The sequence below is a fragment of the Bos indicus x Bos taurus genome, chromosome 4, assembly GCF_003369695.1.
Source record: "Bos indicus x Bos taurus breed Angus x Brahman F1 hybrid chromosome 4, Bos_hybrid_MaternalHap_v2.0, whole genome shotgun sequence".
NCBI lineage: Eukaryota > Metazoa > Chordata > Mammalia > Artiodactyla > Bovidae > Bos > Bos indicus x Bos taurus.
In genome coordinates this window covers 6,971,781-7,042,735 of record NC_040079.1, presented here as the reverse complement: position 1 = coordinate 7,042,735, position 70,955 = coordinate 6,971,781, and the positions used below count along the sequence as shown (strand labels likewise).

The following is a 70,955-nucleotide window of genomic DNA, read 5'->3' as shown; positions in this document are numbered from 1 at the left end:
GACAAAATGAATGAATGACGGTGAAAACACCACCTTACAAACCTTGTGTCACGCAACTATAATTTACCCTTAAATATATTCATCAGAAGAGAGGACATTTTGAAAATCAAGAAGTCAAGAGTTTAACTTAAAATGTTAGGAAAAGAACAACAGAATATGCCTAAAGAAAGAGAAAAAATAATAAGAAAGGTAAAATTTAATTAAAATAGGAGCTCAGATTGCTTTATTTGGGAAGGCTTTTAACCTCTAATGATTCTTCATATATAAACAAAGAATAGTGGGGAAAATATCCCAAAATGTTTTAATGAGGCTGGTATAACCTTGAAAATGAAACCAGACAAGGACAGGACAATGAAGGAAAATTTTCAGCCCTTCTCACATATGAGGATCTCCACAAAAATCCAAAATAAAATATTGGCAAGTCAAATCCAGAAATATATTTAAAAATGTATCATGACCAAAAGGCTTTATTAAAAAAAATAAAAAGGTTTCAACATAAGGAAAATCTATTAAAGAAATATGCCACTGCAACAGATTAATGGGGACAAAGCATGGCCATCTCAGTATATTCAGAAAAAGCAGTCTTCCTCCTCCTCATCTTGGTATACCTTCCTCCTCCTCATCTCAGTATACCTTCCTCCTCTGCTATTTTTTTAAAGTGAAAGTATAGTTGATATTTGGAGAAGGCAATGGCACCCCTCTCCAGTACTCTTGCCTGGAAAATCCCATGGATGGAGGAGCCTGGTAGGCTGCAGTCCATGGGGTCGCTAAAAGTCGGACATGACTGAGCGACTTCACTTTCACTTTTCACTTTCATGGATTGAAGAAGGCAATGGAAACCCGCTCCAGTGTTCTTGCCTGGAGAATCCCAGGGACGGTGGAGCCTAGTGGGCTGCCGTCTATGGGGTCACACAGAGTTGGATACGACTGAAGCGACTTAGCAGCAGCAGCATAGTTGATATTAGCATTATGTTACTTTCAGATATATAACATAGAGATTCAAATTGTTTATAGATTATACTCTAAAGTTATTATAATAAAATACTGGCTATATTCCTATGCTGTACAATGTCTCTTTGTAGCTTATTTATTTTATACCTCTAGTTTGTACCTGCGAGTGGCTCAGACAATAAAGAATCTGCCTGCAGTACAGGAGACGTGGGTTTCTGGGTCAGGAAGATCCCCTGGAGAAGGGAATGGCAGCCCACTCCAATATTCTTGCCAGGAGAATTCCATGGACATAGGAGCCTGGCAGGCTACTACCCCTGTCTTGCCCCTCACTCCTTCCTGCTCCCCACTGGTAATGGTGAGTTTTGTTCTCAATATCTGTGAGCTTGTTTGCTTTGTTACATTTATTCATTTGTTTTATAGTTTAGATTCCACGTATAAGTGATAACGTACGGTATTTGTCTTTCTCTCTCTGATTTATTTCACTAAGCATAATGCCCTTCAGGTCCATCCATGTTGCTGTAAATGACAAAACTTCATTTTTAATGGCTGAGTAGTATTCCATTGTATATATATACATATCTTCTTAATCCATTCATCTGTCAATGGACGCTTAGATTGCTTCCATATCTTGGCTATTGTAAATAAAGCTCCTATAAACATTGTGTGTGTGCTCAGTCGCTCAGTTGTGTCCAATTCGTTGTGACCCCATGGACTGTAGACCACCAGGCTCCTCCATCCATGGAATTCTCCAGGCAAGAACTGAAACAGGTTGCTATTTCCTTCTCCAGGGGATCTTCCCGAGCCAGGGATCGAACCCTTGAGTCTTGTGTCATCTGCGTAGGCAGGGGCTTCTTTGCCACTGCACCACTGCACTGGGTGCATGGATCCTTTCAAATCAGGGTTTTCATTTTCTTCAGATACATACCCAGGACTGGGACTACTAGATCATATGGTAACTGTATTTTTAGTTTTTTGAGGAATCTCCATACTGTTTTCCATAATGATGGCACCAATTTGCATTCTCATCAACAGTGTAGGAGGGTTCCCTTTTCTCCACATCCTAATACTTGTTATTTGTGCTCTTCCTACTCTTCTTTATCTTTTAAAAACTCACACTCTCATGGGTAAGACTTTGCCCCTGTTCCCGCTTCCTGGAATATTCTGGAAAATTCTGCTCCAAGACATTCCCAGTGCTCTCTTGTCACTGAGATATCTGTATAGCTGTCATCTCATGGAGACATTTCCTAAACACTTGACTCAGGAGCTCCCTATCTGTGCTTTTCCCTAACAGCCAGCTTTATTTCCTCTGCCACAGTGATCACAGACTTGACCTTGTTTATTTATCTGTTGGCTTGTTCATTATCTTTCTCTTCAAATGTAAGCCCCAAGGGCAGTGGGACTCTGTCCATCCATGGCCCAGAACAATGCCTGGTACAGGTTAGGTGCTCTATAAATACTGGTTGCATCAGCTGACTTGAGTTTCTTGGCCGTTCAGTTCAGTCAGTCAGTTCAGTCGCTCAGTCGTGTCCGACTCTGCGACCCCATGAATCGCAGCACGCCAGGCCTCCCTGTCCATCCCAACTCCCGGAGTTCACCCAAACTCACGTCCATCGAGTCAGTGATGCCATCCAGCCATCTCATCCTCTGTCGTCCCCTTCTCCTCCTGCCCCCAATCCCTCCCAGCATCAGAGTCTTTTCCAATGAGTCAACTCTTCACATGAGGTGGCCAAAGTACTGGAGTTTCAGCTTTAGCATCATTCCTTCCAAAGAAATCCCAGGGCTGATCTCCTTCAGAATGGACTGGCTGGATCTCCTTGCAGTCCAAGGGACTCTCAAGAGTCTTCTCCAACACCACAGTTCAAAAGCATCAGTTCTTCGGCACTCAGCTTTCTTCACAGTCCAACTCTCACATCCATACATGACCACAGGAAAAACCATAGCCTTGACTAGACGGACCTTTGTTGGCAAAGTAATGTCTCTGCTTTTGAATATGCTATCTAGGTTGGTTATAACTTTCCTTCCAAGGAGTAAGCGTCTTTTCATTTCATGGCTGCACTCACCATCTGCAGTGATTTTGGAGCCCCAAAATATAAAGTCTGACACTGTTTCCACTGTTTCTCCATCTATTTCCCATGAAGTGATGGGACCGGATGCCATGATCTTCATTTTCTGAATGTTGAGCTTTAAGCCAACTTTTTCACTCTCCTCATTCACCTTCATCAAGAGGCTTTTTAGTTCTTCTTCACTTTCTGCCATAAGGGTGGTGTCATCTGCATATCTGAGGTTATTGATATTTCTCCTGGTAATCTTGATTCCAGCTTGTGTTTCTTCCAGCCCAGAGTTTCTCATGATGCACTCTGCATTTAAGTTAAATAATCAGAGTGACAATATATAGCTTTGACGTACTCCTTTTCCTATTTGGAACCAGTCTGTTGTTCTATGTCCAGTTCTAACTGTTGCTTCCTGACCTGCATACAGATTTCTCAAGAGGCAAATCAGGTGGTCTGGTATTCCCATCTCTTTCAGAATTTTCCACAGTTTATTGTAATCCACACAATCAAAGGCTTTGGCATAGTCAATAAAGCAGAAATAGATGTTTTTCTGGAACTCTCTTGCTTTTTCCATGATCCAGCAGATGTTGGCAATTTGATCTCTGGTTCCTCTGCCTTTTCTAAAACCAGCTTGAACATCAGGAAGTTCATGGTTCACGTATTGCTGAAGCCTGGCTTGGAGAATTTTGAGCATTACTTTACTAGCATGTGAGATGAGTGCAATTGTGCAGTAGTTTGAGCAATATTTGGCGTTGCCTTTCTTTGGGATTGGAATGAAAACTGACCTTTTCCATTCCTGTGGCCACTGCTGAGTTTTCCAAATTTGCTGGCATATTGAGTGCAGCACTTTCACAGCATCATCTTTCAGGATTTGAAAAAGCTCAACTGGAATTCCATCACCTCCACTAGCTTTGTTCATAGTGATGCTTTCTCAGGCCCACTTGACTTCACATTCCAGGATGTCTGGCTCTAGGTCAGTGATCACAGCATCATGATTATCTGGGTCGTGAAGATCTTTTTTGTACAGTTCTTCTGTGTATTCTTGCCACCTCTTCGTAATATATTCTGCTTCTGTTAGGTTCATACCTTTTCTGTACTTTATCGAGCCCATCTTTGCATGAAATATTCCCCTGGTATCTCTAATTTTCTTGAAGAAATCTCTAGTCTTTCCCATCCTGTTGTTTCCCTCTATTTCTTTGCATTGATCACTGAGGAAGGCTTTCTTATCTCTTCTTGCTATTCTTTGGAACTCTGCATTCAGATGCTTATCTTTCCTTTTCTCCTTTGCTTTTCGCTTCTCTTCTTTTCACAGCTATTTGTAAGGCCTCCCCAGACAGCCATTTTGCTTTTTTGCATTTCTTTTCCATGGGGATGGTCTTGATCCCTGTCTCCTGTACAATGTCACGAACCTCATTCCATAGTTCATCAGGCACTTTATCTATCAGATCTAGGCCCTTAAATCTATTTCTCACTTCCACTGTATAATTATAAGGGATTTGATTTAGGTCATACCTGAATGGTCTAGTGGTTTTCCCTACTTTCTTCAATTTCAGTCTGTATTTGGCAATAAGGAGTTCATGATCTCAGCCACAGTCAGCTCCCGGTCTTGGCCATTACTGGGGCATATCCAGGAAATTCTACTGTATGGATAATTAAACTTGTTAATTGTTTTAAGTATAAGGAAGTCTTTTTGAGACAGTTAATAGTTAGCAAATTTGATATGTCACTATCTTTGACATTCAGTTGAAAGTTTATTGATGTCAGTTTTTCAGTTTTCTTTGGGTATTGTGGAATGATAAGAGTCCTTAACTTTTTTATAATTTTGCAAAACCTGTAAGCCCTAGGCATTCTACCTGCGGTGTCTAATGGAAAAATGGACCTTTTGGGGGGAATTATGTAATTTCTGTATTTCTCTTTTTGCCCGTGAATCCAATAAATGGAATTTACTTCGTTTTAGGGGGCAAGTTGTGTGCGATTATAGGTTGACTGTGTCCTGAGGTGTAGGCTGCACGTAGAGGTAGCCACGCCGCTTGTCAGATGCCAACGGGAAAGACGCGCCCTCTAGCGCACATTTCGAGAACTGACGTGGCGTGAATTGGACTTTGTTCTCTGAGGCTTGCCTGGCTGCGTTTTCATTACAGTGTACAAGTCAGGGACTATGTAGGCCGTTAGTAAATATTTGCTGGATGAATAAATAGAACCACGAGGCTTTCAGAGTGCCCTATGGAAGTGAGTAAAAAAAAAAAAGCAGAGCTGTAAACTGTCCCTTTAGAGATGAAGTGAAGGTTGATGATAACACAAAGGTTGATGAGAAGAGAAATATGGAGGTAATGAATTTCAACATATATTTCTTGTCTGAGTTTCAAGAGGGGAGAAGAAGAAAACATGGAGTAACTTTCCAAAGAGAATGAGCCAAAAATCCGGCAATGAAAGTTTGCTCATCAAAGTTTATTTAAAGGGACTTTTTAAATGGGAATAGGCCCCAAATGGGGCGAGGCACAAACTCCACAGGCTGCTGAGTCGACCACAAGGTGAGAGAAAAAAAGAATGTAATAAGAGTGGGAAAAACAAAGACCAGCTGAAAACGGTGGGTTGTTTTCATCTGTAAGCAAATCTTTAAAATATAGATGCTATACTTACATGTGGAATCCAAAATATGACACAAATAAACCTATGTACCGTGGGCTTCCTTGATAGCTCAGTTGGTAAAGAATCTGCCTGCAATGCAGGAGACCTGGGTTCAATTCCTGGGTCGGAAAGATCCGCTGGAGAAAGGATAGGCTACTCACTCCAGCTGTTGGGCTTCCCTTGTGGCTTAGCTGATAAAAATCTGCCCATAACGCAGGCGACCTGGGTTTGATCCCTGGGTTGGGAAGATCTTCTGGAGAAGGGAAAGGCTATCCACTCCAGTATTCTGGCCTGGAACATTCCATGGAGTGTATAGTGCATGGGGTCACAAAGAGTCAGACACGACTGAGGGACTTGCACTTTCACTTTCACTCTCATAGGTGGCGCTAGTGATAAAGAACCCACCTACCAATGCAGGTTAGACTTAAGAGACTGGATCCCTGGGTCAGGAAGATTCCCCTGGAGAAGGGAATGGCAATCCACTCCAGTATTCTTGCCTGGAGAATCCCATGGACAGAGGAGCCTGGCGGGCTACAGTCCATGGGGTCGCACAGAGTTGGGCATGACAGAAGCAGCTTAGCGTGGCAAACCTATCTGTGAACAGAAACAGATTGGCGGACATAGACAGCAGACTGGTGATAGGAGCAGACTCCTCCAAAGAGGAGGGGCTTGAAGAATGGGTGGACTGGGAGGCTGGGGCTAGCGGATGTAAGCTTTTATACACAGCACGCATAAACAGCAAGGTCCTCCTATATAGTACAGAGAACTATATTCAGTATCCTGTGATAAACCATAATGCAAAAGAACACATTAAAGAATGTGTATAAACATATAACTGAAACACTTTGCTGTACAGCAGAAATTAGCACAAAATTGTAAATCATCTATATGTCAATAAAAAGATTGATAATATATAGCTGTTATTAGGAAAACTTGAATACTTATTGGATATTTGATAGTATGGAATTAGTAACTAGGTACTGTGCTTGCACAATGAAAGAACACTAATGTTTAGAGATACACAGGGAATGAAATGCTTTCTGAAATTTGCTTCAAGACCTTCTGGAGCATGGGTGTGAGAAGGTGCAGCTAGAGATGAGGCAGTATTGACTGTGTGTTGATGATTTGAAGCTGGGTAAGGGGTCTGGGGGTCATTACAGCCTTCTGTCTACCATTGTCATGTATTAGAAGATTTCTGTAATAACAAGTTGAAGTATCGTTGAGCCCAATCCTTCAAGCCCTTAGAATGTTCCCTTCTTAATACTTCTGAAAAAGCAGAAGTGTTGGGGTGGGGAGGAAATGGTTGAGGCTGATTTAAAGTCTTAGTTTTGAGCCCTTTCCTTTTGTCCAAAAGATGAGGATGGGGAGGAGTCCAGAGGATGCCCTCTTAAGGGGTGATGCCATATAACGGGTCTCTTCAAGATGAGGAAAGATGATCTAGTTATTAAATAGGTAATTGAACCAAATTACTTCGTGGTCGGATCGACTTAAGGATACATTAACTGGAAAATTTGAAAACTTTCCCGAATGCTACTGAGGAAATAAAATTGCCTCAAAGACAATCAGCTAGTTGAGTATGAATCAATTTTTGACCTCGAGAATGGCAATCCTAATCTGGAATGCCTTGAGGGTTTTTGTTGTTGTTGTTGAACTGAATGTGTTTAAAAGGAAAACTGACATAAAGCACTTCTGAGAGAATCCTAGGTCTTTGGTGTGATTATGATCACAGAGGAGTCTGATCCCTTGGGGTGGAGGTGGGGTGCAATGCCTGTGAAATACCAAGAGAGCTGGTGGGGGATGCTGAGCCCCTGCCTGGATTTCAGAGGCTGATGCTCAGCTGTAACAGAGTTCTTTGAGTGAATGGCTGCTCTTTTGAATTTTTGGAAGTCATTTCCGTGTTTGCTTGAACTTAGAAAAATTCTAAGGAACGCTAGAAATGACTAGGGAGTGCATCGAGAAATGCAGTGTTAATTCAGCTTCTAGTAGAGACAGGTTCTAGGCTCCACACTCTGGATCTTCTTTCTGGATGAGGTGGGATGGGCAGTGGGATGCCATGGGACTGCTGTTTGCATTGCTGGTGCTTCCGCTGACTTTTCAGTGACCACCATACAGAAATGGCTGAGGTTGGAAGAGCGTGGGTCTCGGGATTAAAACTGGGTTAGAATCCCAGCTCTTCCACTTCCAGGTGTGATCTTGGGTGAACTGGCTCCTAACAGGAATTTTCTGTTTCTCTGCCCGAAGAAAGGCATGAGTGCCTGTTGGGGAGTGTCTTCCTATTTTTTTGTTATTTCCTAACTTTAAAAAACAATTGAGGTATAATTGATTTATAGTGTTAGTCTCAAGAGTATAGCACAATAATTCAGTTATATATATATATATATATGTGTGTGTGTGTGTGTGTGTGTGTGTGTGTGTGTGTGCACTCGCGCGCTAATTTGATTCAGTCATGTCCGACTCTTTGTGACCCCATGGTCTGTAGCCCACCAGGCTCCTCTGTTCATGGGATTCCCCAGGTAAGAATACTGGAGTGGGTTGCCATGCTCTCCACCAGGGCATCTTCCCGACCCAGGGACTGAACCCAAGTCTCTCATGTCTCCTGCACTGGCAGGCGGATTCTTTATCACTAGTGTCACCTGGGAAGCTCTCTCTATATATTCCTTTTCAAATTCTTTTCCCTTATGGGTTATTTCACAATATTGGGTTGAGTTCCCTGTGCTATACATTAGGTCCTTGTTGGTTATCTATTTTATACATAGTAGTGCGTATATGTTAATCCCAAACTCCTAATTTATCCCTCCCCCCATTACCCTTTGGTAACCGTAAGCTTGTTCTCTATGCTGTGGGTCTATGTTTTGTGAATAAGTTCGTCTGTGTCATTTTCCCAGGCTTCACCCCTAAACGATAGCAGGTGGTATTTGCCTTTCCCTGTCTGGCTTACTTCACTTAGTGCGATGAGTCCCCCTCTTTCCAAAGCGCTTCCTTCAATGTCCATTTTGGGGCTGCACCCCTGAGTCCTTGTCCCAGTGTGGGACAGGTACCACCCCACCCTGGCCGCCTGCACCCCACCTGGCAGGCGGAGGAGATGCATGGCGGGGAGAGTCGGGGGGACCCTTGAGCAGGGAGGGCCATGGCTGGCCCTGGGGATCTGCACCTGAGCAGGGGTGTGGAAATGCAGTGATCAGCGGGTCGGGATTTCCAGGACTTCTAAAAGGCCCCTGATAAACCCTCCAGAACTTCCACTCAGGCTGGAAGAATAAAACGAGCAGTTTCTGTTTCTCTAATTTGAGGAGTTTGAGAAATGGCAGCCAAACTTTCTTCATTTCTGCCGTGAACAGGATGGAGGTGAGTTTTCCTTGCCTGAAACCTTTCTGCTAGTGCCAGCTGTTAGTGCCCCCCTCGCATGGGGTGTTAGTGCTGAGTCTCAAGTGTCCCCGCCTCATCTTTCCCTTCGAGATGCTGCAGATCCGGTGAGGCCCAAACCCTCCTTTCTGTGGGGAATCACTCTGAGACCAGATGAGATCTGAGGAGGCCTGGGAGTTGTGGTGGGCACAGTGCCATCCAGAAACTGGGGAGCCGAGGGGGACTAATTGGGCTGAAGAGACCCCACTCCCGGGGGTCTCAGGCCTCACCTGGAACAGGCGCATCTCAGGAGAAGGCAACATACTAGACATTTGGGGGAGGCGATGGAAGCTCACATGTGCAGAGCTGCAGGAAGAGGCCAGACACCTGCTCCTATGTTGCCACCTGGGACCCTGTAGGTTTTTCCTTCACCTCCCCAGGCAACCTTCCACTTTCCAGAAGCAAGATAATAGAACGTGCTTCCTATTTGTACTGATGCAGAATGTGATTTCTAGGTGGGTTATTTCTAGAAGAGTCACCAACATCTTCTGATGAAAGACTAATTCCAGGTGCTCTGTGGGGCCCTGCAGAAGCCTCTGGAACACTGCATGCCTGGGCTGTCTTATAATTCATTAGGCTTCTGGGACGCATCTCATCAAAGACAGGAGACACTGTGACTGGGAGTCAGGGGACCTGAGTGTCATATCTTTGCGGTAGCTTTATGTTTTTAAATAGAAGGGTGACTTCTTAGTTTTTAAGTTTTTCCTAGCTTTATTGAAATATTATTGACATATAATATATGTAAGTTTAATGTGTATGATTGAGCTTCCTAGGTGAGTCAGTGGTTAAGAATCTGCCTGCCAGTGGAGGAGACGCAGTTCCCCTCCCTGGATCGGGAAGATTCCCCTGGGGAAGGGAACGGAAACGCACTCCAGGATTCTTGCCTGGAAAATGCCAGGGACAGAGGAGCCTGTGAGCTACAGTCCACGGGGTCACGAAGAGTCGGACACGACTGAGTGACTAAACACACAACAAAGGTGTACATGGAGATGATTTGATTTTTGTATATACTGCAACATGCTTGCCGCAGTGAGGTTAGTTAACACCTCTCTCCCTCACCTTTTTGTGTGTGTGGCAGTAACATTTGTGATCAAATCTCTTAAGGACTCCCAAGTATATAATGGGATTAACCTCCTTCTCTGCTTCTCAGAAAGTGCTGACTCAGTCCCGGGCACAAAAGAAGGTCTTGTGGGAATCTCAAGGCCACCATCGGCAAGCTAGGCTTCTGGGGACATTTTTGTTTAGCTCAGATGTTCTTAGGAGTGTTGAATTGTTCTTCATTATCTATCAGTATTTATCTAAAATGCTCTGGAAGGTGGGCCATGGCTGGGCTGTGGTTTGTCTGAGCCTGGGACCTGGCCCTTAGCCCCCGAAGTCGGAACACCTGCAGCTGAGATGTAAGAAGCAAGCGGCCTCCGAGGCCCCTCCTGGCTTCCTACTTGTGTTCTGGCCTCGCTGTTGCTCTCGGTGCCCCCGAGTGGCCTCTGTGCTTGTGCTTAGTCGCTCAGTCGTGTCTGATTCTGTGACCCCGTGGAATGAAGCCCACCGGGCTCCTCTGTCCATGGGGATTCTCCAGGCAAGAATGCTGGACTGGGTTGCCATTTCCTTCTTCAGGGGATCTTCCCAACCCAGGGATCGAACCCAGGTTTCCCACATGGCAGGCAGATTCTTTACCGACTCAGTCACAAGGGGAGCCCAAGAAGACTGGAGTGAGTAGCCTATCCCTTCTCCAGGGAATCTTCCTGACCCAGGAATCGAACCAGGGTCTCCTGCACTGCAGGTGGATTCTTTACCAGCTGAGCGACCAGGGAAGCATGTGGCCTTAGAGCAGGATTTTTTAATAATTAATAACGTTGCCTTTATCTGCTTATTAAAAATCCTGCTCTTGCATCCCTGCCAGCCAGCAGCCCGGGCAGCAGGGACAGATGTTCTTTTGATAAAATCCTGTGGGTGTGATGATAACACCTGCGGATGGAGCAGCTGCCTTCGGCATTCATCATCCCGTCTCCTTTCCAGCAAGGGGATTACAGCACCTCAAGACGCCCAAATCTAGACAACTACATCAGTAATACATGCCGCAAGAAAGAAAGTGAAGTGAAGTCACTCAGTCCTGTCCGACCCTTTGCGACCCCATGGAACGTAGCCTACCAGGCTCCTCCGTCCCTGGGATTTTCCCGGCAAGAGTACCAGAGTGGGTTGCCATTTCCTTCTCCAAATACATGCTGCAAGGGGGAGAGAAATTAGATGGTTGCTGGAGGACAAAGTGGGTTGAGAAAATATTCTTTTTTAAAGATGGGAGAAGAGAAGGTCGGAGAGGGTTGATGGGGGTGAGGGGAGTGAATGGACTACAACACAGAGAGATGATGCCCTCTCAGAGTCCGCTGAGAATGGTGATCTGGCTGTAGAGACAGGGCAGGTTCTTGTGTCTCCGATGGGGCCATCTGCGTTGCAGACGGAGGCATGGTTGATGGAGAGTTGGGAGACTCGGGCCACCTTTTGCCTAGCTCGTTCATGTTCTCCTCTACCTGACGGCTTCAGACTTGTCTCTTCCTGACTCTTGACCTCCCTTTCCTTGGATCATTTATTTGAGAAAACTTTTAATTACAAATTCTTTCTCTGCCTCTTTGAGATGTAACTCTTTTTAAAAGCCTCCTGCTAGTTTTACAACCCAGAACTGTCTTTCTCAAGGCCATGGGAGCTGTCTACCCCTTTGAAATGTAGCCACCTATCTCTCTTCTGCCCAGGAGGGTCAAGCCTGGCTTTGATGGGCTCCAGTGAGCAAACACACACGGCCTCATCACAGTGACAGGCTTCCCCAACATCCACCAGTACTTTTCCAGCGGCTCACCCCGGCCCTGAACATCCTTCCTAGTGTTTGAGTGGTTGAGTTCGGTCTTAGTCCCTGTTATCAGAGCCTTGAATAGTTTTCCTGGCCTGGTTGCCTTTGTCTGCTGCAGTGGTTGCTATTGTTGTTGTTTTTATTCTTAATTGGAGGATGATTACTTTACAATATTGGGTTGGTTTCTGCCATACATCAACATGAATCAGCCATAGGTATACATATGTTCCCTCCCCCTTGAATCTCCTGCCCACCACCCATCCCACCCCACATCTCTAGGTGGTCACAGAGCACTGGATTTGAGCTCCCTGCAACATACAGGAGATTCTCACTGGCTATCTATTTTGCATATGGTAATCATGGTTGTTGTCTTAATTTATCTTATTTACTTAGAGTTGACTTACAGTGTGGCGTGTGCTAAGTCACGTCAGTCATGTCCAACTCTTTGCGACCCCATGGACTGCAGCCCACCAGGCTGGGTGTCCTTGGGTATTCTCCAGGCAAGAATACTGGAGTGGGTTTCCATGCCCTCCTCCATGTATCTATATCTATGTATTCTTTTCCAGATGATGGTTTATCGCAGGATATTAAATATAGTTCCCTGTATTATACAGTAGGACCTTGTTGTTTATCTATTTCTATATACAAGAGATTGCATCTGCCAAGCCCAAACTCCCAACCCTTCCCTCTCTGCTTGGCAAACATAAGCCTGTTCTCTGTGAGTCTGTTTTACAGGTAAATTCATTTGTGTCATATTTTAGGTACCACATATAAGTGATAGCACATTGTATTTGGCGTTCTCATTCTGACCTACCTCATTTAGTACGAAATCTTGAAGTCCATCCATATTGCTGCAGATACCATTATTTCTTTCTTTTTTATGGCTGAGTACTATTCCATCGTATATACCTATACATCACATCTTCTCTAGTCAGTCATCTGACGATGGACATTTAGATTGCTTCCACATCTTGGCCATTGTAAATAGGGCTGCTGTGAACACAGGGCTATGGATCTTTTTGAATTACAGTTTTGTCTGGACATATACCCAGGCGTGGGATTGCTGGATCCTATGGCAACTCTAGTTCTAGTTTTTTGAAGATCCTCTATACTGTTTCCACAGTGGCTGCTGCAGTTGGGTTTGACGCCTCCCCTGGGGTTTGGCTTCTGTTGCCCTTTGCTGTGGAGGCTACAAGGACAGATCCTCGTCTTCCGGGCTGACCTCATGCCCACGGGGAAAAGCATGCCTCCGAGGTCCAGGTTTTTGCTTTGACCTGGTAGTTGCTTATTGCCTTCTTGCTTTTTGGATGTTTTTGAGAAGATTTAAGCATATTTATCCTGTTTAGTTTTAGTTATTTTCAGTGGGAGGTTGGTGTGAATAATGTGGTAAATAGGGAACAGTCATTACCTTTTGGATGTCTCTGCCTGCCCTGACTCTAGAGCCTTAACCTCAGTGTCCACAAGCTCATCTCCCCAGAAAACCCCAGCCTCTCATAGCCTGAGCTCCACAAAGGCCACTAGAAAGTGTGTGATCCCAGCCATCCCACAGCTGGTCAGCCTTTATATAAAATGAGAATATACCTCTTCTTCAAGTTAAGTGTTTATAAATAGGCATGTTATTTCCTAATAATAAATATTGTAGCAAACAAGGACTCTGTTTGAGTAAGACATTTAATTTCATCCCAAAACCGTCAAAATATACAAATTTAGTTACAAGACACTTTTACTGCCATCTGCCAAAATTGTAGTAAACACACATGTCCTGTCTTTGAAAGAAAACAACATATAATTTTTTTTTCTGAAATAAGAAATGTCTATGTTGTAAGTAGCACTCCCTTTGATCTGGCAACTCGAACACTTGTAACAGCCATGCTGAATGAGTCTTTTTTATTCTTGTGCCATTTCTAGCTCCTAAATCTGTTCCTTTCTCCATCGTCCATTTTCCTGTCACTGTTTTAGTTCGGGTCTTTATTCCTAGCTTGGACTATTGTAGTAGCCTCTCACTGGTCCTGCAGCCTGACCCTGTTCCCTCCATGGGCTCGAGCTGCTGTCCTTACTCTGCCTGCCCGTCGCATTGACCACTCTCCTGCCTCAAAGTCCTTTCCCGGGAAATTTCCAGATGCCTTTCAAGACTGTGGCTGGGCTGGAGCGCCCCTATGTAGTCTCCTCCTCCTCAGTGCATGCTGCTCCCCTCATTCTAGTACCTGCTGCAGGAAATGGCTGGTTTACAGGTTGGTTGATGAGTTTTTTTTCCCACTTGTTTTTTTCCTCCATCTTGCAGGGTTGACAGGCTTCCTCTTTGCTTCCATGGCCCCCTGAACACACCTCTATAGCAGCATCTACACATATTTTGTATCCACACATTTAGTCTCTTTTCCCTCATTTGATTGAGCTCCTTGAATCAGAGACACATCTGGAGAGTCTTTGAACCTCTGTGTCTGACACTGTGCTTGGTCCTGGTAGCTTCTTCCTTTCTTGCAAAACATGTGCCTTCCTGGCTTATCCTGTTTCTGGAAGTCCAGCCCCTCTTCCTCCCCCTGCCGGGGGGAGAGCCCTTGCAGAACCCCCCTCACTTCAGTTCAGTCGCCCAGTCGTGTCCAACTCTTTGAGACCTCATGGACTGCAGCACGCCAGGCTTCCCTGTCCATTACCAACTTCTGGAGCTTGCTCAAACTCACGTCCATCCAGTCAGTGATGCCACCCAGCCATCTCATCCTCTGTCCTCCCTGTCTCCTCCCGCCTTCAGGGGAGTGGTTTTGCTGCCCTTGTCATTACCCTCAAGGCCACTAGGGGGCAGAGAAGTCCCATCCTTCCCTGGATCAGGGCCCAACCAGAATCGCTGCCTTCCCTGAAGAGAGGTCCATTCTCCAGGAGCCAATGTGTTGAAGATCATTTTGCAAACTGGTCGACTCAGCAAATAACCAACTTGCTAAATCATGGATGAGTTATCTGAAGCTTTGATATTCCTCAGAGTGCTTCCCACAGCTTCTATTTCATCTAAAAAGGAGGGAGTTTTTCTTGATCTCAGTTCATCGTCTTCTCAATTTTGGGGACATGAGATCCCATGAGGCCTGTGACCCTGCCATGACCTGACCTCCACTGCCGGCAGTGACACAGCTGGGATGTTGACTGACCAAGTGGCAGGCTTCTACCTGATGATTTTTAATGAGTCTATTTTATGTGAAATGACCCAGTGCCCCAGGCAGGATGAAGAGAGTCTTCTTGGAGGAGGGTCCTCCTTACTAAGGAGTGGTATTGGAGAAGATTCTTGAGAGTCCCTTGGCCAGCAAGGAGATCAAACCAGTCAATCCTAAAGGAAATCAACCCTGAATATTCATTGGAAGGACTTACGCTGAAGTTGAAGCTCCAATACTTTGGTCACCTGATACAAAGAGCTGACTCATTGGAAAAGATTCTGATACTGGGAAAGATTGAGGGCAGGAGAAGGAGGCGACAGAGGAGGAGATGGTTAAATGGCATCACCGATTCAATTGAGGATGTGAGTTTGAACAAACTCAGGGAGATGGTGAAGGACAGGGAGGCCTGGTGTGCTGCAGTCCATGGGATCACAAAGAGTTGTACACGACTGAGTGACAGAACAGCAACAAGCAGGATAGGTGATGGGCGAGCCTTTGTCAGTTTCCCCTCCAAGGTGTGTCCCTCTTGGTGGCAGACTGAACTTGAAGACCAGCCCAGAGGGGAGGGGGACCCCACGGGGACAAAGCAGCCCCTCAAACCCGGTGCAGTTCCCACTGCTCCTCCTTCCACGGGTTGGTCCCTGGAGGCTCAACCCACCTCAGACATTTCAAGGACTGCAGCCTGGTGTAGCAATGCGAGCTCAAGGGCCTCTGCACAGTGACTGAAAGTCCTCTCCCTGGAAGGACATTAAGCTAAGCGGAAAAAGTCAGTCACAGAGGACAAACACCGTCAGATTCCAGTCTCAGGAAGTATCCAAAGTTGTCCAAAATCATAGACGCATAAAATAGAAGGTGGTTACCAGGGGTTGGAGGAGGGGCATTTGCATTGAATGGGCCTGGGCTTCAGGTATTCGGATGGAAAAGTTCTGGAACTCTACACAACGTGGAGAAGACACGTGATGCTGCTGAGCTGTACACTTAAAAATGGTCAAGATAGTGGATTCAGTGCTACACAGTTTGAGGTGGGGTTTTTTTTTTTTTAACCACAATAAAATAAAATAAAGTCTTCCTCTGCGTTCGACCTCCTCCTCTAGTAAGAAGCTTTGAACACTTATGGCTCAGGGAAAAGGGTTTTGTTTTATGAACTCTAGGAAAGCATCGGAGGTCTAGCATTTCAAATGTTTGACTAGCTCCGGGCAAAGAACTTGACTTCCTCCGGGAAGCAGCGCAGGTCCGAGGCCCCAGTTTCTCCGGGGATGGGATTCAAGGAGGGCCCTCACCTCGGAAGGCAGGAGAGCCGCTGTTACAGGAAGCCGGGAGCGCTCCTGCAGGGCCGACGGAGGGCAGGGACACGGTGGGAGAAGGTAAGCTGTGTTTGCGGGTTTCCATCCGGATCCACAGGAAAGCTGCGGGCGGGGTCCTGCGGGCCCTCCCCACCGCTGGCCCGCTGCCCCCAGAGGCACCCCGTCCTGGGCCCTGGGCACAGCCAGCTTTCTCCTCCGAAGGCCCTTTCAGAAGCTCGGCTGAGGCTCAGCGCCTCGGCCCCGCGGGGGCCCCCGCCTGTGGGCGCGCCGAGCTGGGTGGGCGCCGTCCCTCCCCGACTCCGACCGCCCTGACCCTGACGTTCTCACCCTGCTGATGCGGCGTAGCTTACTGAACTTCCCCTCCCACCGCCCTCGAAATCTATTTCTAGAAACCTCTTCCTCTTCCGAATTGCTCCTGACTCTGCCCTTCTCTCCTCGCGCGTCTCCTCCATCCCCTGAGCGGACCGAGCGGCCTCCTCACCCAGCGCAGCGGCAGGCGGGACCCGGCGGCGCTGAGGCTGAGAGACCAGGGGACCGAGGTGCGTGTGCTGCGGGGTGCCTGGGCACGGGGCGGGGGGCGGGGATGGGGCAGGGGAAGGCGGCTGACCCCCAGGGCGGGACACGGCCACCTGGAGGGCTTGCTTTCAGGGGCTCTGGGATGTCTCTCCCGCTCCAGCCTGCGGCGCCGGGGTTTTCGGGGAGGGGGCACCCAGAGGTTCCCGCCGTCCCAGGAGTCATGCCCGAGGGCAGCCTTCCCAGGAAGGGGCAGGTCTGGGAGGGGCTGCTCTCCCCACCTATGAAGGCCTGGAAGAAAAACAAGGGGCGCGATCCGCTCCTCGAATCCCCTAATTTCACGACTGTGACACAGAGTACTATGCCCCCACCCCCGCCCTTGGGAATTCAGCGATAGCTGCCTGCCTCCTTGAGAAGCAGGGGGCAGGGAACCTGGCCATTTGGACACTGATTTTCCACATTCACTTTCCTGTTATTTCTCAGTTCATTTCAGTTCAGTCGCTCAGTCTTGTCCAACTCTGCGACCCCATGGACTGCAGCACGCCAAGCCTCCCTGTCCATCACCAACTCCCAGAGTCTACTCAAACTCACGTCCCTTGAGTCGGTGATGCCATCCAACGATCTCATATTCTGTTGTCCCCTTTTCCTCTCACCCTCAATCTTTCTCAGCATCAGGGTCTTTTCCAATGAGTCAGTTCTTTCAATCAGGTGGCCAAGGCTCATTTGGAGCTTCAGCTTCAGCATCAGTCCTTCCAGTGATCATTCAGGACTGATTTCCTTTAGGATGGGCTGGTTGGATATCCTTGAGGTCAAAGGGATTCTCAAGAGTCTTCTCCAACACCACAGTTCAAAAGCTCAAAAAAAAAAAAAAAAAGTTCAAAAGATATTTCCTAGCCCTTGCACAATTAAGATTCCATTAACTGTGCATTGAAAGTGGTCAGTGTTTGGTCAGAAAGACAAAATACTTTCAGATTTTATCTAAATTTAAGCCTCCTAGGCTGTCGCATGTGAACTCTTTTCCTTCCTCCTGCTGGGCTGGGACTGAGATCTCTCCAAGAAGGGCTCCAGAAGCTTCTCTGACCACCTTTTTCAGTACGCGTGGACTGCCCTTGATATGGGAGGAAGCTTTGGTTGGATGAATGCCTGAAGCCATGTTCCCCTTTGGGCTATATCCTGAGAAGAAGGTGGAGGCTGCCTCAGAATGTCAGCAGGAGTTCTGGAGAAAGTCTGTTTGTCTGTCCTTTTCTCTCTGTTGCTCTCTTGGAGTCTCCAGAGTGGTCTGGCAGATGATGAGAAAATGTGAGTTATCAAGGAGAGAGTGGGAGTGGGTTGGTTCCCTTTTGTCCTTAAAAGGATTTTCTGTACCCTTGGGAGAAAATGGTACAGGTTGGACAATTGTATGTATGTATGTGTGTGTGTGTGTATATATATATATATATATATATATATATATTCACACACAGAGGGAGAAAGAATTAGTTCTGATTGAATATGGCATCATTGGCTGGAAGGGGTCTAATAAACACTCATCCATTTCATCATGATGAGGAACCATATGAAACAATGATGTGTACTTGGGAAATAAATTCCTTTTTTCTTTGGCCTGCTGAAGGTCTCTGCTTCCTCAAGCTTATTTACTCACTAATCTTTTAAAAAATTTAATGTGCAAAAATATACCACTTCTTCACTTGATCAGGAAACAATGTAAAGTCACTTCTCTTTTATTATTCAAAGTTATTCAAATTATTACTCTTTTGTTATTTATTATTCAAAGGGACATCACTTCAGTCTCCCTTTCCACTTCTAGAAACAATTTTTCTTCCTTTCCTCACATCTGTCACTCTCACCATTTGTTGCACACCATTCATTGAGCATGTACTATATGCCAGACATAATATTAGGACTCAGGGACATAGAACAAGACAGGCATGGTCTCTGCTTATAGAGTTTCATGCTAAGGGCAGCAAAGAGAAAATGAAAAAAGTAAACACAATAAATAACACTAGATAGAAGCAGTGTTAAGATGGCAATAAGGAGAGTCAGGATATGGGGAATTATGGTGAGGATGTCTTTGTACAGGGGTGTGTCTGGATCAGAAGAGGCTCTTAGAAGGGTCCCAACAGTGACTGGGCTTCTCTCCTTGCCGTAACCTTGGAGGTGCATGTTTTGAGCTGAGATGGGCTTTGCCTCTTGCATCATGTGGAGATCCAGCAGATGCCTGTAGGGAGGAGCCAAGGCCTCCATCCATGGCCCTGATGAACTTCTCCTCAGCTCAGCCCTATATTTCCTCTAAGGGTGAAGCTTCTTGAGGGCAGGTGTATGTCCTTCCTTTGCTGCCTTCTCTGATTCCTTCCTCACAGTCCACCAATACTCTTCTCATAAGAGGCGGGAACTTTCAAAATAGCTGCACAGAATAAGGGCTTTTCTCCTTCACTTTCTTCAGCTGTGGTTCTTTGTCCTTCAAGTCAGTAACCATCTGCTCAGTCATAGCGAGTATTTATTGAATGTCTTCTTGACGTTGTAGATATGTTAGTGAATGAAACAGAACAATTTCCTTCTAGTAATGGGGAGACAAAACAAGAAAGTGATAAGCAAGTGAATGCACCTTTCATTGAAAATGGGTACTGTGTAGAAAAATAAAGCAGGGCAGGGGATGGGGTGTGTTTGTGGGGTGTGGGGGGAGAGTAACTTTTAAATATAGGATGACTGAAAAAGGCCTCTTGAACCACAGAAACAGGTCTGGTGGAGACCTAAAGGAAGTGAACCTGCCTGGCATAAGTCTGGGGGGAGAATGTTCTAGCTCAGGTAAGCCACCAGCATGAAGCCCCAAGGTCACATATTTGAGGACTATCAGGGAGGCAGACAAAGCAAGGTGGAAACAGGTGGTGGATGAGGCCAGATCAGGCAGGGTCTTGTTCAGTTCAGTCACTCAGTCGTGTCCGACTCTTTGCGACCCCATGGACTACAGCACGCCAGGCCTCCCTGCACATCACCAGCTCCCAGAGCTTGCTCAGACTCATGTCCATTGAGTTGGTGATGCCACTGTGAAGGCTTTACCTGCTCTTTGAATGGGTAGGAGGCCAATGGGGGACTTGGGGCGGATGAGTGATACCGTCTGTCTCAGTGTAGAAGGATGACAGATTCTAGGAGAAGGGTAGAAGCAGGAAGTTAAGTTATTGAAGTCCAGTTCAATCTGGAAAAACCAGGAGGGGCTTGACACAGAGGTGACATGCTGCTGCTACTGCTGCTGTGTCGCTTCAGTCCTGTCCGACTCTGTGCGACCACATAGATGGCAGCTCACCAGGCTCCCGCATCCCTGGGTTCTCCAGGCAAGAACACTGGAGTGGGTTGCCATTTCGTGGTGTAAAATGGAGGGTTTCCAGGCAGACAGGAGGTGGGGGTGCATACTAGGGGACTGGAACTAAGGGAGCAGATGTGAGGTGGGGTCCCCGATTGTGAAAGGCACCTATGATTACAGGCCACACATTCCTTCCAAGCCCACAGGAGACATTTACAAAAATTTTATTCGGCCAAAAAGTAAACCTCTACCAGTGACAGCTATTTCATACAGATGTTGTTCTCTGACCATAGAGCAATAAAATTCAAAAATAAATGAAAAGATAGTTAGTCTCCCAATGTATTTTTTAATAATCGCTTTTTAAAATTTATGGGTTGGAAAGAAATCACAGTTGAAATTAGAACATATTTAAAACTGATCAACAAAAAGCAGCAGCATTGGGATGTCAGTTCTTCTCAACCAAAGCTGTGAATTCAATGCAATAATGTTCAGCATTTCATCAGGAAAGTGACAACTGATTGAAAAGTTCTAGAGAAGATGAAAAAGCTAAGAGTAGCAAGAAAATTTTGAACACGTGCAAGGGGTTAGGACTTGCTCGATCAGAAAAGTAGGACTTATTTTAAAATTATACTAATGGAGTCATATTGATTTTGGTGATTAAGGCTTTCTGGTTCACAAATGGACCAAATCCAGGGGACACAACAGAGAACCTTGGGGCACACTTGGACAGTAGGGTCCCTGGTACCTGACAGAATCATCTGGGAAGGATGGACTACTGGAGAAATGGATGAGGAAGCTTGGTTCTTTCTGTGGATTCTGAATCAGTTAGGAACTAAAGATGACTCCCACCCGGGCTTCTCAAACGTGAAGGTTCACGGGAATCACCTGGAATTTGTGAAACTACAGGTGCTGATGCAGGGGACTGGGGTGGGGCCCAGGACTCTGGGTTTCTAACAGGGACCCAGTTGTTGGCAATATTGCTAGTCTGTGAATCCCATTTTGAGTAGCAGCAGCTTAACTTGTAAGACTATTGATTGTTTATTTAACCAAGGGGTCCAGAGGGTGTTCCAGCAGCTCAGTGACATCATCAGGGACCCTCTTTATCCTTCTGCTCTGCCAACTTTAGCTTGGTGATAAACGTTGACTTCTCGTCCCTCCTATTTGTTGCCCCATTGCCCACAATATCTGCTGTGATTTCCTGCAATCACATTAAAATTTCATGCAAGAAGGGGCAAGAGGTGACAACAGGAGCTCTCGACTTGAGTCTGCCCTTACCATCAGGAAAACAATAGCATTTCCAGAAGCCCCAAGCAAGTATTCCCTAAGCTCTCACTAGGGAGAAGGGGGTCCCATGGACACCCTTAGCTGGAAGGGAAGTTGGGAGAGAGAATGTATTAGTTTCCTACTGTTGCTGTTACAAATTGACACAAACTTAATTGCTCAAAACCCAAAGATTTATTATTTGACAGTTCTGGAGGTCACATGTCCTAAAATCAAGGTGCTGGGCAGGGCTGTGATCCTGAGAATCTGTTTTCTTGCTTTTTCAAGCTTGGCTCATGACCTCTTCCTCCATCTTTAAAGTCAACAATGTAGCATTTTCGAGCCTCTCAGTCTCTGATCTCTGCTTCTGTTCACCCATCTCTTCTCACTCTTGAACCTCTCATAACGTGATTATATTGGACCCACCTCAGTGACCCTCATAGCTAAGTCGGTAAATAAGATGCCTGCAATGCAGGAGACCCAGGTTTGATTCCTGGGTTGGGAAGATCCCCTGGAGAAGGAAATGGCAACCCACTCCAGTATTCTTGCCTGGAGAAACCCATGGACAGAGGAGCCTGGCGGGCTACAGTCCACGGGCTTGCCAAGAGTTGGACACAACCTAGCGACTAAACTACCACCACCATGGTGACCCAAGGATATCTCCCCATCACAAGGTCCTTAGTTATACTGGCTAAGCCCTGAACCAGGTAAAGTAATGCACTTGGTCACAAATTCCAGGGATTAATTAGCACATGGCCATCTGTGTCCCCCCTGTATCTCAGTGAGTGTGTAGATTTCCTCCAGCATGTAGAGTTGGTGATGTGTATTGAGAAGGGGTTGGTGTTTGTTTAGGCAATCAACAATATTTTGACATTTTTACCAATATGGATTTATTTTTTAATTTATTTTCTTTCTGCTTTTTTTTTTTTTGGTGTTGGGAGTACAGAAGAATTTCATTTTCTCCTTCATCATTTTTAAGGTTTTCCCAAATTTTACAACAAACACTTATAACTTAATAAACCCCACTCCTCCCAGTCTGATTTTCAAAAAGGAAACTAGAGGGTGGTAAAATACCCAGCTCTGAATTGAGGTCTAGCTAGCAAGAACATGGGTTTGTTTTAGAGACAAGAGCACAGAGAAGAATCTGGGAAACAGGATTCCTTGTCCCCGTCTAGTCTGAGTCTAGGACTTCAGTTGTCCAAATCCTCAGAGAAAAGAGTCAGAAAGAGAAGGTACTTTCATGCTGTTCCTCTATTCATTCTGTGAGTTGATTACTGAAAGTGAAAGTGGCTCAGTCGTCCGACTCTTTGCAACCCCATGGACTGTAGTCCATGGAATTCTCCAGGCCAGAATACTGGAGTGAGTAGCCTTCCCCTTTTCTAGGGGATCTTCCCAACCCAGGAATCAAACCCAGGTCTCCCGCATTGCAGGCAGATTCTTTCCCAGCTGAGCTTTGATTACTGATGTGTTTCTTTTTTGTCCCAACAGAAGCACTCGAAGCCCAAGTCAGGAGAGCGAGTCAGAGCAGGGCTCCTCCACAATGGAAGTGAGGCTTCTTCTCTTAGGGAAGCGTGGCGCAGGGAAAAGTGCCACAGGAAACAGCATTCTGGGCAAAGCCGTGTTCAAGTCCAGGTTCAGTGAGCAGCCGGTGACTAGAAGCTGCCAGAGAGAGAGTGGGATCACGCAGGGGAGGGAGGTTGTGGTCATCGACACCCCCGACCTTTTCTCTTCAATAGATGACATTGCTTTTGTGGATAACATTAAGTGCTGCTTGGAGCTCTCGGCTCCCAGCCTCCATGCTCTGCTTCTGGTAGTTTCCCTTGGCAACTATACGGTGGAGGACAGACAAACAGCCGAGCACATCCAGAAGGTGTTTGAAGAGAAAGCCAGAAGGCACACCATTATCGTCTTCACTCGAAAGGACGAAGATGGCTCGCTGGAGGACTATGTTAAGAACAACACATCTCTTCAGGACTTGGTTCAGTGCTTTGGTGGTCAATACTGCGCTTTCAACAACAAGGCAAGTAAGGATGAGAATGATGCCCAGGTGAAGGAGCTCCTCGGCAAGGTCAAGTATTTGGTGGAAAACAACGGACCATATGCGGTGAACTTAAGGGATGAAGACCGTAGCCTCCAGGTGAGAATTCTTGTTAAGGTCTCCAAGGATCTCTGTTGTTAAAGCTGGTGAGATAAAGACACAAATAAGTGAAATGTTGCATAGGATTTTTTTTTTTTTTTTTAAGGACACGGCAACCCACTCCAGTATTCTTGCCTGGGAAATCCCATGGACAGAGGAGCCTGGCAGGGCTCCATGGGGTCATGAAAATGTTGGGCACGACTTATCCACTAAACAACGACAGCAATAAGGGGATATTTATCCATAAACTGGAAAGATGAGGCTACTTTACTTGCAAATTAATAGATACATTTAAGTCCTTTTCTGACTTTACCCTTCATAGTACTGGACACACAAATGACTCATTAGACCCTCTCTTCCCTTGGCTTCAGTAAAATCACACTCTCCTTGTTTTCTTCTCCTCTCTTGCTACCGAAGAGTTTGCTGAGTCCACCTCTACGGTCTCTAACAGCTGACATCTTCAGGGCTTGATTCAAGCCCTTCCTCCACTCTTGACACTTTTTTCTCCCTCAGGTGATTCTGCATTTTTACAGCTTTGAGCTTTAGCTATGGCTAATAGTTTCCAAATTAATCCCTTCAGTCTAGGTCCTTCCTCTGAGTTCTGATTCCTTTATCCATCCAATTGCTATTTGACGTTGCTCTCGTAGTGTATCTCAAAATTAACATGTCCAGAATTTTGTTTTTCCCTCTGAAATCTGTACAACTTCAGTTCTCTTCTCAATGACTGTCTTGCTCACCATGCTTTTCAAACCTAAGCGCAGATGTCAGCTTTGAAACCACTGCCAGCTGGCATCTGGCTTCCAGGGTGTCATCGTCTTGTGTGACTGAGGCACCTGGAAGCCACCTGCTTCTCTCTGTCACCATGACTACCATCTGATCCAGGTCAGCCTCTGCTCCTGCCTGTTCAGTTCAGTCGCTCAGTCATGTCTGACTCTGTGACCCCATGGACTGCAGCACGCCAGGCCTCCCTGTCCAATACCAACTCCCAGAGTTTACTCAAACTCGTGTCCATCGAGTCAGTCATGCCATCCAACCATCTCATCCTTTGTCATCCCCTTCTCCTCCTACCTTCAATCTTTCCCAGCATCAGGGTCTTTTCAAATGAGTCAGTTCTTCACATCAGGTGGCCAAAATATTGGAGTTTCAGCTTCAGCATCAGTCCTTCCAATGAATATCCAGGACTGATTTCCTTTAGGATGGACTGGTTGGTTCTCCTTGCTCTCCAAGGGACTCTCAAGAGTCTTCTTGCCTGTACTATTTTACAATTACTCTTTTCCCCCCTTATTCATTCTTGTGCCTTCCCTTCCTGCACCCATCCATTTCACACAAATAGGTGGAGTGCTATTTTAGTTGATTTTAAGACTTCTGATTTCATGCCAATTTAAGAAACATTTTATTTATTTATTTTTTATTTTTGGCTGTGCTGGGTCTTCATTGTCGCCCATGGGCTTTTTCTAGTTGTGACAAATGGTGGCTACTCTAGTTGCAGTGCACGGGCATCTCATTTCAGTGGCTTCTCTTTTTGTGGATCACGGGTTCTAGAGTATTCAGGCTTCAGTAGCTTTGGGACTTGAACTCTAGAGCACAGGCTCAGTAATTGTGGCACCTGGGCTTAGTTGCCCTGCAGCGTATGGAATCTTCCTGAACTAGGGATTAAGCCCATGTCCTTTGCATTTTCAGGCAGATTATTAACCACTGGACCACTAGGGAAGTTTCATGATTTCATGCCAGTTTAACTGTGGGGAGTGAGGCTTCTCCAGGCAGTTGAAGGGGATGTTAATTATGTGTTTGGCTGTCCATCCTTCATTGTCTCCAGTTGCCTGTCTGGATGGGGAAGGATTCAAATTGTGCTGGATCTCACGTTAGAAGCATCACCTCTCTCCTGGGGGTGCAGTGAAGGAAGAAGACCTTGGAGATAACATGGGAAGCTTGATTTCCAATCTTCTCCCTTCCCTGTCCTTCAAAGGCACTGCACAAGCCTCACTTGACTGGTTTCTTCTTCCAGGGAGTCCAGAAGCTCTCCTTAAGCTTCTGGATTTTCTCCAGGAATAGCAAGGACCCTGGGAGACTTTGGAAAGAATTACTGTTACTAGTGGAAATAGTATGGGCTTCCCTGATGGCTCATAGGGGGGACTGTGGGAAAGTAAATTTAGAAAGTGCTTTAGGAACAATCCCTGGGTGAGATGGCATTTAAGCCCCACAAATCCACCTAGACATGGAAGTAATCCAGATGTCCATCAAAAGATGAATGGATAAAGAAGCTGTGGTACATATATACAATGGAATATTATTCAGCCATAGAAAGGAACACCTTTGAATCAGTTTTAATGAGGTGGATGAACCTAGAATACAGGTAGATGAACCTAGATACAGAGTGAAGTAAGTCAGAAAGAGATAAACAAAGAGAAACCCAACCTTCTTACTTCTGGGAAGCCTATTGCAGCAGTAGCAACAGTGGGGTCCCAAGATCAGTTTCATCATGGATGAAACTACACAGGCCAGCAGGGACCATGACCGTGACCATGACTGATTTGCCCACATTCTAATCATCAAATTACTCTGAATTATATACTTGTGTCTCCATTCCTTTACATTGTGAAAAACAGATTTTAGATCTGTGTGCCTCATTTCCCCTTTTCGTTTTCTTTCTAGGATTCTGTGAATGAAGACACATCTCAGCATAGTATGAATGAAGACACATCTCAGAGGAAGGACCATCCACATGGTAAGATAATCCTTAAAAACTGTTAAGCTCATATCTGTATTCTTTTGAATGCATCATGCATCAAAATAAAGTGGAAAATTATCTAGATAAGTTAGAACAAAAACTCATCCTGTAATAATGAGCAATGTTGAGCATCTTTTCATGTGTCTATTAGCTATCTGTATGTCTTCTTTGGAGAAATGCAAGCTTAGGTCTTCTGTCCACTTTTTGATTTGGTTGTTTGTTTTTCTGGTATTGAGTTGCAGCACTATTTGCAATAGCTAGGACATGGAAGCAATCTAGATGTCCATCAACAGATGAATGGATAAAGAAGTTGTGATACATATATACAATGGAATATTACTCAGCCATGGAAAGGAACACATTTGAGTCTGTTTTAATGAGGTGGATGAACCTACAATATAGGTAGATGAATCTAGAATACAAAATGAAGTAAGTCAAAATGAGAAAAACAATTATTGTTTATTAATGCATATATATGGAATCTAGAAAGATGGTGCTGATGAACCTATTTGCAGAGCAGCAATGGACACACAGACACAGAGAACAGACCTGTGAACATGGTGGGGGTGGGGAGGAAAGGGTGGGACGAATGGAGAGATTGTAGCATGGAAACATATACATTGCCCTATGTAAGATAGATAGCTAGTGGGAATTTGCTGCATGACTCAGGGAATTCAAACCGGGGCTCAGCGGCAATCTAGAGGGGTGGGATGGGGTGGGAGGTTCAAGAGGGAAGGGCCGTATATATATACCTATGGCTGATTCATGTTGATGTACGGCAGAAATCAACACAATATTGTAAAGCAATTATCCTCCATTTAAAAATAAATATTTTTTTGGAAAAAGCTGGAAAAAAATAATGCATCCTGGAGCCCTAGCTGAGGCTGGGGCCCACAGTTTGTCCCCGAGGGAGTCTCAAACATTTGTGAGTAAGTGCAGCACCAGCAGAGGCTCTGGACATGGCACAGGTGCCCCCAGCCTTCTTGCAAATGTTTCAGAGCTGGGCTTGCCTCTTGCAGCTTCTTTCCTGCCTCAGCCTCTTCTTCCAGCCTGGCATCCCAATGTTGGACTCCTGCTGGAAGCAGAAATAAATCCACATGTATGCCTGCTCAGTGGTGCCTGACTCTTTGCAACCCCATGGGCTGTAGCCCACCAGGCTCCTCTGTCCATGGGATTCTCCAGGCAAGAATATTAGAGTGGGTTGCCATGCCCTCCTGCAGGGGATCTTCCAGACTCAGGGATTAAACCCTAGTCTGCATCTCCTTCACTGGCAGGCACATTCTTTACCACTGGGCCACCTCAGTTCAGTACAGTTCAGTTGCTCATTTGTGTCCAACTCTTTTGGACCATGTGGACTGTAGCACGCCAGGCTTCTCTGTCCGTTACCAACTGCTAGTCATGGTGGTGGTGGTTTAGTTGCTAAGTCGTGTCCGACTCTTATGATCCCATGGACTTTAGCCTGTCAGGCTCCTCTGTCCATTGGATTCTCCAGGCAAGAATACTGGAGTGAGTTGCCATTTCCTTCTCCAGGGGATCTTCCTGACCCAGGGATCAAACCAGGGTCTCCTGCATTGCAGGCAGATGATTTACCAACTGAGCTATGAAGGAAGCTGAGTAACTCCTGGAGTTTGCTCAAATTCATGTCCATCGAGTCAGTAATGCCATCCAACCATCTCATCTTTGGTCATCCTTTTCTCTGCCTGCCTTCAATCTTTCCCAGCATCAGGGTCTTTTCCAGTGAGTCAGTTCTTCACATCAGGTGGCCAAAGTATTGGAGTTTCAGCTTCAGCATTAGTCCTTCCAATGAATATTCAGGACTGATCTCCTTTAGGATGGACTGGTTGGATCTCCTTGCAGTCCAAGGGACTTTCAAGAGTCTTCTCCAACACCACAGTTCAAAAGCATCAATTCTTCAGCACTCAACTTTCTTTAAAGAAAGCTTTCTAAAGAAAGCTGTGCCACCTAGGAAGCCCAAAATAACTTCATGGATAACACTAAACAGAATAACATCTGCAGAATTCCGAGATGGAGCTCAGTATCCATGTGGTGATTGCTTTTAATGGTGTATCGTGCACAGAGCATGAGTCAGTATGCACAGATCTGCCTCGTTTTGTTCAGTGGATGTAACTGGTTCATGGTATGGGCATACACAACTAATTCAGCCATTTTGTTGTTGTTGTTGATGGACTCCTGGGTTATTTCCAGGCTAGTTCTGTGCAAGAACTGAATATTTCACACTAAGATAGATGAGATCTGTGTTCTTGTAATTGTAAATCAAACTTACAATTTTAATAATGAAAATTATTGCAGCTGAGGGCTTCCCCGGTGGCTCAGAGAGTAAAGAATCTGCCTGCAATGCAGGATCGACACTGAAAATGAAAGTGAAGTCATTCAGTCGTATCTGACTCTCTGCAACCCAATGGACTGTAGCCCACCAGGCTCCTATGTCCATGGGATTTTCCAGGCAAGAATACTGGACTGGGTTGCCATTTCCTTCTTCAGGGGGTCTTCCCAACCCAGGAATCCAAGTCGGGTCTCCCACATTGCAGGCAGACTCTTTACTGTCTTGAGTCACCAGGGAATCCTGACATTATGTGCTGGGAAATACATTGGGTTGGCCAAAAAGTTTGTTCAGATTTTTTTCATCACATATCACATTTTATGGAAAAATCTGAAAGAACTTTTGGACCAAATATATATATATATATATATGTAAAGCCCATAAATTATTTAATCTTCATAGCATATAATATATAATTCTCACAATAACCCAACAATATAGTCCTCATAACAATCCTATAAAGAAGGTGCTATTTTCATTATTCTCATTCTACAGATGAGTGAAATTAGCCAGAAATACGTGAATTTAGACAGCGATAGGGAGTTAAAGTTCTGTCGATGGCCTTCAGCCAAGACCCCCAGAAATATTTCTGTTATTGAACAAAATTGGGTTGAATGATTTGAGACAGTAAGGGAATATCACACATGATGGGGACCAAGAAGCACCATAGAAATGATGGGGTTGGGGAAGACTTTCCATAGGACGTTGGCTTGTGTGAGGTGATTTTGGGGAAAGTAGTAACTCTTCCAGGCTTCCTTGCTGGTTCAGCACTGAAAGAATTTGCCTGCAATGCAGGAGACCCAGGTTTGATCCCTGAGTCAGGAAGATTCCCTGGAAAAGGGAATGACAACCCACTCTAGTATTCTTGTCTGGGAAATCCCATAGACGGAGGAGCCTGGTGGGCTACAGTCCATGGGGTCGTGCAGAATCAGACACGACTGAAGTGACTTAGCAGCAGCAGCTAAAAATACGGGGCATTTCCATCACCTTAGGAGTTCTTACTCTCCTTTCTTGAAAGGAGCCTCTCTCTAGACTTCCATTGATATGAGTTAATTTTGTGTGTTCTTGAACTTCAGATAATGACATTACATAGCATGTGGCTTTGTGTTTGGCTTTCTTCACTTAGCGTGTTTTGGAGACCCATCTAGGCTGCATATCAGTCCATCACTTTTTGTTAAATTCCTGAGTTGTGTTCTATTTTATGAATATACCACTAAGATGCATTTTAAACTCACTCTCCATGGTTCTGCCTTAGGCCATGAACTTCATGCCCCAGTACTTAACTTTGGTAGCAAAATAAGAGGAATTCCAAGGCTCAAGACCAGTGAAGGCCACGTTTAACGTTTTCACGTTCCTGAGAAATCTCAAGCCCTTTACACCTCTCTTAAGTTGGTCATGGCCCTTTTCATGGCTTTCACTTTGATGGGTAGCTTCTGGCTGGGACTACAGGTCTCCTGGTTCAGAGCATCATGGCCGTTCTCTACAAAAACTGGCAACAAGAGATTTTCAAAAACGCAAAAGAGGTTTATGAGCTATCCTAAAAGCTGTCCACATCTCTGTATTCTACTGTGAGAATCAACTCTGAATCTGTCCTTTTGTCCCAGGGTCAGGGGAGCAGCATCAGCAGATGACAGGATGGGAACCGAGCCCCTGGCCGCCAGCCCTGAAGGTCCTGCTGGTGGGGAAGCGTGGTGTGGGGAAAAGTGCAGTTGGAAACAGCCTTCTGGGGAAGCGGGTCTTTGAGACTCGATACAGTGAAAAGCCAGTAACCCAGAGGTGCATGTCTGAGAGCAGAATCTGGAGAGAGAGGCAAGTTTTGATCATTGATACTCCAGACTTCTCATCTTCAAAGGACATTGAACAAGACCTTGTGAACAACACCTACCCAGGTCCTCATGCTTTCCTGCTGGTGACCCCCCTGGGCTCCTTCAATGAGAAAGATGACATGGTGCTGAGCACCATCCAACGCATTTTTGGGGACAAATTCATCGAGTACATGATCATTCTCCTCACCAGGGAAGAAGATATAGAGAATCCAGACCTAGAAAAGTTCTTAGCCAGAAGTAAAAGGCTCAAGGAGCTCATCAACAAATGTAAAAACCAATACAGTGTCTTCAACTACAGAGCTACGGAGGAGGAGAAGCAATGCCAGGTGGATAAACTCCTGCAGGAAATTGTGAGCATGGTGCAGCAGAATGGGGACAAGCCTTGTACTTTCAGAGAGAAAGGTAAGTGAGGTCTAGAAAATCTTTTATGCATACTTAAAAAGTAGACCTAAATGTCCAAGAACTTTATTTTCTGAAGGGCAGAGAGGACATCAAAATGACAGGTATCATCTATTGACCAACTCTTCTCTCTTTCTCCTTTATTTCTCAAAAATTTTTTTAAATTTTATTTTATTTTTAAACTTTACATAATTGTATTAGTTTTGCCAAATATCAAAATGAATCCGCCACAGGTATACATGTGTTCCCCATCCTGAACCCTCCTCCCTCCTCCCTCCCCATACCATCCCTCTGGGTCGTCCCAGTGCACCAGCCCCAAGCATCCAGTACCGTGCATCAAACCTGGACTGGCAACTCGTTTCATACATGATATTATACATGTTTCAATGCCATTCTCCCAAATCTTCCCACCCTCTCCCTCTCCCACAGAGTCCATAAGACTGTTCTATACATCAGTGTCTCTTTTGCTGTCTCGTACACAGGGTTATTGTTACCATCTTTCTAAATTCCATATATATGCGTTAGTATACTGTATTGGTGTTTTTCTTTCTGGCTTACTTCACTCTGTATAATAGGCTCAAGTTTCATCCACCTCATTAGAAGTGATTCAAATGTATTCTTTTTAATGGCTGAGTAATACTCCATTGTGTATATGTACCACTGCTTTCTTATCCATTCATCTGCTGATGGACATCTAGGTTGCTTCCATGTCCTGGCTATTATAAACAGTGCTGCGATGAACATTGGGGTACACGTGTCTCTTTCCCTTCTGGTTTCCTCAGTGTGTATGCCCAGCAGTGGGATTGCTGGGTCATAAGGCAGTTCTATTTCCAGTTTTTTAAGAAATCTCCACACGGTTCTCCATAGTGGCTGTACTAGTTTGCATTCCCACCAACAGTGTAAGAGGGTTCCCTTTTCTCCACACCCTCTCCAGCATTTATTGCTTGTAGACTTGTGGATCGCAGCCATTCTGACTGGCGTGAAATGGTACCTCATAGTGGTTTTGATTTGCATTTCTCTGATAATGAGTGATGTTGAGCATCTTTTCATGTGTTTGTTAGCCATCTGTATGTCTTCTTTGAAGAAATGTCTATTTAGTTCTTTGGCCCATTTTTTGATTGGGTCATTTATTTTTCTGGAATTGAGCTGTAGGAGTTGCTTGTATATTTTTGAGATTAGTTGTTTGTCAGTTGCTACATTTGCTATTATTTTCTCCCATTCTGAAGGCTGTCTTTTCACCTTGCTTATAGTTTCCTTTGTTGTGCAGAAGCTTTTAAAATTAATTAGATCCCATTTGTTTATTTTTTATTTTATTTCCAATATTCTGGGAGGTGGGTCATAGAGGATCCTGCTGTGATGTATGTCGGAGAGTGTTTTGCCTATGTTCTCCTGTAGGAGTTTTATAGTTTCTGGTCTTACATTTAGATCTTTAATCCATTTTGAGTTTATTTTTGTGTATGGTGTTAGAAAGTGTTTTAGTTTCATTCTTTTACAAGTGGTTGACCAGTTTTTCTAGCACCACTTGTTAAAGAGATTGTCTTTAATCCATTGTATATTCTTGCCTCCTTTGTCAAAGATAAAGTGTCCATATGTGCGTGGATTTATCTCTGGGCTTTCTATTTTGTTCCATTGATCTATATTTCTGTCTTTGTGCCAGTACCATACTGTCTTGATGACTGTGGCTTTGTAGTAGAGCCTGAAGTCAGATATGTTGATTCCTCCAGTTCCATTCTTCTTTCTCAAGACTGTTTTGGCTATTCGAGGTTTTTTGTATTTCCATACAAATTGTGAAATTATTTGTTCTAGCTCTGTGAAGAATACCCTTGGTAGCTTGATAGGGATTGCATTGAATCTATAAATTGCTTTGGGTAGTATACTCATTTTCACTATATTGATTCTTCCAATCCATGAACATGGTATATTTCTCCATCTGTTAGTGTCCTCTTTGATTTCTTTCACCAGTGTTTTATAGTTTTCTATATATAGGTCTTTAGTTTCTTTAGGTAGATATATTCTTAAGTATTTTATTCTTTCTGTTGCAATGGTGAATGTAATTGTTTCCTTAATTTCTCTTTCTGTTTTCTCATTATTAGTGTATAGGAATGCAAGGGATTTCTGTGTGTTGATTTTATATCCTGCAACTTTACTATAATCATTGATTAGTTCTAGTAATTTTCTGGCGGAGTCTTTAGGGTTTTCTATGTAGGGGATCATGTCATCTGCAAATAGTGAGAGTTTTACTTCTTTTCCAATTTGGATTCCTTTTATTTCTTTTTCTGCTCTGATTACTGTGGCCAAAACTTCCAAAACTATGTTGAATAGTAATGGTGAAAGTGGGCACCCTTGTCTTGTTCCTGACTTCAGAGGGAACGCTTTCAATTTGTCACCATTGAGGATAATGTTTGCTGTGGGTTTGTCATATATAGCTTTTATTATGTTGAGGTATGTTCCTTCTATTCCTGCTTTCTGGAGACTTTTTATCATAAATGGATGTTGAATTTTGTCAAAGGCTTTCTCTGCATCTATTGAGATAATCATATAGTTTTTATTTTTCAATTTGTTAATGTGGTGTATTACATTGATTGATTTGTGGATATTGAAGAATCCTTGCATCCTTGGGATAAAGCCCACTTGGTCATGGTGTATGATATTTTTAATGTGTTGTTGGATTCTGATTGCTAGAATTTTGTTAAGGATTTTTGCATCTATGTTCATCAGTGATATTGGCCTGTAGTTTTCTTTTTTTGTGGCATCTTTGTCAGGTTTTGATATTAGGGTGATGGTGGCCTCATAGAATGAGTTTGGAAGTTTACCTTCCTCTGCAATTTTCTGGAAGAGTTTGAGCAGGATAGGTGTTAGATCTTCTCTAAATTTTTGGTAGAATTCAGCTGTGAAGCCGTCTGGGCCTGGGCTTTTGTTTGCTGGAAGATTTTTGATTACAGTTTCAATTTCTGTGCTTGTGATGGGTCTGTTAAGATTTTCTATTTCTTCCTGGTCCAGTTTTGGAAAGTTGTACTTTTCTAAGAATTTGTCCATTTCTTCCACATTGTCCATTTTATTGGCATATAATTGCTGATAGTAGTCTCATGATCCTTTGTATTTCTGTGTTGTCTGTTGTGATCTCTCCATTTTCATTTCTAAATTTATTGATTTGATTTTTCTCCCTTTGTTTCTTGATGAGTCTGGCTAATGGTTTGTCAATTTTATTTATCCTTTCAAAGAACCAGCTTTTGGTTTTGTTGATTTTTGCTATGGTCTCTTTTGTTTCTTTTGCATTTATTTCTGCCCTAATTTTTAATATTTCTTACCTTCTACTAACCCTGGGGTTCTTCATTTCTTCCTTTTCTGGTTGCTTTAGGTGTAGAGTTAGGTTACTTATTTGACTTTTTTCTTGTTTCTTGAGGTATGCCTGTATTGCTATGAACTTTCCCCTTAGGACTGCTTTTACAGCGTCCCACAGGTTTTGGGTTGTTGTGTTTTCATTTTCATTCGTTTCTATGCAAATTTTGATTTCTTTTTTGATTTCTTCTCTGATTTGTTGGTTATTCAGCAGCGTGTTGTTCAGCCTCCATATGTTGGAATTTTTAATAGTTTTTCTCCTGTAATTGAGATCTAATCTTACTGCATTGTGGTCAGAGAAGATGCTTGGAATGATTTCTATTTTTTTGAATTTACCAAGGCTAGATTTATGGCCCAGGATGTGATCTATCCTGGAGAAGATTCCATGTGCACTTGAGAAAAAGGTGAAATTCATTGTTTTGGGATGAAATGTCCTATAGATATCATTTAGGTCTAACTGGTCTATTGTATCATTTAAAGTTTGTGTTTCCTTGTTAATTTTCTGTTTAGTTGATCTATCCATAGGTGTGAGTGGGGTATTAAAGTCTTCCACTATTATTGTGTTATTGTTAATTTCTTCTTTCATACTTGTTAGCATTTGTCTTACATATTGCAGTGCTCCCGTGTTGGGTGCATATATATTTATAATTGTTATATCTTCTTCTTGGGTTGATCCTTTGATCATTATGTAGTGACCGTCTTTGTCTCTTTTCACAGCCTTTGTTTTAAAGTCTATTTTATCTGATATGAGTATTGCTACTCCTGCTTTCTTTTGGTCCCTATTTGCATGGAAAATCTTTTTCCAGCCTTTCACTTTCAGTCTGTATGTGTCCCCTGTTTTGAGGTGGGTCTCTTGTAGACAATATATGTAGGGGTCTTGTTTTTGTATCCATTCAGCCAGTCTTTGTCTTTTGGTTGGGGCATTCAACCCATTTACGCTTAAGGTAATTACTGATAAGTATGATCCCGTTGCCATTTACTTTATTGTTTTGGGTTTGAATTTATACACCCTTTTTGTGTTTCCTGTCCAGAGAATATCCTTTAGTATTTGTTGGAGAGCTGGTTTGGTGGTGCTGAATTCTCTCAGCTTTTGCTTGTCTGTAAAGCTTTTGGTTTCTCCTTCATATTTGAATGAGATCCTTGCTGGGTACAGTAATCTGGGCTGTAGGTTATTTTCTTTCATCACTTTAAGTATGTCCTGCCATTCCCTCCTGGCCTGAAGAGTTTCTATTGAAAGATCAGCTGTTATCCTTATGGGAATTCCCTTGTGTGTTATTTGTTGTTTTTCCCTTGCTGCTTTTAATATTTGTTCTTTGTGTTTGATCTTTGTAAATTTGATTAATATGTGTCTTGGGGTGTTTTGCCTTGGGTTTATCCTGTCTGGGACTCTCTGGGTTTCTTGGACTTGGGTGATTATTTCCTTCCCCATTTTAGGGAAGTTTTCAACTATTATCTCTTCAAGTATTTTCTCATGGTCTTTCTTTTTGTCTTCTTCTTCTGGGACCCCTATGATTCAAATGTTGTAGTGTTTAATATTGTCCTGGAGGTCTCTGAGATTGTCCTCATTTCTTTTAATTCGTTTCTCTTTTTTCCTCTCTGATTCATTTATTTCTACCATTCTATATTCCAATTCACTAATCCTATCTTCTGCCTCTGTTATTCTATTTGTTGCCTCCAGAGTGTTTTTAATTTAATTTATTGTATTCTTCATTATATATTGACTCTTTTTTATTTCTTCTAGGTCCTTGTTAAACCCTTCTTGCATCTTCTCAATCCTTGTCTCCAGGCTATTTATCTGTGATTCCATTTTGATTTCAAGATTTTGGATCAATTTCACTATAATTATTTGGAATTCTTTATCAGGTAGATTCCCTATCTCTTCCTCTTTTGTTTGGTTTGGTGGGCATTTATCCTGTTCCTTTACCTGCTGGGTATTCCTCTGTGTCTTCATCTTGTTTAAATTGCTGAGTTTGGGGTGTCCTTTCTGTATTCTGGCAGTTTGTGGAGTTCTCTTTATTGTGGCGTTTCCTCACTGTGTGTGGGTTTGTACAGGTGGCTTGTCAAGGTTTCTTGGTTAGGGAAGCTTGTGTCGGTGTTCTGGTGGGTGGAGCTTATTTCTTCTCTCTGGAGTGCAATGAAATGTCCAGTAATGAGTTATAAGATGTCTATGGTTTTGGGGTGACTTTGGGCAGCCTGTATCTTGGAGCTCAGGGCTCTGTTCTTTTGTTGCTGGAGAATTTGCATGGTATGTCTTGCCCTGGGACTTGTTGGCCCTTGTGTGGTGGTTGGTTTCAGTGTTGGTATGGAGGCGTTTGATGAGCTCCTGTCAATTAACGTTCCCTGGAGTCAGGAGTTCCCTGGAGTCAGGGTTTGGACTTAAGCCTCCTGATTCCAGTTATCGGTCCAATTTTTACAGTCGTTTCAAAACTTCTCCTTCTATACAGCACCATTGATAAAACATCTACCTTAAAGATGAAGAGTTTTTCCACCGTGGGGGTCACCCAGAGAGGTTCACAGCGTTACATGGAGAAGAGAAGAGGAAGGAGGGATTTAGAGGTGACCCGAATGAGATGAGGTGGAATCAATAGAGGAGAGATTGTGCTAGCCAGTAATCACTCCCTTATGTGCACTCCACAACTGGACCGCTCAGAGATGTACACGGAGTTATACAGAGAAGAGAAGAAGGAGGAAGGAGACAGAGGTGGCCAGGAGGATAAAAGGGGGGAATGAAAAGGAGGGAGACAGATCCAGCCAGTAATCAGTTCCCTAAGTGTTCTCCACCGTCTGGAACACACAGAAATTCACAGAGTTGGGTAGAGTAGAGAGGGGTTAGGGAGGAGACACAGGCGACCTGGTGGAGAAAAAGGAGAGTCCAAAGGGAGAGACAGCAGTCAAGCCAGTAATCTCGCTCCCTAGTGAAAAATGGGTCCTGAAGATTGGGTTCTTAAAGGTACAAAATTGGTAACAAATACATAAAAGCAAAAATTAAAAATCTAGAGTAGAGTTTGGAATTTCAAAAATACAATGTTAAAGAAAAGAAGAAAGAAAAGAAAGAGAGAGGAAAACAAACAAACAAACAAAGTCATGAAAATTATAAAGAAAATATAGGTACAAAATTGATAACAAATACCAAAAAGCAAAAGTTAAAAGTCTAGAGTAGAGTTTGGAATTTCAAAAATACAATGTTAAAAAAAAAGAAGAAGAAGAAAGAAAACAAACAAACAAACAAAAACAAAGTCGCAAAAATTATAAAGAAAATATAGGTACAAAATTGATAAAAAATACCAAAAACCAAAAATTAAAAATCTAGAGTAGAATTTGGAATTTCAGATATACAATGTTATATAAAAGAAGAGAAAGAAAGAGAGGGAAAAAAAGTCACAAAAATTATAAAGTATGTATATATATGGGTACCAAATTGATAACAAATACCAAGAAGCTAAAATTAAAAATCTAGAGTAGAGTTTGGAATTTCAGAAATACAGTGTTAAAGAAAAGAAGAAGAAAAAAAAAAGTCAAAAAAATTATAAAAAATATATATATGAAGTTTGCTGTTAAAAAAAAAGGGGGTCTTTTTTTTTTTTTTGCTAAGTAATAGTAGGTTATAAAAGTGAAAATTGAAGGAATAATAGAGGACTTAAAATTCTTTAAAAATTAAAAAAATAAAAGAAAGAATGATCGTAAGAATAGCAAAAATATATCTAGAACTTTCTCTAGTTTTGTTGTGGGTATTGTGGGTTCAGTTCATTTTTGGCTAGTTCCTTGGTCCAACTTACATTTCTCAAGATCTATAGGCCCCTTCCTATGAAGTTGGTACTAACCACAGGGTTTTAATCTATTGCCTGTGGCTTCCAAGGCGGTTCCCTCTGTTATAGCTTCTTCTGTTTGCTGATCTTTTTAGTGTCTGCTTTCCTCTCTGACACAAAGGTGACAGTGGAGGACACTTTTTTTTTTTTTTTTTTTTAAGCTCACTTGTTGAGTCGTGCTGTGGGGAGGGAGGGACGCTGCAAACAAATAACACTGGCGTGTGCTCTCAGTGCCTCAGCCACACTGGGCCTGCCCCCACTCACTGCGCATGTAGCCTCCCTGCCCACACTGCTCAGGCTCTAGGTTGCTCCACTGGGAACCATCCGTGTCCAGCCCTGGGCTGCTTGCACCTCCCAGGTCCAAGCCGCTCAGGTTCAGGCACTCAGGTAGTCCTCAGAGGCGCAGACTCGGTAGGGCCTGCATTTTGTGCCCTTACCAGGTCCGAGCAGCTTAGGTGATGAGGTGTTTGGCAAGCGTGATTGCTGTGACTTATTGCCTCCCTGCTGCTCAGTTATCTAGGTGTACAACCAGTGCATCTTCTCAGGTGGATGTTGACTGTCCAGACCCCCAAGAAGTTTTAGTTAGCAAAACTTGGCTGCTTACAGTTTTATAGATAATGTCTCACTGGGGCTGCGAATGCCCCCTTCCGGCTCTAGCTGTCTGTCACCAGAGGGGGATGGTCTGCAGCCGGCTATCTCTGTTCAGTCCTTTGTTCCGTGCGCGGGCCTGGCGGTGTCTTAGGTTAGGGCTGGCTTTTTGCGTGGTAGATACCCCACAGTCTGGTTTGCTAGCCCAAATTATTTCTCTCAGATAGTGCTCGGGTTATTCAGGCCAGATCCTTACTCTAAGTGATGCAGCCCACGCCGCGCTGCGCCTCCCTGCCCAGCCCCCGCTTGCTAGTGGCGTGTACAGGCATCTGCGCTGCTTCTCCGCTGGGGGAGTTACCGTAGGGCTCCTAATCTGCAGGTTTGAATTGTTTCTTTATTTTTCCTCCCTGTTATGTTGCCATCTGTGCTTCCAAGGCTCGGCACAGATTCGGCAGTGAGATGGTTTCCTGGTGTTTGGAAACTTCTCTCTTTTTAAGACTCCCTTCCCAGGACGGAGCTCCATCCCTCCCTCTTTTGTCTCTTTTTTTGGCTTTTATATTTTTTCCTACCTCCTTTCGAAGACTTGGGTTGCTTTTCTGGGTGCCTGATGTCCTCTGCCGTCATTCAGAAGTTGTTTTGTGGAATTTACTCGGCGTCTAAATGTTCTTTTGATGAATTTGTGGGGGAGAAAGTATTCTCCCCGTCCTACTCCTCCACCATCTTAGCTCCTCCCCTTCTCAAATTTTACTAAATTATTTTCTAAACTATTTATTTATGGCTGTGCTGGGTCTTTGTTGCTGCCAGGGCTTTTCTCTAGTTGCAGGAAGTAGCCCCAATGAGATCAGAGGCTACTCTCTCATTGTGGTGGGCTCAGTAGTTTCAGCTCCTGGGCTCTAGAGCACAAGCTCAATAATCGTGGCATGTGGAATCATCCCAGATCAGGGATTGAACCCATGTCTCCTGCATTGGCAGGCAGATTCTTTACCACTGAGCCTCTAGGGAAGCCCACATTTTACTAAATTTATGTTCCTTTCCATGCAGTGTCCTGTAAGTAAGTTAGCAAGTGTTAGTCACTCAGTCGTGTCTAACTCTGCGACCCCATGGACTGTAGCCCACAGGCTGCTCTGTCCATGGGATTCTCCAGGCAAGAATACTGGAGAGGGTTACCAATCCCTTCTCCAGAGGATCTTTCCTACCCAGGGATCAAACCTGGGTTTCCTGCATTGCAGGCAGATTTTTTACCATCTGAGCCACCTGGAAGTCCTGACTTGATCTCTAATTCTCTCCTGACTCTTCTCCTGTCTTCAACTGGATGGTGAGCATCTTGAGGGGAAAAGTTGACCTTTTCCAGTCTCTTGTCTTCCCTGTAGTGTATCTGTTGCCCAGGCCTTAGCACTTAGTGCTGGTGATGAGACAGTAAAGAACCAAGAGAGTGGATAAAGAGGTCAAGGCGGGGGAAAGGTAGAGGCAGAGGGAGGGAAGGAGAGGAGAGGGGAGGAAGAAGAGAAGTGTAGAACCAATGACCCAGGACTGCCTCCTAGCTCTTTACTCTTCCCTCTGTTGGAGAAGGGGGGCCATTTTACTGGACAAGCACAGGGAGCCTGGGTGCTCCTGAGGGTCATGCCCCACATGGCCCTACATGGGTTTGATTAATCCAGCCACACTACCCTACCCACAGCTAAAGCAGAAGTCCCCATCTACTCAGTGCTACAAGTCCTATTGACCTGAGCTCAGATTCTTCCAGCCTAGTTCTACTCATCCCATCCTCTTCTGCTTCAAAGATCCTCACTTGGAAAGAACATCAGACCAAGAGGAGCATGTCTGTTCAATGTGCCTTTTCACATTCTTAATGGAGATCCTAAAAGCACAGGCATGTGGGAAAGTCAGAGGGGCTGCGTGGAGGAAGCCTGACTTGAAACAGGCTTTGGAAAATGGATAGAGTTTAGATGACTGAGCAGAACGTTCCAGAGGGTACACTAGCAACTTGAAGGCAGGATGTAGAACTGAGCATCTACTTGTGAGGGGACCAAGGGGCATGGTCTTGATGGAGATGAAGGGCTCACACCTGTAGATGTGGAATGGGGACGTGAGACAAGATTGTAGAGGTAGGTGGTAACCACATTCTCTCAGGGTATGAGAGAGGGACTTAAGATATATACATATATTTTTATCCTGTAAGTATAACCATGAGATTGTGGGTTCAGGATAAATAATTCAATAATTTCTCCTGGAGAGAAGAGCATGAGATAGGCTTCTTTCTCTCTTTGTTTTGAGGTGGATATTAGTAACTTGGTAAAAATTCTCAATTGAGAACTATGAGGCCTGAACGGAAGAGTGAGATCGCAGTACAAATGCAAAGTCATAAGGAAAACCCCAATAAAATGTATTGTAAGAGCTCTGTGCATCTCTGATCTCATTTATAGGGTAATGTCTCCTGCTTTCCTTTCCACAGAGCCCCTGCACATTATCCTCGTGGGGAAGAGTGGGACTGGGAAGAGTGCCAGTGGGAACACCATCCTCGGGAGCCCGGAGTTCCGCTCTCAGCTGAAAGCACAGCCAGTCACCACGAGCTGCCATGTTGGCAGGAGAACATGGAACGGGCAGGATGTTGTGGTTATGGACACTCCAGCACTCTGTCAGGAGTCCAGAGCTGAAGGGGACCTATCCCAGCTGGAGACGGCAGTCAAGGACTGTAGGTCCTACTATAAAGAAGGGAGTACAGTTCTGGTTTTGGTGTTACAGCTGGGACGGATCACTACAGAGGACAAAAAGGCAGTGGGGGAGCTAGAGTGCATCTTTGGAGCAGAAGTTATGGAATACATGATCGTGCTGTTCACCAGGAAGGAAGACCTAGAGACTGGGAAACTTGACGATTATGTCAATAACACAAATAACAAGTATCTTAAGAACATAATTGCAAGATGTAAGGGGAGATATTGTGCTTTTAATAACAAAGAAACTGGCCAAGCCAGAGAAGACCAGGCAAAAGAGCTTTTGACAATGGCTAGTGAAGTGATAAAGGGCGGTGGACAGCATAAACATCCCCGTACATGGAATGTAGGCAAAATAATGAAAAATATTCAGGAAAAGCCCTCCAAATTACTAAGTAATTTAAAGGAAAGGTTCTAGGAAAATGAAATGCCTGGGGTCTCCTTAAGTTGAAGATACCCTCAGGCTACAATCATGGGGGAGGAATGGCAGGGGGATGGGAAGAGGGACCATGACTTTGAGAGCTTGAGAGATGAATGCGTCTCAGCTTGTGATGCTTCAGCTCTTTGTAGGTAAATAGACAGGGCATGTAGTAGGGGATAATAAAGGAGAAAAACGAAATAAGGTAGGGAAATCTTGGAAAGGGCTTAAGGTATTAGGCTGATATTAAGGATCAGAGTCAAGTCACAAGAATCACTTCACCTATGTAGGTAGACTGGAGTCAGGACAGACACTGGAACTAAGGCCAAGGCGAGCCTGGGGTCAGAATACAGATATCACATGAGAACCAGGGGATTCAGCTACATGAGAGTAAGACAATGTCCTGCCAACTCCTGGGCATGGCAGAATGGAGAAGTTGGACTCTTGTGAGCCTCTGTTGCTGGGCACTGCTTGCCAGGTTCTCCTAGCTCCCCAGCTCCCACAGGGGAGCTCTCAGGACCGTCTTTTCCTTATGTGGTTACTCCTTACTCCTTTGTTCCAAGCTGGAGTGGAAAGTGGGACCCAGTCTACCCTTCTTTGCTCTCCCTAAGGAAATGGACATGAATCTGTGAAGTATCAAAAGATTTTATTGCTAATCAGTCATGGTGACACAGACTAGAACAAAAATTAGAAGCATGGTAAAATTGCTAATTAGATAATCTTGCAAAATTTAAAATTCTAAGTAAAATTCTAGATTTCCTGTAGAATTTTCAGAAAAAGTTACTGAAAACTCCTTTGTATTTATTTTTCTCTTTGTCTCCCTTTCTCTTTCTCTCCACCCCCATCCCATTCCCTGAGGCTTATGCATCCATGCTCAGTCATGTCCAACTCTTTATGACCCCACGGACTGTAGCCCACTGTGGACAAGCTCCTCTGTCCATGGGATTTTTCCAGGCAAGAATACCGGAGTGGGTTGCCATTTCTTCCTGCAAGGGATCTTCCCAACCCAGAGAATGAAACCAAGTCTCCTGTGTCTCCTGCATTGGCAGATGGATTCTTTACCACTGAGCCAACTGGGAATCTCCTCCCCAAGGCTTAGGAACTCAAATAATAATGGCTTAAACACATTAAGGGTTTATTGTGTGTCTTATGTCAAGAAATCCAGGAGTAAGCAGTTTGGGGCCAGTGTAGCACTGACATTCCAGTGTCTTTCTACCTTTCTGCCCCTAGTCATTGGCATGGGTGTCTCCATACTTAAGGTTGCTTCTTGGTTCCTACTCATGGCTAGGCAGATTATGTTGAGAGCTATCTAGTGTGGGTGATAAATGAGAACTATGAAATCTCCCAGTTAGGTGTAAGGTCAGATATTTTCAATACTAACCATGTTTTGAGGACATGATCTATGTCATCTGCTTTTTTAAAATTTCAAAATATCAGGTTATCTCAAGATTAACCCATTTATAAGAGCATGGATTGTCATCATTAATACTTTTGTACTCTGTATAACTCTTAATAAATTCTGGAAGGTGTGTGTAAATATATTCAGTTGAGTGAAATAATAAAGATGAAATTTATTATGAATTCATGTCCTCCTCATGATTCCTATTTTTCTGACTTGGGGGAAGATCATGCTTCCATATAGAGGAAATGAAGATGTTTAGATTCCTTGACTCTGAAGTTTTTGTATCTTTGATGCATGAAGACCTTTAAACTGGGTGACAGTCACTTTACTAGCCTCTGCCAACTCAAGAATCTTCTACTCTGAGCATTTCACAACAGCGAGGACAAACAAAAGTAACTGGTATTAGAGGCAGGTACATAGAAGCCATTCTGTGCCTCTTGCCACAGCTTCCCTTTGGCTTACATGTGGGAACAAATCCCAAGGTGCTACCCATGATTGAGCAGGTGACATCGGGGGCCTGCATGAGGTGGGTACTGTGTGGGCTGAGCAACATGATGTACATTGCCAGAGGAGAAGAGAAAGAGGCAGGAAGAATATTTGAAGAACTAATGGCTGCAAGCTTCCAAAATTTGATGAAAAACATTAATCTACACTTTTAAGAAACTCAATGAACTTCATGTAGGATAAATTCAAAGAGACTCATATCCACTATAAATTACAAAAGACAAAGACAAAGAAAGAATCTTGAAGGCAGAAAGAAAGAAGTGACATTGAATTCAAGGAATCCTCAACAAGATTAACAGCTAATTTCTCATCAGAAACCGTAGAAGCCAGTGGTCCTTAGGATGGCACATTCAAAGTACTGAAAGAAAAGTCTGTCAACCCCATAGGATTTATCCAGCAAAACTGTTCTTCAAAAATTAATATTTAAAATATCCTCAGATAGAAGTGGAAATAATTTATTGACTTCAGAACTACCCTACAAGATAAGATCCTGAGAAAAAAGAACAAAGCTGGAAGTATCATGTTCCCTGACTTCAGATTATACTACAAAGCTTTAGTAACCAAAACAGTATGGTACTGGCACAAAAACAGATACATGAAAATGAACTCAAAATGGATTAAGTATCTAAATGTAGGACTGGAAACCACAAAATTTCTAGAAGAAAACATAGTTATTATAACACTCTTTGACATGTCTTGAAGTGAAGTGAAGTGAGTGAAGTGTTAGTTGTTTAGTCATGTCTGACTCTTTGTGACCCCATGGACTGTAGACCACTAGGCTCCTCTGTACATGGAATCCTCCAGGCAAGAATACTGGAGTGGGTAGCCATTCCTTCTCCAGGGGTTCTTCCTCACCTGAACCTGGGTCTCTTGCATTGCAGGCAGATTCTTTACCATCTAAGCCACCAGAGAAGCCCAGCCCTAAATGTAGGGCTGGAAACCATAAAAATTCTAGAAGAAAACATAGTTAGAACACTCTGACATGTCTTAGTAATATCATTTTGGATCTGTCTCCTCAGGCAAGGGTAACAGATACAAAAATAAACAAATAGGACCTAATTAAGTTTAAATGCTTTTGCACAGCTAAGAAACAATCAACAAAACAAAAAAGTCACTTACTAAATGGGAAAAGATATTTGTAAATGATGTGCTTGATAAGGGGTTATTACCCCAAAAATATAAAGAACTCATACAACTTAATATGAAAAAAAACACAACCAAACCATCTGATTAAAAAATGGATTGAATTATTATTGACAGGAATATGTGGAAATTAAACAGCACATTCCTCAATAACCAATGGGCCAAAGAGGAAATCACAAGGAAATTTAGAAAATATTTTGAGATGAATGAAAATGAAGACATACCAAAACTTATGAGATGCAGATAACACAAGGATGCTTAGAGGGAAATATAAAGCTGTAAATGCCTTTATTAAAAAATTAATAATATAATCTTCTCACCTTAAGAAATCAGAGAAAGAAGAGTCACTAAACATAAAGCAAGTTGAAGAAAGAAAACAATAAAGCTCAGAGTAGAAATAAATGAAACAGGCAATAGAAAAGCAATAAACAAAATGAATGAAACTACAACTTGGTCCTTTGGGGAAAAAAATCAACAAAAATTTTGTGGCTAGTCTGATTAAGCAATAGAAGGCTAAAATTACTAAAATTAAAAATGAAAGAGAATACAGTGCTATTGACCTTACAGAAATAAAAAGGATATAAGCAAAAACAAAGACAACTGTATGCTGACATATTAGATAACTTGGGTGAAATGGACAAATTCCTAGAAATACACAAGCTACTGAATGTGACTCGAAATAAAATCTGAACATATCTATAACCTGCACATAAGAGATTAAATTAGCAATTAAAATAACTACCCCCAAAAGAAAGCCAGATGTTTTCATCAATGAATTCCATTAAACATTTAAAGGGAGAATTAACACCAATACTTTTTTCCAGGAGTCATGTATGGATGTGAGAGTTGGACTATAAAGAATGCTGAGTGCTTAAGAATTGATGCTTTTGAACTGTGGTATTGGAGAAGACTCGTGAGAGTCCCTTGGACTGCAAGAAGATTCAACCAGTCAATCCAAAAGGAAATCAATTCTGAATATTCATTGGAAGGACTGATGCTGAAGCTGAAACTCCAATACTTTGGCCACCTGATGCAAAGAACTGACTCATTGGAAAAGACCCTGATGCTGGGAAAGATTGATGGTGGGAGGAGAAGGGAATGACAGAGGATGAGATGGTTGGATGGCATCACCGACTCAATGGACATGAGTTCGAGCAAGCTTTGGGAGCTGGTGATGGACAGGGAGGCCTGGCGTGCTGCACTCCATGGGGTCGCAAAGAGTCAGACATGAGTGAGCGACTGAACTGAACTGACTGAACACTAATACTTCTCAAACAAAAAGTAAGAGAGAAGAAAGTACTTCACAACTTTTGTATGAGCTCAGTATTATCCAGACAAAGATATTACAAGAAAAGGAAACTACAGACTTATGAATATAAACATAAAACCCTCAACAAAATACTAATAGAGTACAGCAACTTATAAGAGCAAGTACATTCCTGGATTTACCCCAGGAAAGCCAGATTGATTCAATATATGAACGTCAGTCAATGTGTTCCACCATATCAGTAGAATGAAGGGCAAAAATCACTTGATCATCTCAATAGATACAGAAATATGTTTGACAAAATCCAAGACCCATTTAATGATAAAAACACTCTATAAACTAGGAAGAAATAGAGTCATGATATCTTTTCACTTATTATCCTTGTATGCTTCTCAACTGTTTTACAAATTCTAGACTTCTTGGTATTTTAAGCAAAGCTCTTCATGGTGGGGCATCCATTCAGATCTCCACTATTCTTAGTCCTGCAGTCATACCCGAGGCTCCTGCCCTTCTGCCTGCATTGCTTCCTACAACAGCTCTCACACTTCTCCCAGTCCCCCCACCTTCCCAGACATACACACATATGCTGTGGATGACTACGACCCCAGTTCATCATGGAATATTCATTTTAAATCTCACTTTTTTTTTTTTTTTTAGGTTCTTGCCATGTGTTACATGAGATATTAGTTCCTCAGCCAGGGGTTGAACCTGTGCTCCCTGCAGTGGAAGCCTGGAGTCTTAACTCCTGGACAACCAGGGAAGTCCCTTAAATCTCATATTCTAAGGGAAAGATTTCTGGCTCACCCAAGACTGACTGAAGTGCCTCTATTTGATTCTATCACGTTTATTGCACACCCAGATCAGGCTTGCTATGCATATTTCTTGTCTGTATCTCCAAGTATATTGTAAAATCCTTGGTGACAGAAGACTCCATTTTGAATTATATCCTGATATTTAATATGTCCAAGACCCTCAATTTATGGTTTGTCACTCAGATGTCACTTGACATCCCCTACTCCTTGATGAATTGGTGAAATTTGGTTCAGGCTGAAATTATCACAAATGTAAGAGTTCAAAGTCCTTCCCACAATTTCTGAGTTCTTTTTACCTCTTCCTCAGCTTTTTCTGTTTCCTCATTCCTATGAAATTATGCACTGTTTCTATTTCAGCCTATGACTCTAACGCAGAGTTTTCACTGATTTTTTAAAAACCAGCATTCACACACATTTATTCATATTCAGCCTTTTCTTTCTTTTTTCAGTTTTAGACAATTTACCAGAGACTCTGCAGAGTACAAGAGTCAGCACACAGGATTCCTCTCCCTTTTTGGTCACTCACTTTTCTTTGCTCTCCTCTCTTAAAAACAAACAAACAAACAAAAAACAAATAGAGACTTCCTTGGTGGTCCAGTGGTTAGGAAGCCTCCTTCCAATGCAGGGGATGCAGTTTCGATCCTTGGTCAGGGAACAAAGATCCCATGTATCGTGAGGCAATTAAGCCCATGAGCCACAGCAAAGATCCTGTGTGCCACAGCTAAGACTCAACACAGCTAAATAAGCAAATATTTACAAAATCTTTTTAAGATGTTTTAACTCATGTATGAGATCCTGTCCCTGAGTAGATAGTAATATCTCTCTTTTAGTTCAACAAGCTTTGGTTGAAAAAACAACACACCTTACTCCTTATCCTCCCCACATTGGAAAAAAAATCAATTGAACAAACATTAGAACCTTTCCTGTGTATTCAGAATATTAAATAAATAACAGGTGAACAACAAATGTGGGCCAAAGAATATTCAGAACATTCCATCAGGTTTAACAAGAAGATATATTTGTACTGATTTCTGGTATGCAACTTGTTTTCTATGAATATGTAAAAGACTCAATTCTAAATCTTTTAGCTGCTGGAGAAGATCTGTCTCTTTTTAAATTTTCTCCTTTTTTTCCCCCTCCAGTTGTTTGCTGCCTGTTATTTCAGGCTGTTTGAGTGCTGAAAGCACTGAAAGTGTCTTCTCTAGGTTCCTGATTTCCCCCTTACTTGATGATGCACTTCCTGTTTCACAGATTTTGGCCTCCTTTGCCCTTTATTTTGTAGGGGCTGTTTATGATAATGGCTTACTATTTCTCCCTTGTGGTTTCATATTCTGGGGTGGTTTCTCATACAGCTTGAGAACAGTACTTGTTTGTTTCTTATTGCTGGATTTCTTAAAGTCTTTCCAATCTTAGCTCCTCACTGGGTACTTCACTTAGAATTGCTTTGTAAATAACTGATTTCACTGGAAATACTATGCTCCCAAATTTATACTTATACTGTGGCCATATTTCTCTATTTGATGGCAGGTCGTGCCTGTGAAGAACAAAGCTGGTAGAATCCAATTGTGTAGTCATTGACACGTAACCTGGCAGCACATGTAGCCATTTACACTGTGCTCCTCTGCATTTGGGTACCAAGGAAAGTCTTTATAAGTAGAGGCCACTGGTTTGGAAATATCTGTTTTTAACACCCCTTGCCTCCCTTAGTCTCCTTGATTTCCAAACCCAAACAGTACTAATACGGCTGTATGAAAGTTTCAATAGACTGCATATCAAGAACCAGGTCCAAAGTGAAATTTACAACCACATAACAAGTGGCAACAAGCAAATTTTTGCTTTGACAAGAGTTTGGCTAGAAGGCCAAGATCATCATCAATGGTGTGTTTTTTTTTTGTTGTTGTTGTTGTTACAGAGTTTATTTTTTAATTTAGAGAACCTTGGGTATACTGACAAGCTCATGGAGTTTTAACAGCCAGGGCCTGTTTCAAAAGTGTAATCTGATAGGAAGGAAGAAGTAAGCAGAGAGCTCTTTGCTTCCCTCTGGAGTTGATGACAAGTGGCCCCACCAGTGTTGCTCAAAATATTCTGGAACCTGTGCTTCCAGTTTGACCAATACAGTCCATTTGCCAGGTTTGCTCATGGTTGTGTTGGCAAGTATGGGTCTGAGCAAAGAACTGATGGGAAAGTAGACACAAAGGCTGAAAAAGCAGAAAGAACAAAGGTTGGGACCTCAACAAACCCAGGCACCCCTCACTGCACCAAGACAGTCAGACAGTAAAGCTGTTGGCATTTCTTTCTTTCTTTCTTTTTATTTATTTTACTTTACAATATTGTATTCATTTTGCCATACATCAACATTAATCCACCATGGGTGTACAATGTTCCCCATCCTGAACCCCCCTCCCACCTCCCTCCCCATATCATCCCTCTGGGTCATCCCAGTGCACCAGCCCCAAGCATCCTGCATCCTGCATCAAACCTGGACTGGCGATTCGTTTCATATATGATATTATACGTGTTTCAATGCCATTCTCCCAAATCATCCCACCCTCTTCCTCTTCCACAGAGTCCAAAAGACTGTCCTATACATCTGTGTCTCTTTTGCTGTCTCACATACAGGGTTATCATTACCATCTTTCTAAATTCCATATATATGCGTTAGTATACTGTATTGATGTTTTTCTTTCTGGCTTACTTCACTCTGTATAATAGGCTCCAGTTTCATCCACCTCATTAGAACTGATTCAAATGTATTCTTTTTAATGGCTGAGTAATACTCCATTGAGTATCGGTACCACAGCTTTCTTATCCATTCATCTGCTGATGGACACCTAGGTTGCTTCCATGTCCTGGCTATTATAAACAGTGCTGCGATGAACATTGGGGTACACGTGTCTCTTTCAATTCTGGTTTCCTCGGTGTGTATGCCCAGCAGTGGGATTGCTGGGTCATAAGGCAGTTCTATTTCCAGTTTTTTAAGGAATCTCCATACTCTTCTCCATAGTGGCTGTACTAGTTTGCATTCCCACCAACAGTGTAAGAGGGTTCCCTTTTCTCCACACCCTCTCCAGCATTTATTGCTTGTAGACTTTTGGATAGCAGCCATTCTGACTGGCATGAAATGGTACCTCATTGTGGTTTTGATTTGCATTTCTCTGATAATGAGTGATGTTGAGCATCTTTTCATGTATTTGTTAGCCATCTGTACGTCTTCTTTGGAGAAACGTCTGTTTAGTTCTTTGGCCAATTTTTTTATTGGTTCATTTATTTTTCTGGAATTGAGCTGTAGGAGTTGCTTGTATATTTTTGAGATTAGTTCTTTGTCAGTTGCTTCATTTGCTATTATTTTCTCCCATTCTGAAGGCTGTCTTTTCACCTTGCTTAGAGTTTCCTTTGTTGTGCAGAAGCTTTTAATTTTAATTAGGTCCTATTGGTTTATTTTTTATTTTATTTCCAATATTCTGGGAGTGGGGTCATAGAGGATCCTGCTGTGATTTATGTCAGAGAGTGTTTTGCCTATGTTTTCCTCTAGGAGTTTTACGGTTTCTGGTCTTACATTTAGATCCTTAATCCATTTTGAGTTTAGTTTTGTGTATGGTGTTAAAAAGTGTTCTAGTTTCATTCTTTTACAAGTGGTTGACCAGTTTCCCCAGCACCACTTGTTAAAGAGATTGTCTTTAATCCATTGTATATTCTTGCCTCCTTTGTCGAAGATAAGGTGCCCATAGGTGCGTGGATTTATCTCTGGGCTCTCTATTTTGTTCCATTGATCTATATTTCTGTCTTTGTGCCGGTACCATACTGTCTTGATAACTGTGGCTTTGTAGTAGAGCCTGAAGTCAGGTAGGTTGATTCCTCCAGTTCCATTCTTCTTTCTCAAGACTGCTTTGGCTATTCGAGGTTTTTTGTATTTCCATACAAATTGTGAAATTATTTGTTCTAGCTCTGTGAAAAATACCGTTGGTATTTCGATAGGGACAGGGAGGCCTGGCGTGCTGTGATTCATGGGGTTGCAAAGAGTCGGACACGACTGAGCGACTGATCTGATCTGATCTGCACTGAATCTATAGATTGCTTTGGGTAGTATACTCATTTCCACTATATTGATTCTTACAATCCATGAACATGGTATATTTCTCCATCTATTAGTGTCCTGTTTGATTTCTTTCACCAGTGTTTTATAGTTTTCTATATATAGGTCTTTAGTTTCTTTAGGTAGATATATTCCTAAGTATTTTATTCTTTTCGTTGCAATGGTGAATGGAGTTGTGTCCTTAATTTCTCTATTTTCTCATTATTAGTGTATAGGAATGCAAGGGATTTCTGTGTGTTGATTTTATATCCTGCAACTTTACTATATTCATTGATTAGCTCTAGTAGATTTCTGGTGGAATCTTTAGGGTTTTCTATGTAGAGGATCATGTCATGTGCAAACAGTGAGAGTTTTACTTCTTCTTTTCCAATTTGGATTCCTTTTATTTATTTTTTCTGCTCTGACTGCTGTGGCCAAAACTTCCAAAACTATGTTCAATAGTAGTGATGAAATTGGGCACCCTTGTCTTGTTCCTGAATTTAGGGGAAATGCTTTCAATTTGTCACCATTGAGGATAATGTTTGCTGTGGGTTTGTCATATATAGCTTTTATTATGTTGAGGTATGTTCCTTCTATTCCTGCTTTCTGGAGAGTTTTTATCGTAAATGGATGTTAAATTTTGTCAAGGGCTTTCTCTGCATCTATTGAGATGATCATATGGCTTTAATTTTTCAATTTGTTAATGTGGTGTATTGCATTGATTGATTTGAAGATATTGAAGAATCCTTGCATCCCTGGGATAAAGCCCACTTGGTCATGGTGTATGATCTTTTTAATGTGTTTTTGGGTTCTGATTGCTAGAATTTTGTTACGGATTTCTGCATCTATGTTCATCAGTGCTATTGGCCTGTAGTTTTCTTTTTTTGTGGCATCTTTGTCAGGTTTTGGTATTAGGGTGATGGCCTCATAATGAGTTTGGAAGTTTACCTTCCTCTGCAATTTTCTGGAAGAGTTTGAGTAGGATAGCTCTTCTCTAAATTTTTGGTAGAATTCAGCTGTGAATCCGTCTGAACCCGGGCTTTTGTTTGCTGGAAGATTTCTGATTACAGTTTCAATTTCTGTGCTTGTGATGGGTCTGTTAAGATTTTCTATTTCTTCCTGGTTCAGTTTTGGAAAGTTGTACTTTTCTAAGAATTTGTCCATTTCTTCCAAGTTGTCCATTTTATTGGCATATAATTGCTGATAGTAGTCTATTATGATCCTTTGTATTTCTGTGTTGTCTGTTGTGATCTCTCCAATTTCATTTATAATTTTATTGATTAGATTTTTCTCCCTTTGTTTCTTGATGAGTCTGGCTAATGGTTTGTCAATTTTATTTATCCTTTCAAAGAACCAGCTTTTGGCTTTGTTGATTTTTGCTATGGTCTCTTTTGTTTCTTTTGCATTTATTTCTGCCCTAATTTTTAAGATTTCTTTCCTTCTACTAACATTGGTGTTCTTCATTTCTTCCTTTTCTAGTTGCTTCGAAAGTGAAAGTGAAGTCGCTCAGTCGTGTCTGACTCTTTGGACCCCATAGATTGTAGCCTACTAGGCTCCTCTGTCCATGGGATTTTCCAGGCAATAGTACTGGAGTGGATTGCCATTTCCTTCTCCAGGGGATCTTCCCAACCCAGGGCTCGAACCCAGGTCTCCCACATTGTAAACAGATGCTTTACTGTCTGAGCCACAAGGTGTAGATTTAGGTTATTTATTTGACTTTTTTCTTATTTCTTGAGGCAAGCCCGTATTGCTATGAACCTTCCCCTTAGCACTGCTTTTACAGTGTCCCACAGGTTTTGAGTCATTGTGTTTTCATTTTCATTTGTTTCTATGCATATTTTGATTTCTTTTTTGATTTCTTCTGTGATTTGTTGGTTATTCCACAGCGTGTTGTTCAGCCTCTATATGTTGGAATTTTTAATATTTTTTCTCCTGTAATTGACATCTAATCTTACTGTATTGTGGTCAGAAAAGATGGTTGGAATGATTTGAATTTTTTTGAATTTACCAAGGCTAGATTTATGGCCCAGGATGTAATCTATCCTGGAGAAGGTTCCATGTGTGCTTGAGAAAAAAAGGTGAAATTCATTGTTTTGGGGTGAAATGTCCTAAGGATATCAATTAGGTCTAGCTGGTCTATTTTATCATTTAAAGTTTATGTCTCCTTGTTAATTTTCTGTTTAGTTGATCTATCCATAGGTGTGAGTGGGGTATTAAAGTCTCCCACTATTATTGTGTTATTGTTAATTTCCCCTTTCATACTTGTTAGCATTTGTCCTACATATTGTGATACTCCTATGTTGGGTGCATATATATTTAAAATTGTTATATCTTCTTCTTGGATTGATCCTTTGATCATTATGTAGTGACCGTCTTTGTCTCTTTTCACAGCCTTTGTTTTAAAGTCTATTTTATCTGATATGAGTATTGCTACTCCTGCTTTCTTTTGGTCTCTATTTGCATGGGATATCTTTTTCCAGCCCTTCACTTTCAGTATGTGTGTGTCCCTTGTTTTGTGGTGGGTCTCTTGTAGACAACACATATAGGGGTCTTGTTTTTGTATCCATTCAGCCAGTCTTTGTCTTTTGGTTGGGTCATTCAACCCATTTACGTTTAAGGTAATTATTGATAAGTATGATCCTGTTGCCATTTACTTCATTGTTTTGGGTTCGAGTTTATACACCCTTTTTGTGTTTCCTGTCTAGAGAAGATCCTTTAGCATTTGTTGGAGAGCTGGTTTGGTGGTGCTGAATTCTCTCAGCTTTTGCTTGTCTGTAAAGCTTTTGATTTTTCCTTCATATTTGAATGAGATCCTCACTGGGTACATTAATCTGGGCTGTAGGTTATTTTCTTTCATTACTTTAAGTATGTCCTGCCATTCCTTTCTGGCCTGAAGAGTTTCTATTGAAAGATCAGCTGTTATCCTTATGGGAATCCCCTTGTGTGTTATTTGTTGTTTTTCCCTTGCTGCTTTTAATATTTGTTCTTTGTGTTTGATCTTTGTTAATTTGATTAATATGTATCTTGTTGTGTTTTGCCTTGGGTTTATCCTGTTTGGGACTCTCTGGGTTTCTTGGACTTGGGTGATTATTTCCTTCCACATTTTAGGGAAGTTTTCAACTATTATCTCCTCAAGTATTTTCTCATGGTCTTTCTTATTGTCTTCTTCTTCTGGGACTCCTATGATTCGAATGTTGGGGCATTTACCATTGTCCTGGAGGTCTCTGGGATTGTCCTCATTTCTTTTAATTCGTTTTTCTTTTTTCCTCTCTGATTCATTTATTTCTACCATTCTATCTTCCACTTCACTAATCCTATCTTCTGCCTCCATTATTCTACTATTTGTTCCCTCCAGAGTGTTTTTGATCTCATTTATTGCAATATTCATTATATATTGACTCTTTTTTATTTCTTCTAGGTCCTTGTTAAACCTTTCTTGCATCTTCTCAATCCTTGTCTCCAGGCTATTTATCTGTGATTCCATTTTGATTTCAAGATTTTGGATCATTTTCACTATCATTATTCGGAATTCTTTATCAGGTAGATTCCCTATCTCTTCCTCTTTTGTTTGGTTTGATGGGCATTTATCCTGTTCCTTTACCTTCTGGGTATTCCTCTGTCTCTTCATCTTGTTTAAATTGCTGTGTTTGGGGTGTCCTTTCCGTATTCTGGCAGTTTGTGGAGTTCTCTTTATTGTGGAGTTTCCTCACTGTGGGTGGGGTTGTACGGGTGGCTTGTCAAGGTTTCCTGGTTAGGGAAGCTTGTGTTGATGTTCTGGTGGGTGGAGCTGGATTTCTTCTCTGGAGTGCAATCAAGTGTCCCATAATGAGTTATGAGATGTCAATGGGTTTGAGGTGACTTTGGGCAGCCTGTATGTTGAAGCTCAGGGCTGTGTTCCTGTGTTGCTGGAGAATTTGCGTGGTATGTCTTGCTCTAGAACTTGTTGGCTCTTTGGTGGTGCTTGGTTTCAGTGTAGGTATGGAGGCATTTGATGAGCTCCTGTCAGTTAATGTTCCCTGGAGTCAGGAGTTCTCTGGTGTTCTCAGGATTTGGACTTAAGCCTCCTGCTTCTGGTTTTCAGTCTTATTTTTATAGTAGCCTCAAGACTTCTCCATCTATACAGCACTGTTGGTAAAACATCTAGATTAAAGATGAAAAGTTTCTCCATAGTGAGGGACACCCAGAGAGGTTCACAGAGTTACATGAAGAAGAGAAGAGGGAGGAGGGAGTTAGACGTGACCTGAATGAGATGAGGTGGAATCAAAAGAGGAGAGAGCAAGCTAGCCAGGAATCACTTCCTTATGTGCTCTCCACAGGCTGGACTGCTCAGAGATGTTCACAGAGTTATACAGAGAAAAGAAGAGGGAGGAAGGAGACAGAGGTGGCCAGGAGGATAAAGGAGGGAATCAAAAGAAGAGAGACAGATCCAGCCAGTAATCAGTTCCCTAAGTGTTCTCCACCATCTGGAACACAAAAAGAGAATCCAGAGTTGGGTAGAGAAGATAAGGGGAAGGGAGGAGATAGAGGTGACCTGGTGGAGAAAAAGGAGAGTCCAAAGAGGGAGAGAGCAGTCAAGCCAATAAACTTGCTCCCAAGAAAAAATGGGTACTGAAGATTGGGTTCTTAAAGGTACAAAATTGATAACAAATACCAAAAAGCAAAGATTAAAAATCTAGAGTAGAGGTTGGATTTTCAAAAATACAATATTAAAGAAAAGAAAGGGAAAAAAGTCACAAAAATTATAAACAAAAAATATATATGAAGTTTGCTTTAAAAACTGGGGTCTCTTTTTTTTTTGAAAATAATAGTAGGTTATAAAAATGAAAAATAAAGGAGTAATAGAGGACTTAAAATTTTTTTAAAAATTTAAAAAGAAGAATGATAGTAAAAATAGTAAAAATATATCTAGGACTTTCTCTGGTGTTGTTGTGGGCAGTGTGGGGTCAGTTAATTTTCGGGTAGTTCCTTGGTCCGGCTTATGTTTCTCAAGATCTATAGGCCCCTTCCTATGTAGTCGGTACTAACTATAGGGTTTTAATCTATTGATCTGTCACTTCCAAAGTGGTTCCCTCTGTTTGAGCTTCTTCTGTTTGCTGGTCTCTTCAGTGTCTGATTTCCGCCCTGACACAAGGGGGCGGTGGTGGACACTTTTTTAGGCTCACTTGTTTAGTTGCGCTGTGGGGAGGAACAGAGGCTGCAAACAAATAACACTGGCATGTGCTTGCAGTGTCTCAGCCACAGTGGGCCTGCCCCCGCTCACGGGGCATGTGCCCTCTCTGCCCACACTGCTCAGGTTCTAGGATGGTCTGCTGGGAACCATCCAAGGCCGGCCCTGGGCTGAATGCCCCTTCCAGGTCTAAGCTGCTCAGGTTCAGGCACTCAGATAGTCCTCAGAGGCACAGACTCGGTTGGGCCTGTATTTTGTGCCCTTCCCAGGTCCAAGCAGCTCAGGTGATGAAGTGTTTGGCGAGTGCCGTCGCTGCGACTTATCGCCTCCCCTGTCCCTGACGCTTGGTTTTCTGGGTGTACAACTGGCACACCTTCTCAGACGGATGTTGACTGTCCAGAAGCCCAGGAAGTCTTAGTTAGCAAAGAAGCCTGCTTGCAGTTTGGTAGATAATGCCTCCCTGCAGCTGCGATTGCCCACTTCTGGTTCTGGCTGCCTATCACCGGAGGGGAATGGTCTGCAGCCGGCTAGCTCTGTTCAGTCCTTTGTTCTATGAGTGGGCCTGGCAGTGTCTTATGTTAGGGCTTTTCATGTGGTAGCTATCCCAAAGTCTGGTTTGCTTGCCCAAGTTAGTTTCCTCAGATTGCACTTGAGGCATTCAGGCCCGGTCCTTACTCTAAGCAATGCAGCCCCTGCTTGCTAGTGGCAGATGCAGGGGTCTGTGCTGCTTCTCTGCTGGGGGAGTTACCTTTGGGCACGTAATCTGTGGGTTTTATTTTTTTATTTTTCCTCCCAATTATGTTGCCCTCTGTGGTTCCAAGGCTCACCACAAACTCGGCAGTGAGAGTGTTTCCTGGTGTTTGGAAACTTCTCTCTTTTTAAGACTCCCTTTCAGGGACAGAGCTCCATCCCTACCTCTTTTGTCTCTCTTTTTGTCTTTTATATTTTTTCCTACCTCCCTTTGAAGACAATGGGCTGCTTTTCTGGGTGCCTGATGTCCTCTGCTGGCATTCAGAAGTTGTTTTGTGAAATTTACTCAGCATTTAAATGTTCTTTTGATGAATTTGTGGTGTAAAAAGTGGTCTCCCGTCCTTTCCTCTGTCATCTTAGGACCGGCAATGGTGTCATTTTTGGTAGTTGGCCCAAGGCACTTTCTTCATTTGTTCCAATGTAGAAGGATGTTTCTTGTCCACAGTTGGAAACTATTGTTTTGCTGACATCTGTACTAGCTATTATCAGCACAGTAGTAGCTTTACATTCTATATGTCTGAATTTTTATTGTCTATAAACAGATTTGTGGCTAAAGTTTCATGATACCTATCACACAGTAAGGTACAGATTTACTCTAATAAAATAAGGTGCACCCTTATTTTTAGGAACATACACATTTGACTGTATGGTTGAGGTCCTGGGGATAATAAGTCTCTCATGAGGTTGAAGTAAGATGGTAACTGAGATTGGAGTATCCCTGATGGCCTCTGTCCTTTCATTCTTGAAGGATGTTTTCTCTGGTTATAGAATTCTGGGTTGACAGTTCTTTTCTTTCAATACTTGGAAAATATTGTGTCACTTCCTTCTGGCCCCCATGATTTCTGATGAACAGTCTGGAAATGGTTCTGAACCACCATAGAGGCAGAGCATGACATGTCTCTCAAGCATCTGCCATTTCTGTCTCCCTGTCTAAAGAACAGTAGGATCCAGGCACTACTCCCCATCCCACTATGTAAGTAGGGTTGGGGGTAAAAGTCTCCTGTTGTTTCTGAGTTTGGCCTTGCACATTAGCTACTTCATGATCATAGTTTACTTGAATGTCACTCAGCTCTGGAGTGAGTCTCAGCTTGATTTGGTTTTGGTCAGCAGCTGACCTCCAGGATCCATGTCCTCCCTAGGTGATTGCTGCCACCACCATGCTATTCTCAGGGGAGACTAATGTGGAGGCAGCCTGCATTCCCCTTTAGTGCCCTGCTGACCCACACCTATGGAAGACCTGCCATTTCATCTCCCTGAATGGCAACAAGATGTAATTTTTGTGTGTTGACCAGGGGTAACTAGAGAAAATCACCAGAGAGGGACATGTTCATTTCCCAGGGCTGTCATAACAAAGTAACACAAATGAAGTGGCTTATAATAACAGATAATAAATAATTTTTATAATAATTTATTTTCTCTCAAGTCTGGAGGCCAGAAGTCCAAAATAAAGGTGTTGGCAGGGCCATGCTCCTCCTGAATGCTGTCAGGGAGGATTCTTCTGAGAGGGTAACAGGCAGTAAGCCTAGGGGTCCTCCCAAGGGGAGGAAATAGACTGCAAGTGTCAGATGGTTTTTCCTCTCTCTTAAGAGGCAGGAGGAAACAAACCACAAGTGTCAGATTTTTATTCCTTTTCTATTAATTAAACGGACTTTTAATTTTAACAAAATTAAAAGGAGTTTTCTTTTAAAATTCTGTGTTGCCCAGATGACACCTGGTTCCCCCTGAACATTTCTCAAACCTTGAGCTAACCAATGCATTTTTCTATGAAATGTTTTTCTTAAGCTGTGTTAATGAACTATGTATTTACCTTAGAATCTGCCTTTGTTCAAGATTCATGTCAATTATTTCATGGTCCAGGATGACTCACCTGGTGCCAATGCTATCTCAAAATGCATGTTATGGATGAGGGGCCTGGTGCAACTCTCTCAGTTTTGAGGCATTTCCTTTCTCTAATTAGCGTCTTGCTAATAGGTATATAACCCCTTACTATAAACTAGCAAGGGGGCGCTCTTTCTGCCCCCTTCTGATGTCTATGTCAGAAGCTCTCTCTATCTCCTTTATACATTAATAAAATTTTATCGCACAAAAGTTCTGAGTGACCAAGCCTCATCACTGGCCCTGGATCGAATTCCTCTCCTCCAGAGGTCAAGAATCCCGGTGTCATTCATGGCGCATGGTGACAACCTTCCTAGCCTCTTCTAGCTTCTAGTGGCCTCAGGCAGCCTTACTTCAACCTCTGCTTCTGCCTTCATATGACTGTCTTCCCAATGCATGTGTCTGTGTCCAATATCTCCCTTCTAATAAGGATACCAATTGTATGGATTAAGGTTCATCTCAGCAGCTTTACCTTAACAATCAAATCTGCTGAGACCTTGTTTCCAAGCAAGGTCACATTTGTATGGTTAGGTCTTCAGTATCTTTTGGAGGGGAACACAATTCAAACCATAAGAGAGAAGAAAGGCTTAAAAAGTGAAGCTGAATATAAATGTTAATAGAGTACAAGAAACTAAAGCTAAAACCTTCCGAAGGACACTCTCATGAGCTCATTGTAATTTCTGGACATTCATGTAAATATAATCATATCTTTATGTATCTTTTCCCTGGTTTCTTTCACTTAGTATAATGCTGTCAAGGCTCATTCACATTGTAGCATGTAGACAGACTCTATTCCTTTTTATGGTTAAACGATACTCCACTGTATGCATATATCCATTCATCTGTTGATGTGCACTTGGGTTGTTTCCACTTGTTTTGGACTATTATGAATAATGCTGCTTAACCATTCATGTAGAATCTTTGGTATGAACACGTCTTGGCAGTCCTCTTGGATGGACACTTAGGGAGTGGAATCACTACATCATGTGGTAATCTATGTTTTAATTTTTTAAGGAACACCGAAGAGCTTTCCATAGCAGCTGTGTCATGTTATATCCTCCCCAGCAGGGTATAAAGATTAAATTTATCCACATACTTATCAGTATTTATTATTTTTTCTTTTTAAAAGATTATAATCATCCCACTGAGTATGAAGTGGTATGTTATTTGGTGCAGATTTACATTTCCCTAATGACTGATAATGTTTATCTTCTTTTCATATGTTTATTGGCCATTTGTGTATCTTATTTGAAGAAATTCCTATTCAAATCTTTTGCCCATTTACAAATTAGGCAATTTGTCTTTTTATTGTGGAGTTTTTAGAGTTGCAACTTCCCTGGCTGCTCAGTCGGTAAAGAATCTGCTTGCAATACAGGAAACATGGGTTTGATCCCTGGATTGGGAAGATCTCCTGGAGGAGGGCATGGCAGCCCACTCCAGTATTTTTCCCTGGCGAATCCCTGCAGACAGAGGAGCAGTCCATGGGGTCGCAAAGAGTCAGACACGATTGAGCAACTAAACACAGCAAAAGAGTTTGTTATATATTCTGGATATTAGATCTTTATCAGATATATGATTGGCAAATTTTTTCTCTCATTCTGCAGGTTATCTTTTCACTTTTTGGAATGCAAAGTGTTTTAAATTTTGTATAAATATAAATTATCTGTTTTTCCTTGGTGCTTTTGGTGTCATATATTAGAGTTGGACACAACTTAGCGACTAAACTACCACCACCATTAGAAACTATTGCCTAATCTTACTTACCAGACATTTAGTCTCTGCAGATCAGAAATGCTACCCCTATTGGTAAGATACTATACTCTCGATGATTAACTGTGGGGAGAGGGAGCCTCATCTTCTTGGCCAAGAATGGAGTTTCTGTCAAACTGAGGCTGGGTTGGGGAGGGAGGAAGTAGGTCATGGTTCAAGTATGATGCAGATGCTCACTGTTCTTTCTAAGAGTTAGTATATTTTTTTCTGAATAAATGTTTCTTCATTTCTTATATGAACATAGGACAATATTTAGAGACTTTTTAATTTTTTTCTTTAAATAATGTTTGTCAGTTATGGATGTTCATCAGTGTAAGTTTGCAGGGCTCCTCTCAATGTTTTGGAGGAGACCCTGTCAGTAGCTGAAATTAAACATTGGCCATGTTGCTAGCTCCCCTCCTCTTCCTTCCTGCAGTGTGCCTGGGCTTTGGCCAGTTTAGTTTCCCCTTCTTGCTGTCCTTCATTGTAGTTGAATGAAACAGAGCTAATGGGGACCTAGGTGGCACTGTCTTCCAGATTGCTATTTTATTGGGAATCTTTGACTCTCCACTAAACACAAATATGTTATACTTGCAGAGGATAAGAGAAATGCTAGTGTCACTTTTCATTTCCAAATAGTCACCTGTGACCTCTCAAAGCTTAATGTCACTTAAGTACCATTCTAGAGGTTTTTTTTTTTCATGATAAACAACAGTCAAAAGCCACGAGGCTGCTCAACTATTTATTATCCATCTCATTTATTTATTTATTATTTATCTTAGGCTTTGAGAACTTCATTGTTAGGATCTTGAAAGATGGAAATATTCACACACTATTCCAGTTTACAACAGAGTTTATTTCGTTTCATTCATGTGGAACTCAGAAGTGCTGCCTGCTGGGCCTGCTTTGAATGAGTCCTGATGTGGGTTTGGAGACTTCCAGGAAAACCCTTTCACTTCATCCTCAGGCCAGGTCTGCCTGAGGAGGGGTCTGAAAAGGATTCTAAAGACAGTTCAGTGCAATTTTCATGATGAGATTTCTCCCTGGCCCAGCCTTTCTCCTCCTATCCCTTCTGAACACTTCAGCAGGTATAACCAGGGGGACCCAGGCCTGTAACCTAGGCTGTCTAGCCTGTGCTATGACCTCGTGGTGACAAAAGTGTGCTGTGACCTTCAAGTGTCAAATAAGAGAGCGTAGTTTCTGAGGCAGGATGTGTATTTTTCTCTGCACAAGTGAATTTACAATAAATCACCCAGTTGCCCATTTCTTGAAAATATAAGGGTTTACAAGAAGCAGAAAGAAGTCTGTGCTGTGATATACTGTGGTGTACATTGCAGTTGTTCCTTTGAAAGTGAAAGTGGCTCAGTCCTGTACAACTTTTTGCGACCCCATGGATTGTCCATGGAATTCTCTAGGCCAGAATACTGGAGTGGATAGCCTTTCCCTTCTCCAGGGGATCTTCCCGACCCAGGAATCGAACCGGGGTCTCCTGCATTGCAGGTGGATTCTTTACCAACTGAGCTATCAGGGAAGCCCAGTTGTTCCTTTACTAAGAAACACCTGGAGTAACAGGCAAATTTGGCCTTGGAATACAGAATGAAACAGGGCAAAGTTTTGCCATGAGAATGCACCAGTCATAGAAAACACTCTCTTCCAACAACACAAGAGAAGACTACACATGGACATCACCAGATGGTCAACACCTAAATCAGATTGATTATATTCTTTGCAGCCAAAGATGGAGAAGCTCTATACAGTCAGCAAAAACAAGACCAGCAGCTGACTGTGGCTCAGATCATGAACTCCTTATTACCAAATTCAGACTTAAATTGAAGAAAGTAGGGAAAACCACTAGACCATTCAGGTATGACCTAAATCAAATCCCTTATGATTATACAATGGACGTGAGAAATAGATTTAAGGGACTAGATCTGATAGATAGAGTGCCTGATGAACTATGGAATGAGGTTCGTGACATTGTACAGGAGACAGGGATCAAGACCATCCCCATGGAAAAGAAATGCAAAAAAGCAAAATGGCTGTCTGGGGAGGCCTTACAAGTAGCTGTGAAAAGATGAGAAGCGAAAAGCAAAGGAGAAAAGGAAAGACATACGCATCTGAATGCAGAGTTCCAAAGAATACCAAGAAGAGATAAGAAAGCCTTCCACAGTGATCAATGCAAAGAAATAGAGGAAAACAACAGAATGGGAAAGACTAGAGATCTCTTCACGAAAATTAGAGATACCAAGGGAACATTTCATGCAAAGATGGGCTCAATAAAGGACAGAAATGGTATGGACCTAACAGAAGCAGAAGATATTAAGAAGAGGTGGCAAGAATACACAGAAGAACTGTACAGAAAAGATCTTCATGACCCAGATAATCATGATGCTGTGATCACTGACTTAGAGCCAAACATCTTGGAATGTGAAGTCAAATGGGCCTTAGAAAGCAACACTACGAACAAAGCTAGTGGAGGTGATGGAATTCCAGTTGAGCTATTTGAAACCCTGAAAGATGATGCTGTGAAAGTGCTGCACTCAATATGCCAGCAAATTTGGAAAACTCAGCAGTGGCCACAGGAATGGAAAAGGTCAGTTTTCATTCCAATCCCAAAGAAAGGCAATGCCAAAGAATGCTCAAACTACTGCACAATTGCACTCATCTCACATGCTAGCAAAGTAATGCTCAAAATTCTCCAAGCCAGGCTTCAGCAATACATGAACCGTGAACTTCCTGATGTTCAAGCTGGTTTTAGAAAAGGCAGAGGAATCAGAGACCAAATTGCCAACATCCGCTGGATCATGGAAAAAGCAAGAGAGTTCCAGAAAAACATCTATTTCTGCTTGATTGACTATGCCAAAGCCTTTGACTGTGTGGATCACAATAAACTGTGGAAAATTCTGAAAGAGATGGGAATACCAGACCACCTGACCTACCTCTTGAGAAATCTGTATCCAGGTCAGGAAGCAACAGTTAGAACTGAACATGGAACAACAGAATGGTTCCAAATAGGAAAAGGAGTTCGTCAAGGCTGTATATTGTCATCCTGCTTATTTCACTTATACACAGAGTACATCATGAGAAACACTGGACTGGAAGAAACACAAGCTGGAATCAAGATTGCTGGGAGAAATATCAATAACCTCAAATATGCAGATGACACCACCCTTATGGCAGAAAGGGAAGAGGAATTAAAACGCCTCTTGATGAAAGTGAAAGTGGAGAGTGAAAAAGTTGGCTTAAAGCTCAACATTCAGAAAATGAAGGTCATGGCATCCGGTCCCATCTCTTCACGGGAAATAGATGGAGAAACAGTGGAAACAGTGTCAGACTTTATTTTTTGGGGCTCCAAAATCACTGCAGCTGGTGACTGCAGCCATGAATTAAAAAGATGCTTACTCCTTGGAAAGAAAGTTATGTCCAACCTAGATAGCATATTCAAAACCAGAGACATTACTTTGCCAACAAAGGTCTGTCTAGTCAAGGCTATGGTTTTTCCTGTGGTCATGTATGCATGTGAGAGTTGGACTGTGAAGAAGGCTGAGAGCCGAAGAATTGATGCTTTTGAACTGTGGTGTTGGAGAAGACTCTTGAGAGTCCCTTGGACTGCAAGGAGATCCAACAAGTCCATTCTGAAGGAGATCAGCCCTGGGATTTCTTTGGAAGGAATGATGTGAAAGCTGAAACTCCAGTACTTTGTCCACCTCATGCAAAGAGTTGACTCTTTGGAAAAGACTCTGATGCTAACAGGGATTGGGGGCAGGAGGAGAAGGGGATGACAGAGGATGAGATGGCTGGTTGGCATCACTGACTCAATGAATGTGAGTTTGAGTGAACTCTGGGAGTTGGTGATGGACAGGGAGACCTGGCATGTTGCGATTCATGGGGTCGCAAAGAGTTGGACATGACTGAGTGACTGAACTGAACTGAACTGAACTGAAAGTTTTACTTATAGCATCTGTCTTTACTAAGAAAGCACTGAAGAAAATTCTCTTTAGGGAAGGATTGAAACAAAGCAACAAAAGTTGTCAAATTGAAACCAAAAGGAATAAATGAAAATAATAGCAGAAATCATGCAAACCAAATGACAAACCCCAGAAAGAAGGCAAATTATGGGATGATGTCTGATGGTTATGGCAGCCTCCACATTCTTTCCTCAATTCCTGTTCTCCTAATCAACCTCTTCCATCATTAGGACCACGGAATGGCTAAGAATTCAGGGGATAGCTAAGCAAACACTGTGGATTTTGGAGGTGTGGGACTAGAAACCTAGGTAGGCAGGTAAGGATGGGGACTGTGGATTTCCTGAGAGAAATAGAAAACTGTGGGAGAAAACCCCATTTCCTTGCTTCTTGCTTTCTTGGCTATTGGAGCCAAGTGGCAAATAAAGCTTATATCTGTAACTGTCTGTAACCATCCATGGCTCTGATGACCCTTGGGACTCAGGAACACCAGGAGGAGTGAGCCTGGACTAACAGTGATTCCTCATGCCAGACTCCTGGAGCCAAGGGCCCTACGAATGGTCCCTTTTAAAGGGAGACTAAAAGTCTCCCGTTTAGTACCACTGCTCTCTGTTCCACTGCTGGAGGTTTATAACCATAACCACCTACGTCTGAGAATCCATGTGAGTAAGCACACCAGGTTCACTGGTGTGAACTGGTTCCTGCCAGTGGGAGTCTGGGGATTTGTTCTCGTTGGGTGAGGCTTAAATAATAGAGTTGATACTATTCCATTGGCTTCCCTGATAGCTCAGTTGGTAAAGAATCTGCCTGCAATGCAAGAGACCCTGGTTTGATCCCTGGGTTGGGAAGATCCCCTGGAGAAGGGGAAAGTCTACCCACTCCAGTATTCTGGCCTGGAGAATTCCATGGGCTGTATAGACCATGGGGTCACAGAATCAGACATGACTGAGTGACTTTCACTTTCACTTCACTTTACTATAACCCCAAACAACAAGTAAATTTTTCAAAATTCTGGTGTCATAGCAGGCACATGGAGAAAAAGCTTTCAACTTGGCAAAACTGAAGTGAAGTCACTGACTCGTATCCGACCCTTTGTGACCCCATGGACTGTAGCCTACCATGCTCCTCCATCCATGGGATTTTCCAGGCAAGAGTACTGGAGTGGGTTGCCATTTCCTTCTTCAGAGGAGCTTCCCGACACAGGAATCGAACTCAGATCTCCCGCACTGTAGGCAGACACTTTACCATCTGAGCCACCAGGCAAAACTGAACCACCCATCAAATTATGGGGCAACATTTCTGTCTTTTTAAAAACAAAACACTTTTTTCACTGGCCCCACCCAATCTGCTTCCTGGCTCCAAGGTCTCAGAGGTGCAGCAGTTAGAGCAAACGCAGGGGCTCAAACAGCTTCTCTGGAGGAAACCAGACAGCTCATCAAGTCCTTAAATCAGGTGAGCCTGGCTGAGAACAAATCCCAGGGAGACAGAGCTGCAGGGACAGTAAGGTAGGGGAGTCTGGGGAGGGTGTGGATTCTGGCCTGAGAAGGGACCAGGTGCTGTGCAAACAAGTCAGGAGGATGCTACCAGAGCAGGGGAGGTGGCGGTAGGGAGGGGACTAAGAATGTCTGTTAACACATTGTCCATGCATCTCATTTTAACATGACAACCTTTTGCTGTTGTTGTAGGGATAGACATTGAGTACACTTGATAACCCAGACATTTCTTTTAGTAGGAAATGTGTCCCCAAGGTCTTTAGAGTTGGAAGGCAATTTAGAGACCACTCAGGCTAAATCTTTTTTTTTTAATTTAATTGTTATTTTATATTGCACTGCAGCTGTTGTTTAGTCACTGAGTTGTGTCTAACTCTTTACGACCCCATGAACTATAGCCCGCCAGGCTTCTCTGTTCATGGGATTTCCCAGGCAAGAATACTGGAGTGGGTTGCTGTTTTCTCCAGGGGATCTTCCTGAACCAGGGATCAAACCCGGGTCTCCAGCATTGCAGGCAGATTCTTTACTGTTGAGCCACCAGGGAAGCTCATACTGCAGTATGTGTAAATCAACTAATGTTTTGGCAGGAAATGGGCATTTGAAGACTGCAGTCTGGCACTAAGGGTACTCATTTCTACTGGGCTTATCATTGTTTTGATGTCTTTCCAATGGACTTCAAAACCATACAAACACACTTACTTGCACATACACACAATGAAGAATAAGATTCCTGAAAATTCTTTGCAGATATTTTGGGGCAAGGGTTGGGGGGACTTAAAGTACTTCCCACTGGAGATGGACAGAGAAATGACTGCGTTATCAAGTCTCTTGGAACAATTTTTTGTGTGGTTCATTCATCACACAAAATACAATTAGGCCTGTTTGTTACATTTGCTTTTGATTTTTACTAGGATTTTAAATATAATTTTTGCTGTATGATTATGTAAACTATTTATATGGTTTTAAGATCAAATCAATGAAATATAAGTATATCCAAACAAGTCTGATTCCCAGTTTCTGTCCCTGTCCTCTCCCTCCTCTTTGTCCCATGCCCATATAAGTAACTTTTTTGTTTGTTTAGCTTTCAGATTATTCGGCCATTGTTTTTATGGATGAATTAAAAATATATGTATTACACATTTTATATATGTAGATCATATTCCTCCTGGTTAGAGAAATGCTAGTAAACTGTGCATTACTTTCTTCTTTGCTTTTTCTGCTTAATGCTATATCCTGGAGATGTCTTCATACTAGGATATAAAGATATACCTCCTTTTTCTACAGTTGACCAGTGCTTCACTGTGTGAATATACCTTAGTTAATTCAACTGGGTCCCTACCCTAATGATGCATGATAGGTTTTTGGTGTCCTGAGATTCAAATAGTGGCACAGTTAACAGACTTCTGTGGGCTTCCCAGGTGGCCCAATGGTAAAGAATCTGCCTGCCAATGCAGGAGATGCAGGAGACGTGGGTTCAATCCCTGGGTCATGAAGATCCCTTGGAAATGGCAACCCACTCCAGTATTCTTGCTGGGAAAATCCCAAGGACAGAGGAGCCTGGAAGGCTACAGTCCATAGGGTCACAAAGAGTTGAACATGACTGAGCACACACGTGTGCATACACACACACAGAGCTTTCTGCATAATTTTCTTCCATATTCTTGTTGGGTACCTTTGGAATAAATCCTAAAATTGAGATTGATAATAAAAGGGTAAAGGCATATGTAAATGCACATATACAAGACCTTGCTAACTTCTCCTCCAGTAGTTTTAGACTGTTCTTTTATTCCCAACAGCCATGCAGGAGAAGATCTGTTTCCCCTACATCTTTTACTTATTAAAAAACATGTATTTATCTATTTGGCTGCATTGCATCTTAGTTGCAGCATACGGGATCGTCCTTGCCTCGTGTGGGATCTTTCACTGTGATACACGGACTCTCCAATTGTGGAGGGATTAGTTGCTCCGTGGCATGTAGTATCTTAGTTCCCTGACCAGGGATTGAACCCACATCCCCTGCATTGCAAGGTGGATTCTTAACTACTGGGCCACCAGGGAGTCCCTCCCCTATACCTTTTATCAACAGATTATGCCAACTAATTTCTGGGTTTTTTCAAACCTGTAGGTGAGAAATAGTATCCTAGTGCAATATTAAATAATTAATTTTAGTTTTTATATGTTTTGATATGTTTATCTCTATTACGAGTGGATGTTGATATCTTTTTACATATTCAAAGGATATTTACATTTTTATTTGGACTGTTTATTCTTATCTCTTACTCCACTTTCTATCAAGTTGTTGGTCTTTTCTTTCTCTACTTTTAGATATTGTTTGTTTGCTAAAATATTTTTATTGAAATATAGTTGATTTATTATAATTATAGCCAAGCCACTCAGTTTTATACATGCATGTGTCCGTGTGTGTGTGCATGCTCAGTCGCTTCAGTCATATCCAACTCTCTGCGGCCCCATGAACTGTGACCCTCCCGTCTCCTCTGTCCATGGAATTCTCCAGGCAAGAATACTGGAGTTGGTCGCCATGCCTTCCTCAAGGTGATCTTCCTAACCCAGGGATCAAACTTGTGTCTCCTGTGTCCCCTACATTGCAGGCAGATTCTTTACTGCTAAGTTACTGGTGAAGCCCATATATATATGTATATAATATATATAATTATATATATATATATATTCTGATTTTTTCCATTATAGGTTAATACAAGATACTGAATATAGTTCCTTTCCACTATACAGTAAATTCTTGTTGCTAATGTATGTTATATATAGTGGTATGTATACGTAATGTATATGTAACATACCACTATATATAACAAAAGGTCAGCTTTCATTCCAATACCAAATAAGGGTAATGGCAAAGAATGTTCAAACTACTGCACAACTGCATGCATTTCACATGCTAGCAAGGTAATGCTTTAAATTCTCCAAGCTAGGCTTCATCAGTACATGAACCAAAAACGTCCAGATGTACAAGCTGAATTTAGAAAAGGCAGAGGAACCAGAGATCAAATTGCCAATATCCATTGGATCAAAGAAAAAGCAAGAGGATTCCAGAAAAACATCTACTTCTGCTTCATTGACTATGCTAAAGCTTTTGATGGTGTGGATCACAACAAACTGTGGAAAATTCTTCAAGAGATGGGAATACCAGACTAGCTTACCTTCCTCCTTAGAAACCTGTACGCAGGTCAAGAAGCAACAGTTAGAACCGGACATGTAAACAGACCAGTTCAAAATTGAGAAAGGAGTATGTCAAGGCTAATATTGTCACCCTGCTTATTTAACTTATACGCAGAGTACATCAAGCAAAATGCCGGGCTGGGTGAAGCACAAGCTAGAATCAAGATTGCTGGGAAAAGTATCAATAACAGATATGCAGATGACACCACCCTTATGACAGAAAGTGAAGAGGAACTCTAGAGCCTCTTGATGAAGGTGAAAGAGGAGAGTGAAAAAGCTGGCTTAAAACTCAACATTCAAAAAATGAAGATAATGGCATCCAGTCCCATCACTTCATGGCAAATAGATGGGGAAACAATGGAAACAGTGACAGACATTATTTTCTTGGGCTCCAAAATCACTGCAGATGGTGACTGCAGTCATGAAATTAAAAGATGCTTGCTCCTTGGAAGAAGAGCTATGAGCAACCAAGATAGCATATTAAAAAGCAGAGATATTACTTTGCTGACAAAGGTCTGTGTAGTCAAAGCTAAGACTTTTCCAGTAATCATGTATGGATGTGAGAATTGGACCATAAAGAAGGGTGAGTGTCAAAGAATTGATGCTTTTGAACTGTGGTGTTGGAGAAAACTCTTGAGAGTCCCTTGGACTGCAAGGAAGTCAAACCAGTCAATCCTGAAGGAAATCAACCCTGAATATTCAGTGGAAGGACTGATGCTGAAGCTAAAGCTCCAATACTTTGGCAACCTGATGGAAGACCTGACTCATTGGAAAAGACCCAGATGCTGGAAAAGATAGAAGGCAGGAGGAGAAGGGGACAACAGAGGTCAAGATAGCTGAATGACATCACGGACTCAATGGACATGAGTTTGAGCAAGCTTTGGGAGATGGTGAAGGACAGGGAAGCCTGGCATGCTGCAGTCCCTGGGGCCAGAAAGAATCTGACAGGACTGAAGGACTGAACAGCTACGATGTATCCATAAACCCCATACACCTAATTTATCCCTCTTTCCTGATTTTCCCCTTTGGTAGTCGTAAGTTTATTTTCTGTGTCAGTTAGTCTGTTTCTGTTTTGTAAGTAAGTTTACTTGATTTATTTTTGATTCCACATACAAATGATATCATGTAATATTTGTTTTTCTCTAACTTCCCTCAATATGATAACACCTCAGTTCATACATGTAGTTGCAAATGGCATTGTTTCATTCTCTTTTACGGCTGAGTAATACCCCATTGTATATATGAACAGCATCTTCTTTATGCATTCATCTGTCAATGGACATTTAGTTTGTTTCTGTGTCTTGGCTATTATAACAGAACTGTTATAAAGCTGAAACTCCAATACTTTGGCCACCTCATGCAAAGAGTTGACTCATTGGAAAAGACTCTGATGCTGGGAGGGATTGGGGGCAGGAGGAGAAGGGGACGACAGAGGATGAGCTAGCTGTATGGCATCACCGAGTCGATGGACGTTAGTTTGAGTGAACTCTGGGAGTTGGTGATGGACAGGGAGGCCTGGCATGCTGCAATTCATGGGGTCGCAAAGAGTCGGACAGGACTGAGCGACTGAACTGAACTGAACTGAACTGATGAACATAGAGGAGAAGGAAATGGCAACCCACTCCAGTATTCTTGCCTAGAGAATCCTGTGGACAGAGGAGCCTGGTGGGCTGCTGTCCATAGGGTCGCACAGAGTTGGATACGACTGAAGCGACTTAGCATGTATGCACGCATTGGAGAAGGAAATGTCAACCCATTCTGATATTCTTGCCTGGAGAATGCCAGGGACAGAGGAGACTGGTGGACTGCTGTCCATGGGGTCACACAGAGTCAGACACGACTGAAGTGACTTAGCAGCAGCAGCAGCTATGAACATAGAGGTGAAGGCATC

At 42.6% G+C, this 70,955-nt stretch overlaps 2 protein-coding genes across 4 annotated transcripts in view; both read left to right on the top strand.

The window, feature by feature from the left end:
- Positions 1 to 16,720: 16,720 nt before the first annotated feature.
- GIMAP8 (GTPase, IMAP family member 8) lies at positions 16,721 to 43,258 on the top strand. 2 transcript variants are annotated; one of them, XM_027538646.1, is made up of 6 exons: positions 16,760 to 16,848; positions 17,916 to 18,121; positions 22,869 to 23,517; positions 26,170 to 26,242; positions 30,191 to 30,814; positions 40,997 to 43,258. In XM_027538646.1, the coding sequence occupies exons 2-6, from the start codon at positions 18,024 to 18,026 to the stop codon at positions 41,671 to 41,673; spliced, it is 2,121 nt and encodes a 706-aa protein (XP_027394447.1). In that variant the 5' UTR covers positions 16,760 to 16,848; positions 17,916 to 18,023; the 3' UTR covers positions 41,674 to 43,258. The 2 variants fall into 2 exon arrangements, with proteins under 2 accessions (XP_027394448.1, XP_027394447.1); XM_027538647.1 differs by lacking the exon at positions 17,916 to 18,121 and having other exon boundaries at positions 16,721 to 16,848.
- Positions 43,259 to 65,743: 22,485 nt separating this feature from the next.
- Positions 65,744 to 70,955, top strand: part of LOC113891025 (GTPase IMAP family member 7-like) — an 8,850-nt gene continuing 3,638 nt past the window's right edge. For both annotated transcript variants that reach the window (XM_027538643.1, XM_027538644.1), the window contains exon 1: positions 65,744 to 65,831. The gene's annotated coding sequence lies outside the window, so the exon portion shown is untranslated. The remainder of the gene's footprint in view (positions 65,832 to 70,955) is intronic.

Excerpts from the sequence above, each read along its gene's own strand:
- GIMAP8 (XM_027538646.1), top strand. The coding sequence starts at position 18,024 with ATGTCAGCAGGAGTTCTGGAGAAAGTCTGTTTGTCTGTCCTTTTCTCT. Across the intron at positions 18,122-22,868 it reads CTGGCAGATGATGAGAAAAT|AAGCACTCGAAGCCCAAGTC; the intron begins GTGAGTTATCAA and ends TTGTCCCAACAG. Across the intron at positions 26,243-30,190 it reads GAGGAAGGACCATCCACATG|GGTCAGGGGAGCAGCATCAG; the intron begins GTAAGATAATCC and ends CTTTTGTCCCAG.